At 41.1% G+C, this 61,785-nt stretch overlaps 1 protein-coding gene and 1 pseudogene across 4 annotated transcripts; both read right to left on the reverse strand.

The window, feature by feature from the left end:
- Window positions 1-29,732: 29,732 nt before the first annotated feature.
- Window positions 29,733-60,637, reverse strand: SNRNP48 (small nuclear ribonucleoprotein U11/U12 subunit 48). Of its 4 annotated transcripts, XR_006217498.1 has the most exons (11): window positions 60,467-60,637; window positions 57,037-57,150; window positions 56,724-56,784; window positions 55,563-55,637; window positions 50,307-50,495; window positions 49,741-49,862; window positions 46,197-46,285; window positions 45,192-45,356; window positions 42,649-42,702; window positions 37,381-37,441; window positions 36,298-36,370 (listed from the first exon to the last, which is right to left on the reverse strand). XR_006217498.1 is itself a non-coding variant. In XM_042985762.1 (10 exons), the coding sequence occupies exons 1-9, from the start codon at window positions 60,620-60,622 to the stop codon at window positions 42,654-42,656; spliced, it is 1,020 nt and encodes a 339-aa protein (XP_042841696.1). In that variant the 5' UTR covers window positions 60,623-60,637; the 3' UTR covers window positions 29,733-30,711; window positions 42,649-42,653. The 4 variants fall into 4 exon arrangements, 3 of the variants coding, with proteins under 3 accessions (XP_042841696.1, XP_042841695.1, XP_042841697.1); XM_042985762.1 differs by lacking the exons at window positions 36,298-36,370; window positions 37,381-37,441 and adding an exon at window positions 29,733-30,711; XM_042985761.1 differs by lacking the exons at window positions 36,298-36,370; window positions 37,381-37,441 and having other exon boundaries at window positions 42,065-42,702.
- On the reverse strand, window positions 40,675-40,798 carry LOC122238933 (annotated as a pseudogene).
- Window positions 60,638-61,785: the final 1,148 nt, after the last annotated feature.

A 61,785-nucleotide genomic window follows, 5' to 3' on the forward strand; every position in this document is an offset into this window, starting at 1 on the left:
CTTAAGGCCACTGAACTGCCTACTTAAAAATAGTTACAATTGCAAATTGTGTTATATGTTACCATATTAAAAAACAAACAAAAAAAAAAAACTGTAAAGTCTAGGCCAAGTGCTGTGGGAGTTCAGAGGGAAGTCTTCTGTGTCTCTCCTGCGAGGATTCTGATTCCAGTTGCTATGACAACGTATTTTTTCATCCCTAGTGTAGCGTATTAAGTAAGGTCCTATGGGCAGAGGCGAGTGCTTACGAAGCTAATTAATGAAAGATTGGGTAACACCAAGGAGAAGTAAAATGCATTTTGTTTAAACGCTTTTCACGTGAAAAGATGTTTGAAAGCTCTTCAGGAGAAGGCTTGGGGCACGGTTTCTAAACAGCAGACTTGGGGCACTGTCTCAAGTCCTGATCCTGACCTTGAATCACCCTGACTTGGACCATCATTTCCATTTCAACATGGATCCCAGGACTGTTCGCTTCTGGAGACATTCACCAGGCAGAACAGAGCTGCTCAAATATATTTGCTGCTTCCAAATAACGGAGTTTTCTTTTCCATTTTTAAAAAGCAAATTTCCTCTTACTGCCAGCTCCAATCAGTACTTAACCGCACAATGACTTCAACTATCCCAAATGTTCCAAGAGGATGGAAAACATTTCCCCTGCACACATGTACGTGGCTCTGAGGCAAATGGAAAACGCCAAGTAAGGGACGCTTTCGGGAGCTGATGGCCGGCCTTGCAGATCCTTTTCATGAAAGCCTTGTGGTGGTGGGGAGTGCTATTTCAAATGAATTCCCTGGAGCCTGAAAAATAATAAATGCCACTCTTACATCTTCCCCCTTTTTGTGTTTCATTCTCTCCTCCAATCTTTGACCCTGGCACCCAGATGGTGCCAGCATCTGTTGGCTTGTTCCCACCAAGATGGCTGTGCATTTACGCAGCCACAGGAATTAAAGAGTCTGGAAAAAAGGAGCTCTCCCACCAGCATGGACCACCAGCACAGCACAGCCACTCAAGATGGTCCTTGTGAGAGCAAAAATCATTATAAATGATAGTTCCATCTGAATAGGTAGTGTTCCAACAATGGTTGGAACATTTTTGGTTCCTTTTTAGTATTAAGTGCCCTTAAAAGATAATAGAAATTCTCTTTTAAGGCACCCAGTCTTTTTAAAGAGCACAAAACCCCCCACAGACTTGTAATCTGATAATTCAATTTCTTTAGACATGAAATCAGTGTGAGCATCTTTACTGAAATGGAACTCTCATTATTTTCTGCTTCCTTTTTATAATCTAGGATAAAATCTGAGCAATTCCTATGTATCCAAGACCCCATTTTACATGGGAAAAAGGTCTTATCAAATGAAAAGTCTCTCAAGGTTTGTACTCCTCCAGATAAACTCTGCTGACTTTTATTTGTCATTTGGGTCACCTTTCATTTGCTGTCTGGTGCAGCAGTTGTGGAAGCTCTGATGAGGAAGGTTAAGTCAGCAGGCAGAGAAGGACCACACCTCCCAAGGCTCTCCCGCTCCTTCCCCTGCTCCTAAACAGCTGGGACCCAAAGACTGATCTCAGTATTGTCAGAAACAGCCAAGCACTACCATTTGTAGTTAATTTAATGACTGTTTTATCAGCCAATTAGGTAGAGCACTCCAGGTGGGAGAGCAGACCTGGATGGAGATTTAGTGAAAACATGTTTTTAAAATAGGTGATCCCCGTTTCATTCAATGGTGGACCAGCGGACGAGGAGTTGCAGTCCCAACATTGGTTGGTTACCTCACAGTCAATAGGTACCCCACAAGTTCCCCATGATTCAAGCATCCCTGTGGCTCTCCAACCTGGCAGGATGACTGAAGATTGGAAGAAGCGATCAGAATTAATTTAGCTGAAGCCCACTGGTTTTGTGTGTGTGTGTGTGTGTGTGTGTTAATTTTTTCGAAATTTTATTTATTTTGAAAGAGAGTGAGTGAGAGCGGGGAAGGGGTAAGGAGAGAGAGAGGAAGAGAGGGAATCCCAACCATGCTACCAGTGCAGAGCCTGACGCAGGGCTCTAACTCACAAACCTACCAGATCAGGACCTGAGCTGAAATCAAGAGTTGGATGCTTAACCAACTGAGCCATCCAGGAGCCCCTGAAGCCCATTGTTTTTAACAGATGCTTTTACCAGATCGTATGGCTGGTTCCACTAATAACCCAGGAAGTCCTGAAAGGAAGATACCATGGGTCCAGTGATGGAGCAGCTCCAAGCCCTGTGAGTTTCAGCTGCTCCTTGGAGATTTCTCCTTTCAACTAACCCTGCCTCCACCACCTGGGCTCCTGCTGCTGCTGGACCACCCAGGCTCATGCTTATGCTTATGCTTAGCAAAAGTGAGGCAGGCTGGTAAGAAATCCTTAAAAGATGATAATATCATAATATATATCAATATATAGTAATATACCATATAATTATATAGTATATATGTATATAAAATAAGGTCAAACAAAAGGCAATGTACAATTAGTAGGGAAATAGTTTGGCTTTACATAGAAAAATGGAATAGAGTGGGGCGTCGCAGGGGCTGGGGGGAGGGGAGACGGGGAGATAGTGGCCAAGGGGTACAAACGTCCAGTTATAAGATTAAAGTTCTCGGTGATCTAATGGAGAGCATTATAATACTGCATAATACTGTACATAGTACTGTATTACAATACACTTCCACTGTACTATAATACCTGAAAGTTGCTAAGAGTAAATCTCAAATATTTTCAGCACAAGAAAGAAACGGTAATTATGTGACAGGATGGAGCTAATGCTATGGCGGCAATCATTTTGCAATATAGAAATGTATCGACTTACACAATGTTATATGTCAACTATATCCCAGTTAATCTGGAAATCATTTTTTAAATTTTAGTTTTAAAAAAATTAAAAATAGTTCAGCTTTGAAGGTAGAAAGTTCTGGTTCTACTAGAGTTTGCTTTATTTCAGGTCCTTTCCAAATACCACATAGAATTCCCCAGTATGAAGACCCACAGAGGGAACCCTCTTTCTGATACTGTAGCTTTTCCTCCTGTTTCCTAGTTTTTGACATAGTGAGTAACCTCCTTCCCACCCACTTGTGCACAGGGACTGGTATTTCCAGGGCAGAGCCAACAGTTTTAAAACACTTTTTTTTAAGGTTGTAAATCTCTGATTTGGAAGACAGTATAGATATAATAGTTTAAAATGAGATATGTAGAAAAAAAACAATAAAATAAGGGCATGTGAGCTCAAACTCTCTGTATGTAACAAATACACTTTCTGGGAAAAAAATTTCCAAAGAGAAGTTTTATTTCAGGTTCTAGCACAGGAACACAAGTACTCCTCACTCTAAACAAGTTCCTTGTAAGATACAAAAGAGAGAGAATCCAAGCACACAATGTGTCTGTATTCACCATAAAGTATCCTCTCTGGGACGTGCGCATGTTTGCAGGAAACAAGCACAGCTTTCTGCAAAGGTAATTTCTACTTTCACCAGAGAAGTAGGTGAAAGTGGTTCTGCTTCTGCAGCGGTTCCTGGTGCATGCAAACACCAGCTTCAGGATGTCCCGTGTCACGTATTTCCTCCATATGAATTATAAGTGTGGTCCCCCCTTTGCTGAAGGCAAGTGACACCATGATGAAGGGCATGCAGGTGAACTGGTAATTGGGTCCCAAATAGTTACAAATCCATGAGAACCACTTGTAGAAGTGTATCCTAGATATTGTGAAAGAAAATCGCACTGACTGGATAAATCTGCTTGGTATTACATTCTTTTAGTCTGTGATATTTGCATATACACCTCTTCTGTAGCTCAGGACTTAAATATTCACAAGCCATCTGACATCTGACAGAGTTTAACACATAACCTTGCTTAAATATTGGACCCTCTGCAAGGTCATATGCAATGGGTCCAATATTTAAGACTGAACTCGTTTTTCTATGCACATCACCCATGTTCCTTAACTTCTGCTCCCACAGTCCACATATTGACAGTGTAGATGCCTTTTCAGGCTGAGATGAGGGGTCTACATCACAAGGACTTCTGGGATCCTTCCTTTTAACTAGCTGATTCCAATTTCCAGTAACTGTCACATTCCCTCCTGGACAGAATTCAAAACATCTCAGTTTCACTCCATATCCTTGAAATAAGAATGGGGATCCAAAGCAACCCAAGTGTCCCTGGATGATGGATCGATAAACAAAATGCGATGTCCACATACAATGGAATATTCCCCATCCTTAAAAAGGAAGGAAAATCTTGTCATATACTGCAACATGATGAAACTTGAGGACATTATGCTTAGTGAACTAAGCCAGCCACGAAAGGACAAATACTATATGATTCCACTTAGATGTGGTGCCCAGAGTGGTCAACTTCATGGAGACCGTAGGAGAAGTGTGCTTGCCAGGGGCCAGGGTCTGGGGAGGGAGAATGGGGAGTTACTGTTTAATGGGACAGCATTTCAGGTGGTGTCAGAACATGTTATGCATAAGCTTAATACCACAGAACTGTACACGTAAAAATGGTAAAAATGTTTAATTTAATGTTATGCATATCTTACCACAATAGAAACATTTATCAAAAATGCAAAGAATACGGGGAAACCTGGGTGGCTCAGTCGTTTAAGCATCCGACTTCAGCTCAGGTCATGATCTCATGGTCTGTGGGTTCGAGCCCCGCGTCGGGCTCTGTGATGACAGCTCAGAGCCTGGAGACTGTTTCGGAGCCTGTGTCTTCCTCTCTCTCTGATCCTCCCCCGTTCATGCTCCATCTCTCTCTATCTCAAAAATAAATAAACGTTAAAAAATTTTTTTTAAATACAAAGAATATGGATCCAAATAGTTGCTTTGGGAGGAAACCCCAGGAAGAACCATGAAGGAAGAAAAAATTCAATATGGGATATATCAATGCGTTTCCACTGTGGGCGACTGGGTTCAATTTCTCTGAGCAGAGCACATCTCAGATGGGACCCCTGAGAGTGAGGGGGCTGAGGTCTTTACCCACCACCTGCAGTCCCATGCTTTCTGGGAGTTTTAAACTCTCTGACCCTTCTAGCTCGCGTGTACCAGGCAAAGCAGTCACCAGAGGCCAGCAGACGCAAAGACAGGTGCACAGGCCATGGACGGGTACAAGAACTGTCCGCAGGCAACCCCAGGGATAGGCCAGGGAGATGTAGGTCAGCCACCAACGGTGTCTGCTACAGGCACACCGCGTTCCAATAGCCCAAAATTCATGTTCCAGGACAAGCAGGTCTGTTGTTTCCTCACACAAGGGCAGCATAATGCTTTGGTGACGATTCTTTAAAAATGCCTCTATTTGCCACTTCATTCGCAGTTAACAAACGACATAGTTATGTTTGGAAAAGGTTTCCTTGTCATCCCCTAATTTCAAACTGCACCCTCTGAAAACATTTCCTTTTATAGATAAACATTTCCAAGCCGAGAATATTCAGTCTGAGGGTATTCCAAGTAATGTTGGAAGGATGGAGGAATACTCCTCTAAGCCAAACAAATTTGTTTCACTCTTATTAAGTTTGGTGATGTCTCAATTTGAAGGCTTCAGACAGAAAATGCCAGGAACTCCTTTGGAGAAAGAAGTGTGCATTTTTTTTTTATTGTGGGTAAATATACATAACTTAAAATTAAGCACTTTAACCATTTTTATGGGCAGTTCAATGGCATGAAGTATATTCACACTGTTACACAACCATCACTGCCACCAGGACTTTCTCATCTGCCCAAACTGACACTCTGCATCCATTCAACGCTGACTCTCCATCCCCCACCCCATCCCCGCCCCCAGCCCCGGCAACTGCCCTTCTACCTTCTGTCTCTGTGAATTTGACTCCTTGGGGACCTCATGTAAGTGCAGTCGTGCAGTGTTCGTCCTTTTGTGGCTGGCTTATTTCGCTGAACAAAATGTCCTCAAGTTTCATGCATGTTGTAACATGTGTCAGAACCTCCTTCCTTTTTAAAGCTGAATAATTTTGCATTGTACGTAAGGCCACATTTTCTGTATCCATTTATCTGTCAGCGGGAGCTTGGGTTGCTTTCACGTTCTGGCTGTCGTGCTTTTTTTAAAAAAGAAACAAAATTTTGTTTGGATCAACTGATAAGATAAATACTTCACATAGACTTATTGTTCTGTGCTTTCTTGCTCTCATCAATAAAATAAGAATGAGAATAGGGGTGCCTGGGTGGCTCAGTCAGTTAAGGGTCTCTTCATTTTTGCTCAGGTAGATCTCACCATTGTGGGATTGAGCCCCGTGTGGGGCTCTGCACCGAGTGGGGAATCTGCTTGGGATTCTCTCTACCCCTCCCCCACTCTCTTTCTCAAAATAAATAAACACTAAAAAAAAAAAAGAATGGGGGGGCCCCTGGGTGGATCAGTCGGTAAGCATCTGACTTCAGCTCAGGTCACACACTCACTTTCACGAGTTCAAGCCCTGCATCAGGCTCTGTGCTGACAGCTCAAAGTCTGGAGCCTGCTCTGAATTCTGGGTCTCCCTCTCTCTCTCTGCCCCTCCCCTGCTCGCATTCTGTCTGTCTCTCTCTCTCAAAAATAAGTAAAGATTAAAAAAAAATTTTTTTTAAAAGAATGAGAATAAGAGTGCCTTCCTCATAGAGATTAGGACTGAAGAGGACTGGCTGAGTTAATACATGTAAAGCACTGGAACAGAACCAGGCACATAGTAATCACTTAGTAAATGGTAACTATTATTACCATTATGATGACTGTGATTGAGAATCTACTTTAAATGTATTTGTTCTTTTCCCGGTCTACTAGTCTCATGGGACCTTGAGAGTCCAATGCACACCTTCTCTTTGTCATCACAAATCCGTTCATGAGGCTGGGGCGTATCATGGTTACATATCAATATAATGACTAGCCATTTATAATGGTGTCTTGAAGAACATCAAATGACAAAGAAATGTGTTCCTAATATGAATAGGAAGCTTAGTGGTGGATTAAAAGTTATACAAACAGCATAAGGTCATTCAAAAATACATTAAGTCTATACAAAGATGTTTTATAAAAGTATGTCCATTTTTGGGGCGCCTGGGTGGCTCAGTCAGTTAAGCGTCCGACTTCAGGTCAGGTCATGATCTCACAGTTGGTGGGTTTGAGCCCCATGTCAGGCTCTATACTGACAGCTCAGAGCCTGGAGCCTGCTTTGGTTTCTGTGTCTCCCTCTCTCTCTTCCCCTCTCCCACTAGTTCTCTCTCTCTCAAAACTAAACATTAAAAAGTTTTTTTTAATAACAATAAAAATAAATAAATAAGTAAAAGTATGTCCATTTTTTCTTTCAAACACCAGAAGAACAGTGGTCCTTGCTTTCTCACCTGGGCTAATGCAATCCTCTCCTGATTTTCTCTGACCCCTCTCTGCCCTCCATTCATTCTCCATTCAGAGACCAGAATGTTTCAAATATCTAAATCCAATCCCAACTCAGGGCCATAGCCTGTAAGGTCACGGGCTGCCTTTCAAGGTCTGGCCCCTCAGGACTGCTCAGCCTTCACCACTGCCTCCTTTTCTCCTCGCTCAGCGAACTCCTGCCGCATCAGCCTGGTCCCTGCCTTGGGGGGGGTCTCTGCCTGGAATGCGTCATCCGCACCTCATCTGCCCATAGCTAGCAGCCCCTTGTCAGTCAGGCCATGGCTCAAATGTCCCCTCCTGGGGGAGGCCTTCCTCACTTCCCGACCACAGCCGTCACCCAGTCCATCACTATCACGGCACACCGATTGTCTGCACAGGATTGTGCATCCCTGAAAGTTTTCTTCTTTGTCCAGTCTGTGGACTGTGAATTCCATGACGGCAGGGACCTTCTCCGGTTCACTGCGGTGTCCCCAGAATGGTGTGTGGAACAAGGCACAGACACAGTGGGTGCTCGCTGTGTGTGCTGGAGGAGGGAGAGGGGGAGCGACAAAGACCACACCACACACAGCAGTAGAATCTCTGAGACGCAGAGTTAGGCTACACGTGATTTCGGGGGGCCTTGCTTGTATTTCTCACCTTTCCTACAATGTGTGGAAAAGGTGTTTGTGTAACGTAAAACTCTTTTTGTATCAGGCAATCAGAAGGAGGTAGTTTGCACGAATAAGGGCTTCTGTGGCGTAATGAAACCAGCGCAAGAATAAAATTTGGAGGAAATCATGCAAAGAGGGCTCACCCACATGTTTGGTTCCCTTGCTTGGTATCTGTGTCTCCTCTCACATCCTCAGCCTGCTTGAGGCACAAACGGGGACTTCTCCCTCATTCCAGGGCTCGGAACATCAGCAGGTGCCATGTCAACAGTCACTTGTTCTTGGAGAAATCTGAACTGAGCATCATCAAGGAGCAAGACACAGAGCCAGGCACTGACTCTGTCCAGGGGGACGACATCCCTGCCGTCATTCGACAAAGAGGTATCGAGCGTGAGGATGAAGACTCGTTCAAGGCATTTTGATTTCTGGCGAGTATAATACAAAGCAACACCGCCAGGAAATGGCTCTGGCCAAAAAGGTCGGGAGTCATTTGAGAAGACCCTTATGGGATGAGTTAAATTTCAATACTGGAGATGCTCCCTGATAGACAATTTTATCTAGCCAGATTCAGAGGGAGATCGGAGAATCATTTTCCTCTGGTCATACTCAGCACATTCTGAATACAGAGAATGGTGGGTATGAAGGTGTTTTAGGGAAAGGACTAGAGGCAGAAGGAGAGAAGTGACACATTCAGTCGTCAGAGGAAGAACAGAAGTGTCTGTTCCCTCATCATGATGGCCCCAGCGCCTTATCAGGAATCCAATCTGAACTCCCGTCTGTAAGATTTTAATAAATCTGCCACAGCAGTGTATATGAGTGTGCATATGTGTGTATACATTCACACACACACACACACACACACACACACACACATTGACATGGTGCCCTTGTACTAGGTAGGAAGATGAACTCGGAAAGTAAGGGTGAAACATTTAATATTTAATACACACATTAATCTTGAGTAATTAATACACACATTAAGTGTATTGAGTCATAATACACACATTAATCTTGAGTAATGTGTGTATTAAATATTAAACGACACCAAGCAATTACAGAGGTGGAACCTATTCTGATCTTTAGGAAGAGTCTCAGTAACTCAGTAACTGTAAGACATAAAGGCAGAGGAAAAACCACAGCCCTGAGCCAGGAGGCAACTTTCAGTGTAAGTGAGGCTGCCTCAAGAACTGCATAATAACTCCAGGAAAGCAGGAAGAAGATGGCTTGTAAACAGAAAAAGTTAAAGTTATCAAAGTTACCACCACCTCTTGCATTTTTAAATTTGCGTGAAGAGTCTCTTTGGCTCGTGTTGTAGGATTGGCAATTCCAGAATTCACGGTGAGAAGATGTGGGGGTGCGTGAGTGTGGAGGTAACGGGAGTGGGAGAGTGGACATAATAGAGGTGGGTGTGGGGAAAGTGAATGTGGAGATAACAGGGGTGAGTGTGGAGATAACACGGGCGGTGTAAGACACAGACCAGACTTCCTCTCTTGTGCCTCACTTCTGTGGCCAGCACCATGACTCCATCCCCCAAGAGACAAAGAATCTTTGGGATTATTGCCTCAAGAGAGAAAATCAATGCCTTTTTCATTAATCTCCCTCGCTCTTCTTTATCAAAGCAGTCCTTCTGGAGGAACCTAAGTGCCTTGCTACCAGGACAAGATTGACCTGGGTAACAACTATGTGCAAATAGATAAATATGTGTACAGAAAATCAACCCTGATAAGCTGTGTTAGGCATGACAGTGTCTGCTTTTAGTTCTGGATTTTCGTGCAGCCATCTGAGATCAGCACATGACAGTATTTTCCTAGCACGGGTCAGATACTCACTCAGGAACAAGATAAAGCTGGGATGAGGACCCAAGCACTCAGAGGCCCGCTGGGAGCGAGCGTGCACAGGACAGAGGGTGGAAAGCCCCTGCCCCGCCCACGGGCAGTATCATCTCTGAGAATAGAGAGGCCTTGGAAGAGCATCCACGTCTGAATGGAATTCAAACCACTGGCTGAAGGTGTTGTGAGGGGAAAGACATGCCTGTACCCTTTGCCCACGGCAAGAAAGGAAAGGGGTCCTGGCCACAGACTGACCTGTAGCTTTAGCTTTAGGAATGTGGATTTCACACACCTCAGAGGAGCGAATGTTACTGCAACATGGAATTGAGAGAGTTTTTAAATGACTACAAATCAAGACACAAGGGAAGTTCTAAAAGTGAAATTGTCATAGCCCCTGCTGCTGGGGTGTGGCTCTTGTGAAGGCTCCATGGGAAATTCTCTGTCCCCTTCTGCCCCTTTCACTCCTCCTGGGGACACGCCGGGCGGATGGGTGAGCTTAGGAGGAGGAGCTGGGGATTCCCCGCCTGCACAAGGCAGGTGCCTGCTCCACAGGAACAGGGCCTGACGGAGGGGCGTGCATTTGCCCAGCTGTGCGGACAGCTGGGGGTGGGATGCCATCGGGGTCCCCCATACTTCAGCTGTGTTTTCTTAGAGTATCAGCATTAATAAAGCCAACATTACTGTTCTATCTGGCCCCTCTGTCCATCCTGTTCTGAATTTGGGTGGAGAGCAGCGGGATCCTAAATCATACCAATTATGAAACAATGGATGGCCAGTGTTTCTGTGGAAACAGAAAGCAAGTTAGTGGATGCCAGGGGTCGGGGGCAGGGAGAAAGGAATGCGGAGTACTACAGGGACTGAATAGTGTTCCCCCAAAATTCGTAGATGGAAGCTAACTCCCGGTGTGACTATATTTGAAGATTAGGACTGGGATGGGGGTAACTAAGATTAAATGGGGCCATGAGAGCGGGGCCCTGATACAATAGGATTAGGGTCCTCCTATGAAGAGACACCAGGAAGCTTGCTCTCTTTCTCTCTGAGCGTGCACAAACAGGTCACATGAGCACACAGGTAGTGCCTACAAGCCCAGAGAAGAAACCTCAAAATGAAATCTACTTTGCCAGCACCTTGATCTTGGGACTTCTCAGTCTCCAGAACTGTGAGAAATAAATTTCTATTTTTTTTTAATTTTTTTAATGTTTTTTATTTATTTTGAGACAGAGAGAGAGCATGAGCAGGGAAGAGGCAGAGAGAGGGAGACACAGAATCCCAAGCAGGCTCCAGGCTCTGAGCTGTCAGCACAGAGTCCAACTGGGGGCTCGAACCCACAGACCGTGAGATCATGACCTGAGCCAAAGTCGGACGCTCAACCAACTGAGCCACCCAGACGCCCCCATAAATTTCTATTTTTAAGCCACTCGGTCTGTGGTATTTTGTTAGGACAGCCCAAGCTGTGAGTGACCACCAATGGGTACAGGGGTTTCTTTTCAGGGTAATAAAAATGTTCAAAAACTGATTGTGGTGACGGACGCACAGCTCTGTGAATATACCAAAAACCATCAAACTGTGCATTCTAAATGGGAGAATTATATATGGTATGTAAATTGTAGCAATAAAGCTGTTTTTTTAAGCAGTGATAACATTAAAAAATTTTTTAATGTTTATTTATATTTGAGAGAGAGAGAGAGAGCATGAGCAGGGGAGGGACAGAGAAAGGTGGAGACAGAATCTGAAGCAGGTTCAGGCTCTGAGCTATCAGCACAGAGCCCGACACGAGGCTCGAACCCACAAGCTGTGAGATCATGACTTGAGCTGAAGGTGGATGTTTAATGATCTGAGCCGCCCAAGAGCAGTGATAACATTTTATATACAGATTTCTTCTAGAACTTACAAATAGTGAAACAGAGTTAAAGTCCACACATGGCAGATTCCACCTGTAAAATGTCAAGTGATGGGAGTCGGCACACCAGATAGTAGGCTTGGGGATGCAAGTGACAATGACTTAAAAACAATGACACTGTATCTCGATTACTGAGAAGTCCAGATGCAGGGCTCTTCCAGGATTGGTTCGTTCTGAGTCTCAACACTGTCACCAAGAACCAAAGCTCTCACCACACTGCAGCCTTCAGTATGTGGGTTCATCTTCTTATGTCCCAAGCATCATGCTTCACACAGCCATGTGCTGAGGTACAAAAGTGAATGCTTTTTCTAACATATCACTTTTTAAGAACAAGAAAAGCCTTCTCCAGGAGGCCCCCAGGAAACGGCCTCTTATGTGACACTGGCCAGAACAGAGTCACATGACCATTCCTAAATCAATGGGGGAAGGTGTTAGGTCACATGACTAGCTTAGACCAAGGAGCCAGGGAGTCCCTTTCCTAAGCACATGGGCTCTGTAAGCAGGAAAGCAAGGGTGAGGAATGGACTTAGGGATGCAACCAGTGATGTCTGCTAGTGAGCTGAATGATCCCTAAGGGTCTTTGCAGCTCAAATATCTGGTCACTATGTGAAACACCATCATGTAACCCCAGCTAAATAGTGCCCCTTGTTTCTAACATGCACATGTCATAACATTTGCCTCTTTGTTCTTTTACATCAGCTCAGATCTTCCACCAAGAATCTCACGATTCATTCAAGAGCCCAACCCAGGACAGGTATTAAGAGCAATGCTAAAGAAGTACGTACCCAAAGCCACTACATTAGTTAGGATAACCTAGGGTGTGCTATGGTAACAAATTAATCCTGAACTATTAGTAGCTTCACATAACAAGGATTTATTTCTTCCTCATTTGCACATCCCACGTGCTGTAGTCACTCAGCAATCCGGGCTGCCAGACGATCTGCGTCTCATGATGCCACCATAGTAACATTGCTTCAGAGTCTGACGTGACATGGAGCATTCACACCTGCTCATTAAGTGCCTTCTGGTTCAAAGAGACACTTGTTCCTTCTGCTCATAACCCATTGGCCAAAACTACTCATATGGTCCTAACATAACCGTTAAACATCTGGGAAATCTTCTCACGTGCCCAGGAAGTAGAGAAAAATCGAGTTTGATGAACACATCTAGTCTCTATCACAGACACTTTCCTTCTCAAATCATCAGAACCTGGACTCTTTCTCCAAACACTTCTATCTTCTAGTTCTACACTGACATCTACCATCTGAATTATCAATTAATAATTTTGCATTTATACCTGAGGACTTATGCATTATTTTTTTAAGCCAAAAAAAAATTTTTTTTAAAGCACTCCCTCAGTTTTATTTGTTTATTCCTTTCTAAGTCATGAACATACTATGTAAGAAGATGACCAAAATAAATGAACATAAACTAAAGGCTGGGTATCCATGAACAGAGTCTAGGACTGTAATCAAATAATTTTATATTAAATATATAAATTATCATATGCAGTTACAAATACAGTCATTATTTGGCTCTACTGAAATAAAGCACAAAGGTGGAAAGTCCACATAAAATATTATAATTCATGTTAATTCTAAGCAAACTGACACCAATTCTCCAACACCAAGTGGGTGTCTTGCAACACAATTTTGATACTAACTACCTGCAGTTAATATCACACTAACACAGGCTTAAAGGCTCCATCCTCCACAAGACTGCCCTCACTTCAGATGCCAGCCACAAGGTGGGTTTCCAGGCCACATGCATTTCTGATTACAGTTTAGCATATAGGGTGCAACTCAAAAACAGCCAAATGAAGGGACGCATAGGGCAAGGTCTGGGGGCAGGAAGACAGGGAAGACAGGACAGGGCACAGAACTTCCATGCCTTCTCCTCATGGAATGCAGCCACGCCACTTTCCCAGGACACCAACATGTTCACCAACTGGGAAGCTCTATTGAATCTCAATGTCCAGAGTTTTTTATAGGGGGCTTCATTATTATACGTGATTGATTAAATCATTGGCCACATGACTGAGCTCAATCTTCCGTTCTCTTCCCGTCCAGTGGAGGACAGGCTGGCCCAAAGTTCCAACTCTTAAGTGGTGGGTTTTTCTGGTGACCAGATCCTGTCCTGAAGCTACCTTGGGACCCACCAGGAACTGTCTCCTTAGCATAACAAAGACACTCCTGTCACTCTGGAAGTTCCCAGGGGTTATAAGCTCTATGCCACGAAGTGGGGACAAAAACCAGATGTATTCTTTATTATACCTTGCAAACAAATCATGTTTTCAGTATTTCTTTTCATGCTCTGTTAATCCTACAGTATTTCTGATCAGTGATGATAATGGCCGTTTTCCTAATAGGATAATAGACCTAAACTAATATCATCAGGAAGGATCTTAGAGATTCCCCTTTTAACAGATAAGGAAAGTAAGACTCATAGAAGTCATACTGCTTGCCTAAAGCCAAGCTAGTTGGTAAAAGAATTGCAATTAAATCCTAATCTTCTGTTTGGCCTTCATACTTTATAGAAAACCACAGTATCTCTCTCTCTCTTTCTCTCTCTCTTTTTTTAATGTTTATTTTTGAGAGAGAGAGTGTGAGCAGGGGAGGGGCAGAGAGAGAGGGAGACACAGAATCCAAAGCAGGCTCCAGGCTCTGAGGTGTCAGCACAGAGCCGGACGTGGGGCTTGAACCCACGAACTGTGAGATCATGACCTAAGCCAAAAGTCGGATGCTTAACTGACTGAGCCACTCAGGTGCCCCCAAAACTACAGTGTCTCTTAATGCCATGTGGCTAATACATATTTTTGGAGAGGCCCAACGCCTCCAATCCAGAGTTCCCTACGAACCTACCCCACAGCCAAAGGTAAATTTCTCTTGGTCACAGCTGGTACCAGCCCTAACTGGCTTCTACTTCCTGATGCTCCAGCATCCAAGTCTGTCCCCTACTTCTATCCTGGTCCTTTCACAGAAGCAGAGAGATGACAGAAGAAACCAGTTCCCCCTACACACCTCAGAATGACCAGAGCAGGCTTAGAGCCAGCCTAAGCAAGGGTAGTATGATTACTATGCTATCAGAACCCACTCCAATACCATCATCTGCATTCTGAAACCCAAGACCTTTAAGGTAAGCAAGTCCTTTCATTTTATGATGAGGGATATGTTCCAAAATTTCAAAACCCAGCAGAGAGAATACATTTATGCAAACTCTCTCTAGAGTGTGATTGACTGCTATCTGATTATGAGTTTTGCTTTGCATTTCATTTTAAAGCCAGAGAGCATTAACAACCACAAAGACACTGATTATATTAAGTGCATCCTGACATTATACCCTAAGCTGAGCACAGCAACACTGAATGTGCTTGTATTTCATTTCTAATCCCTTGCCACTGCTTATGATGGAGATGTTGATGGGGGTGAAGTACGCTATGGGAGTAGAAGCAGGAAATGTATATCAACTACAAATTGACTAGTAAAATCTTGAACTGTCTAATAATGAAAAAGCATTGCCCAATTGCCCCATAATCAAGAATCATTGCCCAATTGCTTAATAATCAAGAATAATCAAGAATCCTCATGAATTGTTGCCTTCTTCCCTGGAAGACCAATGAATAGAGAAAGATATGAGCTTCTAACATGAAAGTAAAACTCAAAATTATTAAAGAAAACTTTTTAAATGTTTATTTTTGACAGACAGAGCACAAGTGGGAGAGGGTCAGAGAGAGAGGGAGACACAAAATCCAAAGCAGCTCCAGGCTCTGAGCTGTCAGCACAAGAGCCCGATGTAGGGCTCAAACTCACAGACTGTGAGATCATGACCTGAGCCAAAATCAGAGGCTTAACCAACTGAGCCACCCAGGCACACCAAAATTCAAAATTATTTAAAAATTCACTCATCTAAACATATGTTTGTTAAAAGCATAAACATACCATGTTTATTCATCTGGGTCCTTTATGAAGAGAAATCTTCTCTACTTGTTATACATCCCTTCCCCTCTAAGGAATAATTGAAACAAGCTGTTTTTTTCTAGATAATTCTTTCTCCCTCTTCCCCCAACTTCTAATCAAACAATTGCCTCAAAGATCATAATTTTTTTAAGATTTTATTTATTTTTTTCAAATTATTTTTAAACGTTTACTCATTTTTGAGAGACAGAGACAGAGCACAAGCAGGGAAGAGCAGAGAGAATGGGAGACACAGAATCTGAAACAGGCTCCACACTCTGAGCTATCAGCACAGAGCCCAACGCGGGGCTCAAACTCACAAACTGCGAGATCATGACCTGAGCCGAAGTCGGACGCTTAACCAACTGAGCGACCCAGGCGCCCCTAAAGATTTTATTTTTTTGAGTAATCTCCACAGGCTATGTGGGGCTCAAACTCACAACCCTGAGATCAAGGGTTGCACGTTCCACTACCGGAGCCAGACAGGTGCCCCTCAAAGATCACAATTTTTAAGACCCCTGAAGAAGGATGAACTGTATTAAAACATGATCCCTTTAAGCCAATGGATCGATGAATCAGGCAGTGGTTCTCCAAGGCTGGCCAGTGAACAACTATCAGACCTTTTCATCAAAATTGCCTGGGAAGCTGTGTGACAATGAGATTCTGAGAGCTTATTATATTAATGTGTAAATGTGCTATGCTCCTGCTGTAGGCACTTAGTTTGATCTCTAATATATCAAAGTTGTTATTAAAAAACAGTTGTCCTTCAAGTTATGCATAGTTCATTTCATCAAAAGTAACTTGTTTTTTAAAACTTCTGCATTTTTTTCTCAAAACAGTAAAGTCGTGTATCACTTGATCATTATTAAATGGAAAGACCATAAAAAGAAACATTTATTAATTATCTGTAATATGGCTAAACTCTGCACCAAGAGGAAAATTCATAACTTTTGATGATGTTAGTCTTTAATTCCCAAATGAATGCCTTGATTCATTGCCAAATAAATATTAAAGAATGTTAGTAAATCAAAAGAGTGATTATTTTAAAATGCTAATACTGGGAGTGGAAATAAAAGAGCAAAGACAAGTGTAATTTATCTCCCTTTTTATGTGCTATAACATTCTCTAATTTGGACAAAAAGCTCTTTATATTCAATAAAACCACTAGGCTATGAGTCATAAGAACAGAGCAGCTACATAATTTGCAGGGCCATGGGAAAAATAAAAATGCAGAGCCCTTGTTCAAAAAGCAGGCAAACCAAAAAGATTTTTCCTGTCTTTCATGATCTCTTTCTTGACCCGTCATAATGGGTTTTATTTGTTTTCAGTCATGAGGATGGTCACTGGTCAACTGTTGACTCCCATAGGAACACTAGGGTGAAGGCGCCCAAGCTCTCATGGGGCCAGGGTTGGGAATGAGGGGCTGTCTCAGTGAGGTGGGAGGTGAGAGTGAACCAGGGCTCTAAGCCCTGTGTCCCATAGGACTACTCTAACAAGACACAAATTCAATGATAAAAGCTATTAAGAATTTCAGAACGATAATGGCAGAGCATTGAACCCCAAGCACAGATTCTCTTCCTGAGCACGGGGCTCAATGTAACATCTACGAGGTTAGCCCCACAAAAGCGTTGGGGTTATAGGGATATGCTACATGGACATCCAGAAAGGACACCCAGAAAATTGTCAGAATAAAAGCTGGAAGACGCTGTTACTTATTTTAAAACACACACACACACACACACACACACACACACACAATTAGTCATTCTTTTAGAAACAAAACCCAACCTTTTTGATCAGGGGTGGGCAAACTTTCTCCAAAAAGGGGCAGATGATAAGTATTTTAGGCTTCGGAGGGCATACTATCTTGGTTGCAAGTACTCAACTCTGCTTTTACAGCTCCCATATGGCCATAGACAATATATAAACAGTTAGGTACAATGGTGTTCCAAGAAATAGTCATTATGGACACTGAAATTTGAATTTTATAGGATTTTCATGTCATGAAATATTATTTTTCTTTTGACTTTTCCCCCAACCATTTAAAAATGTAAAAACCATTATTAGCTCACAAACAACAGGTGTCTAGTTGGATTTGGACCGTGGGGAGTGGCTTGCCAACCCCTGCCTTGCAACAAAGTAGATTCAGTATGGATGATTAAAGAAGCCTATACAAACTCCCTCAAATCTATAAGGGTGCCATTTCGATAGTGTGATCAAGAGAAGTAATATTTATGAGTATTCAGAAGAGAGTGAGACTTCAAGTTAGGAAACTTGGATTGTAGGCCTGGTCCTGTTCCACACCAGCTGGATGCTAGGGACTGAATAATGTCCTCCAAAATCTAAATGTTGATGCCCTGACCCTCAATGTGACTACATTTGGAGTTAGGACCTGTGAGGGGGTAATTACGGTTCAATGAGGTCATAAGAGTGGGGCCCTGATCTGATAGGATTCGTACACTTGTAGGAAGAGACACCAGAGTTCACTCTGACTTGTGAGGCCACAGTGAGAAGGCGCCTGTCAACAAGCCAGGAAGAGGGCTCCCACCAGGAACCGCATAGCCAAACCTTGATCTTGGACTCCCTGGCCTCCAGAACTGTGCAAACATAAATTTCTGTCATTGAAGTCTGTGTGTCGGCATTAGGAGAGACTAATATGTGAGGCAACCTCAGTTTCCTCACCTATAAAATGAGGGGGGAGAAATGATGAGATAAACTCCAAAGGCTTTTCTAGCCCTAAACATTCTAAGATGTGAAAAAGTCTTTTAAAAAGTCTTTTAAGGGACGCCTGGGTGGCTCGGTCGGTTGGGCGTCTGACCTCGGCTCAAGTCATGATCTCGCGGTCTGTGAGTTCGAGCCCCGTGTCAGGCTTGGTGCTGACAGCTCAGAGCCTGGAGCCTGCTGCGGATTCTGTGTCTCCCTCTCTGTCTGTCTCTCCCCTGCTCACACTCTCTCTCTCTCTCAAAAATAAATAAAGATTAAAAAAAATTTAAGTCTTTAAAAAAAAATTTTTTTTTTTAAGTACTCATTTCATCCATCCTTTCCAAGAAAAATACCTGAGGGTTAAGCCCAGGGCAAGGTTCTATGTTTCCACCTGCAAAAAGCAAACCCAAGACCTCTTCTTGTTCATCAGAAAGTTTTCCCTCCTTAAACCGTATTCATTTGGTACACATTGTATGTGAAGGGGGTAGGGAGGTGTGTGAACCACAGCTTTAGTAGGCAGTGCTTTTGAAAGATGGAGTTTATCTAAGAATTTGCATTCAGTCCCTTCAGAGTCAGTGAACTTTAATTAAACAACACCAACAAAAGCACACAAGCAGTGTGGCTGACACCATAAAATTCTGCTTCTCTTTTTCCTTTCTGTCGGCAAACCTCTAACATAGAGTCAAGAAAAATCATCATAATCTACAGACGCCCTCCTACCAATCTTTAATTAGCCACTTTTGTTCTCTGTGCTTTCTCAATCCAGTTAGTTGATAAGTTTAACTGACATCAGAAGTATCTGGGAAATTTGCTTAAAATATAGATTCCAAGGTCCTATCCCAGACTTTATGTAAATTGTGATCTTCAGAGATGGAGCCCCCAAATCTGTATTTTTTATTAGCCCCCATTATGATCTTGATACAGCCAGCCCAGTTCAGGTCCCCCGGCCAACGTTTGGAAAGTGGCACCAAATCACACAGGTCCGGTGTTCAGTGACCAGGACCCTAAGGCCACACTGGCTTTCTTGTACACTGAAATCCTGGGTCACAAAAACATAATGACCAAAGGTCGTTCACCCAGTATTTACTAATGACCCACAGTAGGATCAGAACTATGATAGCCAGGCACTTCCAGCCCCTTGTAGGGAATTCTGGTTCTACCCAGAGATCTCAGACATGATGAGACATAGGCAGAATTGTGGCTCTTCACCTTGATTTTCTCATCAATGAAGCAGAGATTATAAATAGATGTGTACCCCATTCCTGCATGCATCCCCCGAGGGGCGAGGCCTGCCACCCCACCACCTTGCAGGTGATGGCCCTGCTCTGAAGAGGTTGTTGCCAGGGGTCGAGGAGAAAGGCTGTGTGGTGGGCAGGTCACAGAGGGCAGTGGCAGATGAGCACAGCCAGTCAGTGGATTGCAGTCCCAGAGGAAAATGAGTTAACTCTCACAGGCCCTGTGGGGAAATGAAAGCCAGATGCAGAATTGTCTCCATAGTCCTGAGCAACAGATGGATGTCCCTGCATCACACAGCCCCCAGCTGTGCAGTGGACATGCTCAGCACCTCCCCGGGAACCCGCAGAGGCAGCCAGGCAGGGGAGACAGATATATTCACGCATGCACCAACGTTTGACTTTGTTCAGACCAACAGGAGAGAAGTGACTTTTGGGTGCGATAAATGGTGGCAGGGGCATCACATGACCAGCCCCATCACCCACTACCTGACATCATGCTGCTGGCCCAACGAAGGAGCAGACGATAGGCCACAGGGCAGGGGCTCCACAACGACCTTAGCACTAACCAGCCTCCTTTCTTTGAGGTTTCTCAAGATCTCCATCCACAATCATAAGGGACAGCAGCTACACCTGAAGTCTGTCACTGGCTGTACCTTACCTGCAATAGTGTCCCCGCTTCAGACACCAGGAAGACCTCACGGTCTATGGGGAAAGGTCAGGCCAGGTCAAGGTCAGGTCTCACCTGAGACCACAGGGGAGGTGCATCAGGGCCAGGCCAGCCCAGCTGAGGACACAGTAGGCACGCCTGTTGGGGCAGAGTAAGCCGAGCTCAGCTGTAAGTCTGCAGGTGCAGGAGGATGGGAATGCGGCCAACAGCTGATATTGCGAAGCCCCTGAGCCCTGTTGGGCCCACCAGGAAAATGTATCGCATTTGAAAGGGCTCAGGGCCTAGAGTCACCCCTGGGGGACATGCCACACTGGAGAGTCCTAGGGGTTCTCCAGAGCATGACACGAAGCTGCATTTCCCAACGTTGTAATCCCCTCCACACACCCTGGTCATCCATGCACTTCTGGAACACTTCCTGCCCCGACGCAGACGGTCTCAGCGGTTGTGAGACATTTTAACCAGGAGAAAGTCCTTGGTTTGTCTGAGCTGCAGTCTGTCTCCCCATGACTGCCCTACACTGCATACCAGCACAACGTGTGGGGGGTGGGGGGGCACCTGTAACGTGTGCATGAGCACGCCCCCTGACCAGCAGTCTCACTTGTAGGAATCGGTTCTACAGACACGAGCACAATGTGCAAAACAGAACAGTGAACGATTTTCATGGGGAACTTTCACGCTCTCCTGCTGAACAAGCAGAACCTTCCGTCTTGCTCTCCTGCTGTCCAAGATTGCCCCTCGGGTGTGCCGCAGAAGGGAGCCCTCCCCGAACTCCCCAGGACAACGGACTCGACAGCCTCGAAGGGTCTTCCTTTATATGCTCTCCATCTGAGATGCTCTGGCCTCACTGTCTTCTCGACCTCATTTCTTTCTCCTCCTCTCAGGATAAGCCGAGGGCTCCATGGAGAGGAGACGAAGGTAAAGTTGAATTCCACATGCTCCCTGAGCTGTCCGAGGCCACCTCTTCTGGCTAGGCTGGAAGGGGACAGTCGGGAAAAGGGAGGGAATCCACGTGTCCCCACACAGACTCTGCTCATGGGACGCCCAGCGCGACCACCCCTCCCGCAGTCACCAAGTGCACAGCTGTGGCGGAGGGTCCACTGTGAGGAGCAGCAGGAGTGGCCACAGGCCCCACAGCCAGGCCGTGAGCACAGAGGCCCCCGCATCTGCAGGCCCAGGACGGAGCAGCCGCCCAGGCCCGGGAAGGGGGGAGGCAGAACGGCCGCGGGAGCAGCGGCACAGGCCCCTGGGGGCCCTAAAGGGCTGCAGGGGCAGCGCGACCCTCCAAGGGCTGCACGATGGGACTGCAAGAGGGGCAGAGACGCCAGCAGGTGGATGGCCAGATGGGAGCCTCATGTCACCCTCACAGAGGGAGGCGACAGGAGCAGCTGAGGGGGAAGCCAGGTCTCAGCGCGGAGTCGAGGCCAAGGAGGGAAGATGGGGGAGAAGGGGATCCCAGGAGGGGGAGCCCCCCTCACCCACGTGACCATCCTCCGGCTGCCCCACCAGCCACGACAAAGGGAGAGGCTGGAGCAGCCCAGGGGCAGCCCCCAGGGCTCTTCTGCTCACAGCGCCCCCGCTCCCAGTCTGGCCCTTCCCTAGCTGGAGGGTGGGGGGTTGAGGGGGCCCTGACATCACCCATCCGGGCCCTGCTGGTGACAGGCCAGTAGCACAGGCTCCTCCTCCAGGAAGGTCAAAGCCAGCCCTGGGCAAAGGGGTCACGGGACAACCGTGGGCTTGAGGGCTGGGCGAGTGTCTAAGGCCGCGGGGAGCACACAGGCCAGGGAGGTGACTGCAGAGGGTGGCCGGGGCTGACATCCGGGGACAGATATCCGACGACCTTGGACCCTGCAGCAGGAGCCAGAGCAGCACGCAGTAGCAGCCAGGCTTTGGACAACACTCCCAGAACCACACAGTTTTGCTTACTGCGTGCGGGTCCACGAAGGAACCGAGGCCAAAGGGCCTCCGAATGTAACATCCTCTAGTGTCCCACAGCCCAGCAGTGACCACGCAGTGGATTCTGTGATGTCGCCATGCTGCAGCCTGAGGCCCCGGTCTCCAGGTCCCCGGAGAGCAGGTGCCAGGGCACCGCCCTGCTAGGCTGTCCCTGCTTTGCCTCCCTGGGCTGCCGGCAGGAAGTACCGTCCACACCTCCTCTCCTCCTCCTTCCCCAGGGCACCTGACCACAGACATTCAGGCCACAAGCAAGGCCTCCTGTCCCCTCAGGATGGTCAGGGAGGGGGTGCAGATGCATCTGAATTGCCAACAAACAGAACTGGGAAGAATCACGCAGACCCAGCGGTTCCAGAGGTCTGTGCTCCGGAGAAGTGCTCACCTGTGTTCCAGGAGATGAGCAGGGAATACTCGCAGGAAAGTGTTTGCAGCAGCAAGCACCAGGAGTGCCAAACGTCCCCAAACAGGAGGAAGTGTGGACGCACACACAGTGGGACACAGACCAGAGTGACCGTGAGCACACTCCTCACAGGAGCGAGGCTGCACCCCACATACCGTTGAGCGAAGAAGTAAGTGGTGGAAGAAGACACGCAGAACAGCTCAAAGCCAAGACTGAAAATGTCTGAGGGCACATATTTGGAACAACAGTAGAGAAACGAGGGCATGGAAACCACAGAAGGCAGGAGTGTGGATGTCTGCAGGGTGGGAGGAGGGAGACGTGATCAGGGAGGCTTCCACAGGGTTGACACATGACAAAAACCCACTCACCCCCTTCCAGTAAGATTCAAAATTCCAAGTGACAAGGTCACAAGACGACGTCCACTGTGCAGTGCTATGAGGAGGAGGAGAGGTCATGCCCATCAAGTGCTTGGCACAAATAGGTGCCCTACAGTTATGCTAATATTACTGCTGTCATATTAGTGCAATTGTTCCTGTTTTCAAAGGGTTTATGATCTAGGAAAGAACACTGAAAATATACACTAAATGATTAATGAGATGATAGAGGTGCTGTTTTCATGTTTCAGTGAAGAGAGTGGGAAGCCTTCTGGGTGGGACTCAGGGAATGAGCCCGATTCTGTTAAAAGGAAAGACAAGAAATGTAATTGCAGTCAGGAGGAAATGAGTATCATACATTTGTGGAGAAGCTTATAGCAGAAAACTAAGAAATTTCATTTCAAAGATACTTTTTGAATAACAACACAAAATGAAGTACTCTGCGGGGGGCGCCTGGGTGGCTCATTCGGTTAAGGGTCCGACTTCGGCTCAGGTCATGATCTCGTGGTCCGTGAGTTTGAGCCCTGCGTCTGGCTCTGTGCTGACAGCTCGGAGCCTGGAGCCTGCTTGGGATTCTGGGTCTCCCTCTCTCTCTGACTCTCCCCCATTCATGCTCTATCTCTGTCTCAAAAATAAATAAACATTAAAAAAAATTTTTTTTAATGAAGTACTTCGGAAGATGAGTTTGCTGTCATTTTTCTCTCGCAAATATGTTATACCAGAAACAGGATAAGCAAATACCAGGTGACCATGTAGTCCATGCAAGGCGGGATGGGGTGACGCAGTAAGGAGGGAATGTACCTGGGCTTGCAACCGGCATTCCCACTGACAAGTCATTCGAGCTATGTGAGTTCTGTTTCTTCAGCTGTGAAACTGGGACCAGCCAGTACCTGTCTCGTGGGGTAGTTACAAAGGTCAAATACAACCGTGCCTCAGCTGCTGTTCGGCACCCCACAGAAGAAACTTTGCTCCTAGGGAACCTAACCCAACACATCTATGCAAAGTGCCTCATTAGTAGAAAGCACTTAAGAAAGAGAAGCTACCATATTTCAAGTCTAAGAGGCATCAATCATAAGATGCATGCTAAAGACAACATTTGTGTCTGCCACAAAATGTATATGTTGAAACCTCATCCCCAGTTTGTGGTAATTGCATTGGGGCCTTTGGGAGGTGATCAGGTCACAAGGGTGGAGCCCTCGTGAATGGGGTTAGTGCCCTTATAAAAGAGACCCCAGAGAGTCCTTGCCCCTCCTACCATGTGAGGACACAGCGAGCCAGGTCTCACCAGACACTGAATGTGCTGGCACTGTGATCTTGGACCTCCCAGCCTCCAGAACTGTGAGAACTAAATGTTATTTCAGTCAGCCAGTCTATGGCATTCTGTTACAGCAACCTGAATGGCCTAAGACAGTGCATGCTATTAATTAAGGGGGTAGGTGCTTACAAAACTACCGAAAAAGGCTGGAGGAACAGGCCCCAGGCTGGCTTTTCAGGAATAAATCCCAGAACAACACCTGAGAATTGGCCCACCAAGAGAATTGCCACCTTGGCCACAACCAGGAGCTGGGGAATCAGGAAGCTGCTGAGTGACAAAGATCCAGGACCACATGGCTTAGCAGAGATTCAATGATAAGGAAGCCACTGCTACTGTGGCTTTCTCCAGAGAGAAATGCCCTTGGCTCAAAAAACACCAGGAAATCTCCCCAAGAACCAAACCTGCAGAACACAGGCCCTGCTTCCTGCCTGGGATGCCAGCTTATGCTGCATTCACTCCTACCTGCAGATGGCCCACAGGCCCATCTGACTGGAAGCCCGCAATCTCATCGTTAACCCTTGCTGCAAACCAGAGGCATGGCTTTTAGCCTCTACAGTGCAGGAAGACAAATGAGAAGGAGGGTAGAATGAGCCCCAATCCCCCACACCCACCCCAGGGAGCTTAGGTAAAGAACCCATCACTGGCCTGTAACCAGCTACAGCAAACAATGAAAACTGATACCTGTTTTCCCTCTTGGCATAGGGAAGAATCAAATAAAAGGGAACAGCTAACCTGTTTCTTTTCTTCTAGGTGACTTTTTTCCCCAAACAGGAATGTCTCCCACTGTTATCTACCTAGCAATACCACAGATGGCTTTTTGAAGTAGCTGGTTTGCAAAGCAGCTGAGGAAGTGAAATTCCTACATAAAGTAAAAGAACGCTCCTTTCAACTAAAAGAGTTGTCTTTTATGGCTCTCACATCAGATTCATTGAAATTTTTTCCTCCCTGCAAATACACTGCTCCTTCTTAATGATTAAGCAAGCCAACAGAGCCCTAGAAATTTCAGAAATTCTCTGAAATGCTTTACTTCTTGCTTCCCATGGACAATTTCAAGACTGGCGACATTGGTTTCTCCAAGCGGGTGAGGACACAAAAGTTTCATCTAACCATCATCCACCCTGCTCACCTCAAAGGTGAAGAGGACAACATCTCACCCTCCCGTTAAGAAGCCTCCACTGGTGGGGGTGCCTGGCTGGCTCAGTGGGTGGAGCATGACCTCAGGGTTGTAAATTCAAGTCCCACATTGGGTATAGAAATTACTTAAAAAAATCTTTCTTGGGTACCTAGGTGGTTCAGTCAGTTGAGCATCCAACTCTTGATTTCAGTTCAGGTCATGATCCCAGGGTGGTGGGATCAAGCCCTGTGTTGGTGTCTGTGCTGAGTGTGGAGCCTGCTTAGTGATTCAGTCTATCTCTCTGCCCCTCTCCCCTGCTCGCTCTTTCTCAAAAAAAAAAAATAAATAAATAAATAGAAAAAAAAATAGAATCTTTGGGGGAAAAAAAAAGAAGCCTCCACTGGGATACACATGGGGAGCACAGGGACAAGGTGACACATCTGTGCCCTGGTCATCAAGTCACCCCTTCGCATGATTCTGGGCAAACTACCATCTTCCCTGGCCTTAATGATTTCACTTCTAAAGTGTGGACTAAGCTACTTTCTCTAGCACCTTCCATGAATATGAGGGCAGGAGATAAAACATCGCCATAGACTGGGGCACCTGGGTGGCTCAGTAGGTTAAGTGTCCGACTTCGGCTCAGGTCATGATCTCGCAGTTTGTGAGTTCGAGCCCCGCGTCGGGCTCTGAGCTGTCAGCTCAGAGCCTGGAGCCTGCTTCGGATTCTGCGTCTCCCTCTCTCTGCCCCTCCCCCACTTGTGCTCCATCTCTATCAGAGATAAATAAATGTAAAAAAAAAAATTAAAAAACATAGGCATAGACTGCATGGAGTGTAGAGCAATAAGCTAGTCTGGCTGCCCACCCCCCCGCCCCCATTCATTACCATAGTGAGTCCCTGCTACCTCCTGTGCACTTCTGTGTAAAACCTAGCCTTACTGTTTTTTTTCATTCCAACAGAGAAATTCTTACTATGCACATTTCCCTCCTTCTTTTCTACCAATGAATGTACTATGAGATGCCAAGAGTGCAGCCCTCAAGCTTCATGGTCAAGAGCTGAGTCTTAATGTCAGGACCGGATATGAATCTTCAGCAACTTACATTAGCTGCTCAATCTCTCCAAGCCTCAGCGTCCTCATCTGCATACTGGATATTGACGATGACAGTAATTCCCATAGGGTGAAGAGTGAATGAGATGATATATGTGCTGCTGGCTGTGGTGTGCCACCCAGATCTCCCCTATGAATGGAGGCAATTTTCCCCAGCCACCAGATGATAGCCACTATCTGACATACTCCCCCAAATTGCCTTTGGTCCAAGGGAGACCGCGTCCAAAATTACAGCCCATCCAGGGTGTTGGGTAGAAGGTGGAGCTTGCACCCAGTGAATGCTGGATGTGGGAGTATAAAGGTCTGCTTGCTGCTTGCCCCAGCTAGAGACAGCTCTGAAGGATTACCCCAGTCTCAGAATCCCTACTCCCTCTAGGATCAGGTAAGGCCTTTGTCCTGACTGCATTGGAGTTAAATTTCCCCTTCTGGCCAGTCAGGCTTCCTTCCCCATCCCACAGGTGCAGATCCTGAGAGCACGCTCAGCATCAAATCTCAGTCTCAGACACTGTTCCCAAGGAACCTAAGACATGTATGCAAAGTGTCTCATGAATAGGAAGAATTCAGTAAAGGGAAGCTCCATATGTCATCAAGTCTAAGAGTCATCAATCACAAGAGGCCCATTATTTTATGTACCATTAAGAAAGAAAAGTATCCCAAATGGCAAGTCTAATAATAGGTGACACCCACGTAGATAGAACTCAAACACCAACCAAAGAGTGTTCCTCCTGCAGAATAGGACAGCAAGGCTCAGCCACAGTACTGGATGAAGGAAGGGGGAAAAATCACCCTGACAGTCTGCATTGAGCTCTCTTCAAGCAAAGAATTGAATCTGAAGGACCTCAGGGTGATAGCACCTCTAGGGCACTGGCAGAAGCAGACACATATCCTCTCTAGAAAAACTCAATGTCTTTTCGTGACAACAGTGATCGCAAACCTGTTCAGGTTTCAGAGAAGTTAAACAAATTTTTTTTAACGTTTATTTTTGAGAGAGATACAGAGACAGAGTGCAAGCAGGGGAGGGGCAGAGAGAGAGGGAGACACAGAACCCGAAGCAGGCTCCAGGCTCTGAGCTGTCAGCACAGAGCTCAACGTGGGGCACGAACTCAGAAGCCATGAGATCATGACCTGAGCTGAAGTCGAACACTTAACTGACTGAGCCACCCAGACGCCCCAGGTTTCAGAGATGTTAAAATAAGTAAGAGAGGTATTTATATTAGAATCAATGAAGTACAGCACTATTCTGTTCAAAAAGACGTGAGCATGCCCAGCTGTCACTATGCCATGGCGGTCACTCCTAACATTGCCCGTGTAGCTCACCACAGTCAAAACTGGCCACAGGAAATGACCATGTTTCCTCTGAACCCTGGAGCCAGTAGACCCAAAGCAGAAATCACAGAAATAAAAGCATAACCCACTATGGGCAGAAATAACATATTCCAATAAGACTGATAATGGTAGGAAAGAACTCAGAATAGGAAATGGGAAGCCAGGGCCCCAGTCTAGTTCTCCTAATTAGCTATTGGAACCAAGATAATTCACTTAACTTTCCTAAGGCTCAATTTCCTCACACCTTCTCAACAATGCGAGGGGAACAAAAAAATTAAAAAAGAAAAAAAGAAACTATCCTTCCTACTCAAGTATTATAGTAGATGAACGAGTACTTTGAAGAGTTAGTAATTATTATTAAACGTATACGTATTGAACACTTCCTACATGTTTTAGATCCTGGAGATACAACTTTTTACAAATAAAATCCCTGCTCACATAGAGCTTGCATTCTAGCAGACTCTAGCATCATTACTGTAAATCGTTCTTCCTTCTGTAGCAGGAATTTGCCACACTCACAGATCACCAGAGAAGGCTCAGTTCCACACGGGCAAGGCTTTGAACAGGGTACAAGAAGCACAGTATGGTCATTGCCTACTTCCACACATACTATTTAGAAACGTGTAAATCAACTGCACTCTGAGTTCTGATCATGAGACATTAGACATTTATTTGCTTGCAGGTCACGCTGGAAAGATGGGAATTTGGGTGAGGCAGACACATCTGGAGATAAGAGAATACCTCTGATTTGTCACATCCAGCCCACATCCATTGACAAGGGCATTGAATCCTTCCACACTCCTGAGCCCCTCTCTCTGGTCCAGTCCCCTCGGATCAGGAACGATCTACCTTAACTCCAGACTAAAGCAAAGCAAGCGATCACTTTCAGATGACTGCAACAGTAAGTACGGTGGTTAGGGGCAGATGTTCCAAAGGTAAACACTTCTGAGTTGGGGTCACTTCTCTGATTTGTGGTGGCTGCGCAGTCTTGGACATGTCCCTAGAGCTCTAAGTCTGGGTCCTTATCTGTTAAGTGGGAATGATAGCAGTTCCTATCTCGTATGGTGTTGTGGGGATTAAGTGAAGTAATGCATGTTAGGTGCACGGTACTCGGACAGAACAAGTGCCCAATGACAGCCGTCATCATTGCTGTTGTTGCTACTGTTGTTATTACCAGCCTCCACTTCCGGTCTAGATGTGTGTCTCAGTGATGTTCCTGACAGTTTCTGGAATGTTCCCATAGCTAGAGAATTTTCAGGGAACTGAAGAGGAGGCCAGAAGTCCTGACACTTTTCATTGCAGCTTCCTGGTAAAAGAACAATGGTTAACACTTCCATGACCCTCTAAGAGATGCCAAATCCGGAGGCCTGCCTGTCCCGTCTGAGCTCTGAGAGGCAGTTAGCTGCTGTCTGCTCACCTGTGCCCCACTCCCTCCATCAATTCCCTCAGGCACCCGGATGATACCCAGTGCTGCTCAACCCCTCTCCTCACACAGACAGTACAGGGGCTGGGCCACAGGCCCTATACTGACGAGTGAGACAGGTAAGGAAGGGTGAGATGGCGGGACAGCCTCCTGGGAGCAGCTATTCCCTTCATCAGAGACCAGCTCACCAGCTTCTCCTAACTCAGAAAGCCCAATGCTCCGAAATCAAGACTTGGCTCTTTCATTTTGACTTTTAATGTGCTTCAATTAAAAGAAGCGGGTCTGGAGCCAGAAAAACATGGCACACTGTTCCTTTTATGTTTATATATTACTCAGAAAACTGACCTCCAAGAAGTTTTTGAAAATTTCCAAACTCAATTCTTACCCTGTCAAACAAAGCCACGTTTACAAATAATTGTTTTTAAAAATAGATTTTATTTTTTAGAACACTTTTGGTTCACAACAAAATTGAGCGAAGGTATAGAGCTCCCATACATCCTGACCCCCGCATGCACAGCCTCCCTCACTGTCAACATCCTCCCCAATCATTGTCTTTGATGATCACCTCTAATAAAACAATCTAAAGCTGCAGACCTTTTTTCGTGAATCTCCTGGAATAACTTGCCTTGTATATACTAGTCACACTCTAACCTGGCAAAAAATTATGGGAAATGTATCTATTCTTGATAAAACCATGATTCAACAAAGCTATCAATTTTGCCTCCTTGGCTCCAAATTCTACTTCTTCTCTGAAGAAATCAAACTCTTTACACCTGTAATATTTTTTAGGTGATGAGGCTATTTTCTCAAGTGGGTTGTCCACATATATCTCCTGTAACAGGGAGAAAATTCTTTCTTTTCCTTCCACCTCTTTAAGTCTCAGCATCCATCTCAAATTAGATCCCTTTCTCTTTGCGGCCTCAGAGTTAGTTTCTTTCTGCTTCAGGGTTATTACTAGAACCACTAAGTTTGGTATTTCATCTCCAATAGACTGCTACTCGAAACCCATGACCCACAGGCATATGCCCACAAATACTCTTCATGTAGAATAACACAATTTTCCACATGTAGTCTGTGTCTTCACCTATACTGTTAACTTCCCAGTACTTCTCAACTGTTGGTTTCTATTCTCCCAGTGATTGTCCTAAAGTGTGTTTCTTTCAAATTCCCAGCACCAGGCTGGATACACTGTACATATTCCAGTTGAAGTACAGTTGCTCCAAGCTGCCTTACCCAGGGGAGTCCAGGGTCCTTCCAGATTGATAAAAGTAAGACAGGCTGACTTGTTAAGAAGAACGTCTCTTAAATTCCTTCCTCGAAGGAAGCTGGACTTGCTTCCCTCATGGCTTAACCGAGCATTACTGATAACCATCCCAGGGCATGGGGTTACAGCTACCAGTCCTAGGTGTGATAGAACATGTTTAACTGAACTATACCTGACTCCTAATCATTCGTTGCCTTAAGTTTCTTCCAGACTATCTTGACTCCCTACATAGACTGGGAGCTCCTGGAGGGGGGGGGGGGGGATGCTATCATATTCTTTCTTTCCTTTTTTTTTTTCTCTTCCCATTGCTGAGGCATAGCTTCAATAAAATAAAATTCACCAATTTTAAGTGTGTGATTTGGAAAGTTTTAACAAATGTATTCAGTCTTATTAAAACCAACACCACAATAGTGACACAGAATATTTCCATCATCCTAAAAACTTCTTTGTGCTACTTTATAGTCTCCTCCTCCCGCCAACCCCTAGCAACCACTGATTTATCACTGTTTTACCTTTTCTAGAACTGTATATAAGGGGAATCATATAGTATATATACTCTTATGTGTGGCTTCTTTCACTTAACATGCTTCTGAGATTCATCCATTGCTGTATCAGTAGTTCACTCCTTTTTATGGCTGAGTAGTATTCTATTGAATGGACAGATAATTTGCCTATCCATCTGCCAGCAGATGGACATTTCAGTTGTTTCCACTTTGGAGCTACTGTGAATAAAGCTGCTATGAATATCTGTGAACAAGTCTGAGTGTGGATATGTTTCATCCTTGGTAACACAGAAACACTCTAGGAGTAGTCTAGGAAAAAGACTGCTGGACTGTATGGTAAATGTACATTTAACTTTTAAAAAGAAGAAAAAAACACTCTAAGTCTTCTAAAATGACTGTACAGTTATACAGTCCTGCCAGCATTAAACGAGAATTGTAGTTGTTCCACATTCTCAGCAACACTTGATATTATCAGTCTTTTAATTTCAGCCATTCTTGGGTGTGTAGTGTTGTTTTATTGTGGTTTTAGTTTGCATTTCCCTTAGTAATGACGTTCAGCATCTTTTCATGTGCTTATTTTTCATGTATCTTCCTTTGTCAAGTGTCTACTCAAATCTTTTGTCCATTTTTGGGAGGTTGTTTCTAAAGAGTTTTTTACATAGTCTAGCTATGTCCTTTGCTACATGTTTTGTGAATGCTTAGTCCCATTCTACAGTTTGCCTTTTCAAGTGCAAACGTTTAATTTGATGAAATCCAACTTAATGGCTTTCTCTGTTATCTTTTATGTGTCCTATTTAATAAATCTTTGCCTAACCCAAGGTCACAAATAACTTCTGCTATGTTTCCTTTTAGAAGTTTTATATTTCAGCTCTTATATGTAAGTTTATGATAAACTTCAGGTTGATGTGGTATGAGATAAAAATTGAGGTTCATTACATTTCATATGGATATCATGTTGTTCCTGCATATTTTGGTGAAAGTATTATCCTTTCCTCACTGAATCTCAGTAGGTTCTGAAAAATCAACTGGTCACATCTCTGTGCATCTAATTCTGGATTTGCTCTTCTGTTCTACTCATGTCTATCCTTATGCCAATACCACTCTGTCTTAGTTACTGTAACTTCATAATAAATCTTGAAACTGGGTAATATAAGTCTTCCAACTTTATCCTTTTTCCTTCTAAAATGTTCTGATTCTTTTAGGTCCACTGCATTTCCATACACACACACATATATGTTTTTTTTGTTTTTTTTTTTTTTTAAGAGAGAGAGAGTGAACAGGGGGAGAGTCAGAGAGAGAGGGAGAGAGAATCCCAAGCAGGCTCCATGCTGTCAGCACAGAGCCCAATGCAGGGCTTGATCTCACAAACTGTGAGATCATGACCTGGGCTGAAATCAAGAGCTGAATCCTCGACTGAGTCACCCAAGCACCCCTTCCATATAATTTTTAAATCAGTCTTTCAATGAAAGAATGGAAAGAAACAATGGAGGGAAAGGAAGAAAGAAAGGAAGAATGAGAAAAGGAAAGGAACAAAGAAACAAAGCAAGCCAGCCAGTCTGCTAGCATGCTACAACATAGATGAACGTTCAGGGCATTATGCTAAGTGCAATAAGCCAAACACAAAAGGACAAATATTCCATGATTCTACATAAATGAGATTCCTAGAGTAGCAAAGTCAGAGACATAAAGTGAAATGGTGGTTGCCAGAGGCTGGGGAAGGGGAAATAGGGAGCTATTTAATGGTACAAGAATTTTGGTGTGGGAAAATGAAAAAGTTCTGGAGACGGATGGCGATAATGGTGGCACAGCAATGTAAATGTACTTAATGCCACTGAACTGTATATTTAAAAGTGGTTTGGGGACTGGGTGGCTCAGTTGGTTATGTGTCTGACTCATGATTTCGGCTCAGGTCATGATCTCACAGGTTCCTGAGATGGAACCCCACTTTGGGCTTGGCGCTCACAGGGCAGAGCCTACTTGAGGTTCTCTCTCTGCCCCTCTCCTGCTTGCATATGCATGTGCTCTCTCTCAAATAAACATACAAAATAAAAATGGTTAGAATGGTAAATGTTATGTATACTTTATAATAAAAAATACATTATGCTTTTTCTAAAAAGGGCCTGCTGGGAATTCATTGCACTTGCATTGAATCTATTGTATTCAATCTAATGAGAATTGGTATGTTACATTTAGAGTGTTCTGATTTATGAGCATGGCATCTCTCTTCATTTATTTAAATTTTCTTTAATTTCTCTAAGCAAGATTTATAGTTTTCAGTGTACAGGTCTTACACACATTTTACCTCTCTACATATATTTTATGTTTTTTTATGCTATTTCTAATTTTCATTACTAGCATACAAAAATAATAAGATTTTTGTATATTGACTATATAGCCTTGCTAAATAAGCTCTAGTAGATTTTTTTTAATAAATACCTTACAGGATTCTACATAGAGGATTATGTCACCTGTGAATAAATACAACATTACTTCATCTTTTCTAATCTATACACTTTCTTTCTTTTTACTGCATTATTGCACCAATTAGGACCTTGGTACAACATTGAGCAGAAAGGGCAGAGCAGATGCCTTTGTCTTGCTCCCAATCTTAAGAGATTATTCATTCTTTAACCATTAATTATGATGTTAAATCCAGGGTTTTTGTAGATGTCCCTTATCAGGTTGAGGAGGTTCTCCTCTATTTCTAGTTTGCTGACAATATTTTGTTTTGTTTTTTAAAACCATGAATAGGTACTGAATTTTATTATCTGCTTTTCCTGCATCTAGAGAGGATAATAGGATTTTCCTTTTTTAGTCTGTCAATATAGTGAACTACCTTTATGTTCAATGATGTTCAATATACCATCCTTAAATTCCTGGAATAAAACTCACTTGATCATACTTTTTTTTTTTTTTTAATGTGTTGCTGGATTCATTTGTTTGCAAAACTTTGCCAACTTTTTGTTAAGGTGTCTAAGCTCATGAGATCTGTTGGTCAACAGTTTACCTGTAAGATCTTTGTCTGATTTTGTTATCAGGGGGACAGCTGGGAGTTTTCTTCTTCCATTATCTGGGTTTATGAAGAATTGATATTATTCCTCCTCAGATATTTGGTAGGATTTACCAGTGAAGCCACCTGAGACTGAACTTTTCTTTGTTGGAAAGTTGGGACTAAAGTTTTCTTTGTTGGAAAGTTTTTAACTGAATTCAATGTAGTTACTGAATAGATATAAGATGATTTCAAATGATGTTTCTTCTCAAGTGGGCCTAAGTGATTTGTATATTTCAAGGAATTTATCCATCTAAGGTGTTGAATTTATTAGCATATTATTCATAATACTTTTTTTTTATCATTTTTTAAGTGTTTATTTTCAGAGAGAGAGAGTTCAAGTGGGGGAGTAGAGAGAGAGGGAAGAAAATCCCAAGCAGGCTCTGTGCTGTCAGAGCAAAGCACAACACAGGGCTTGATCTCATAAACCAAACTGTGAGATCATGACCTGAGCGGAGATCAAGAGTCGGACACGTAACCAACTGAGCCACCCAGGTACCCATTCCTTTTTATCATCTTAAAGTCTATAGAATCTATAGCAACATTTCCATGTTCACTCTTGGTATCAGTAATTTGTGTCTTTTTTTTTGTTTTTCCTCTCGGCTAGAATCTGGTTAGATCCATCTGTCTAGAGGCTTGTCAATTTTTTTCAACATTTTCTTGAAATCTGCTTTTGGTTTCATTTACTTTCCTTACTGCTTTTCAGTTTTCTAGTTCACTGACATCTGTTCTTTATTGTCTCCTTCCTTCTGTTTAATTTGATCTTTTTCTACTGTTTCCAGGTGGAAGTTTAGATCATTAATGTGAGATTTCATCTTTTCTTAGTTAAGCATTTAATGCCATAAATGTCCTTCCCACAAACTTCGATGTTGTTTTTATTCTGATTCAGTTTAAAACACATTCTGATTTGCCTTATAATTTTTGACCCATTAGTTACTTAGAAGTAGGTTGTTTCGTTTCTAGATGTTTGAGGATTCTTCAGATATCTGTTATGGATTTCTAGTTTAATTCTGTTGTGGTCCTATGTGAGCACATATTTTGTATGATTTCAATCCTTTCAAATGTACTGAGAGTTGTTTTATGGCCCAGAATATGATCTTGGTCACTATCACAAGTGTGTCTGAAAAGAATAGGTTGTCCAGATGGAGTGTTCTACAAATGTCAGGTCAGGTTGGTTGACAGTGTTGTGCAACTCTTCTCTTCTTCTCTTCACTCATGTGCTGTCTGCCCGTGCTATGAATTACTGAGGGAGGAGAGTCGAAATCTCCACTGTAATTGTGAATTTGCCTGGTTCTCCTTCAGTCCTGCCGATCTTTGTTGCAGGTATTTTGAACCTCTCTTATGAGGTGCACATATATTTAGGATTGTGACATACTCTTGATAAGCTGAATTCTTTGACATTTTGAAATGTTCCTTTTCATCTGTGGTAGCATTCATTGTTCTAAGTCTACTTTGATTGTAATATACTTTCTTTTGATTAGTGTTAGGACACATTTTCCCTATCTTTTTATTTTTAACCTACTTGTATCCTTATATTTAAAATGGGTTTCTTATAGACAACATATGGCTAGGTATTGCCTTTTTATCTAATTTGACAATCTCTGTCTTTTGAGTATTTAGAATATTTACACTTAATGTTTAATAAGGTCAGTATGAGTGGGTTTAAATCTACCCTCTTGCTATTTGTTTTCTATTTGTCTTATTTGTTCTTTTCTTCTTCTTCTTTGTATCTTCTTTTAGATTGTTTTTAATGATTCTGTTTCCTCCCCACTATGGTTTATTAGCTATTCCTCTGTGTTTTATTTATTTAGCAGCTTCTCTGGGGTTTATTATATATATTTACTTACCACAGTCTGTATTCAAATACTATTATACATGTACAGTGTGAAACCCTTACAACAATATATTTCCAATTCCCCCTTCCACACTTGTGCTACTGTTGTCTACAGACAGCTGTGGCTGATTCAAGTATGTGTAACCATGTCCACGATCGGTATTCCCACAATACCACAACCTACATACAGAGCATACTATATAGGAAAAAGTGAGAAATGGAATAATACATTCCATGCTAACAATGGTATCTCTATTTGGGGGAGAGGCTGACTGCATAGTCACAATTAATCAGAACAGCCACCAACCAGCTTTAGCTCTGGAGCAGGGTACGCTGAAGCCGACAGCTGTGCTAGACATCAGCCCTTATTTGTTGGATCATGGCGGTGCCTAGGAGAGAGTCAGGAAACTCTGTGGCAAGAGGGTGAAATGGGAGACAGCAGTTATTTACTAGGCAGTTTAGAAGCATTTCAGTCTTTTTACACTGGTCAGCCATTCAGGTGCGTACCAGCTGTATATATACCCTGGAGGTAGGTAATGTGAAGCATCTCCCTATATACACTTCTTTACAGAGTCTTCAATGATGTATTGGCTTATGTGCCAATATTATAGTCAGACAGAATTCTGAAGGCCTAAGAGAGGTTGGTCTCTAAGCCAAGCAAGACATATGAGGCAGAGCAGAAAGAAAATATTCACAAGTATGCTACAAATAATAATGGCAGGTACTTAGTACTTAACATCTATCAGACACCAGGTGAAGCAAATCACATTCATTATCTTGAAACCTCAGAGCTACCCTTGAGAGCATACTGTTACTCTCAATCTACAGATGAGGAATAGGAGGCATGGAAAGATTAATTCACCCAGGGTCACAGTGAAGAAAGAGGCAGACCTATACTGTATCCATCTGACTCATCACAGTGGTCCCTTTGATAGGGTATTCCTTCCATTATGTGAAGAATTTGTTATTTAAAAGTGTTTCATTTATATTAGTGTCAGCAACAGCAAATAAAGCCCATCTCTCTGTATTCCCTATATCTCCCCTTAATTAGCTTTCTCATTCTAAAAGAGGAATCATGACTTCGAGCTGGAAGAACAACTTGGGTTACCAAAGCGCCATGATTATGGGAAATGAGCCTCATAAACACAGTACTCAAGCAACCCAACCCCAAATCCCTTAATTGGTGCCACAAGGTATGATCCTCAGAAGGCAGGACTCTCTGGAGCCTGCAGCCTTCCTTAATTTAATAGTGTCCAGATGTTATGTGCAGCAACTTTTTAAAGTGGAAGTGCCTCCTGCCTTTTATTACTAAACCAAAGAACTAAAAATAAGCTTAGAAGTTTACATTCTATTTTATGGCAGCATCCTTTCTCTTAGGTGGCCATACTGGTTTTTTGAATGGGAAACTGACTCAACTTACTCAGTACAGATGAATCTAGCATGCAGCCCCTTACATCCGACAAATCTTACTTTTTTCTTTCCTGAAAGACAGAAATACAAATCCTGGTCCCAATCTAAATATCCAAAAGCTGTGAGGACTTTCAATTACACCAAATTCCCAAATTTGTGACCAGAGTAGGAAGTACAATCATTAATGTAACAAATAAGTGAGGTTTAGTTTAGTAATTAACACACCTGCTGGCTCAATTGTAACAACTCAAAAGCAAGCTACATAAAAAGAAATTAGCCTTATAAATATACTCAAACAACTACAAGTAGATTTTGTTTTTTTATACTCAACGCAACAAAGCTTTACATCAGACCTCTTGGACCTTTATGAACTCACTAAACATTAAAAGAAAGCATCCTCAAAGACATGGGTAAAAACCCTACACACACTTTTATAGTATTAATATTTCTGTGTGATAGAATATATAGGTGATTAGAAAATATTTTTCAAAGCCAATTTAAAACATCTTATGTAAAATTTACCATTTGACAACTAATTTTCACTAAAAGGCCTGAGATTATCCAATCAGCCTTACTCAAAAGTGGCCAATACCTGGAGATCATTGATCTAATTAAATTCTGAGTGATGAGTTAAGTTTCCTATTGAATGTAATCAGTGTCCTGGGCTCTGCACAGCAGCCACCTTGACAACAAGTACATTAAAGCAACCAAGTCTAAATATTTGAGAAGCTTCCTTAATTTCTTTCTGCTCACAGATCCCTTCTCTCTTGAGTTTCAGCATTAGCACCATTATCCTATGATAGATTGAAAAACCATACCCACATCCTCCTCCTCAAGATAAGCAGGAAATGGGAAGCAGCAGACAGGGGATTAAGCAGGTCTGAGTTTTTCCTCAGTTGTTTCCAATTTCCTTATGTTGGCTAAGATTTCTCTAAGAATCTATCATTTAACTATCAAGCAGTCTTAATTTGGGGAGGTGCTGTGAGATTTTGATTTTTATGAGTTCATGTGAAATGTAAAGCTGATTGATGCAATGAACTTTGGTGCACAATTAAAGGGTATCAAGATACAAAGCAAGTTCATTTATGGATCAGCTTGAATTTAACAAAATGGCAGGCGGCAAAATGTTCATTTTTTTTGGATTTTATAAAGGAGTTCAGAGAACTTGGTGGATATACAGAGACTGCTATGAAATGGCAGACATTAACATGATGGGAATCCATTAGAAAGTATCCACAGTTAATAAAAGTTTGTATAGGGGTGCCTGGCTGGCTCGGTTGATGGAACATGCAACTCTTGATCTTGGGGTTGTGAGTTCGGGCCCCATGTTGAGTGTAGAGATTACTTAAAAAATAAAAATCAAAAAAAAAATAAATAAATAAAAGTTTATATAGTGGTTAAGAGCAGGGGCTCTAGTTCCAGTCTTTGTTGTGTTGTTTGTATGATGTTGGGAAAATAATTAAGCATCTCTATGCCTAAATTTTCTCATCCACAAACATTTATTACCTACATTATTCAAGGAATCATACGAAGCACTTTGGGGATTCAAAGATAAGCATTATGTATTTTACTTTCAAAAAATTTTTAAACCTAGTCGGAGACAGAAGCAGTGCATGAGTAATTATGAGAGAGAAATACTGAAAGAGCACGGACCCTGGGGCAAGACTGCCTAGACTAGAACTCCAGCTCCACCACTGTCTTTGAGAATGAGAGAAAGTTACTGAGTTCCTTCAGCTTCAGTTTCCTCATTTCTAAAATGGTGATAATATCAGTATTTAATGGTGTGTCAGAGTGTTTTCTGAGAACTAAATATGTTTAATATAAAGAGCTCATCAAAACCACAATGAAATACCACTTCACACCCATTGGAATGGCTATTACCAAAAAACAAAAAACCACATCTTTGTTGCCAAAGATGTGGAGAAACTGGATCTCTGGAGCATTACTGGTCAGAATGTAAAATGCACAGACCCTGTGGAAAACAGTGTAGTGGTTTCTCAAAAAATTAAACACAGTTACCTTATGACCCAGCAATTCTAATTCTAGGTACACATTTACAAGAAGTGAAAGCAGGGACTCAAACAGATCTTTGTACACCCATGTTCACAGCAGCCAAAAGTTGGAAATAACCCAAACATCCACCAACAGATGAATGACGAACAAATATGGAATATACACGCAATGGAATATTAGTTAGCCTTGAAAGAAATGAAATGCTGATACATGCTACAACATGGATGAACCCTGAAAACACTAAGTAAAATAAGCCAGACACCAAAAAAACAAATATTCTATTATTCCACTTACATGACTTCCCTAGAATAGTCAAATTCCTAGAGACAGAAAGTGGTGTGGTGGTTACCAAGGGCTGGGAGAAGGGGTAAACGGAGAGTTGCTGTTTAATGAGTAGAGATTTTCAGTTTGGGATGATGAAAACATTCTGGAAACGTATGGCAGTGACAGTTGTACAACAACATGAATGTTAATGCCACTGAACTATACACTTGAAAATGGCTAAAATGGTAGAGGAGACTGGGTGGCTTAGTTGGTTAAGCGTCAGACCTTTGATTTTGCCTCAAGTCATGGTCTCACAGTTCGTGGGGTCCATTCGCACAGGCTGTCAGAGACTGCTTGGGATTCTCCCTCTGCCTCTCCTCCACTCACACACACACACACTCTCTCTCTCTCTTTCCACTCATACACACACACACACACACACTCTCTCTCTCTCTCTCTCTCTCAAAATAAATAAACATAAAAAATTGGCTAAAATGGTCAATTTTATGTTACGTACACCGTGTGTGTGTGTGTGTGTGTGTGTGTGTGTGTGTGTGTGTGTGTTTGTGTATGTGCAAAACAGAGTCTGCTACATAGTGAGTGCTCAATAAATGTTAGCTATCCTTAGTGCTTTTAAAAGACTTCAGGAGAGAATATTGTTATAGCCAGTAGATCATAAATGTAGGCAAGAAGGTACCATCAGAAATAGGATTAAATAAACAGGTAAAATGGGTAACAGTTATAGTAATTATTAATATCAGTATTTTATGAATCAAAAATTAGATATTAAATGACAGGGGCTTGCAAATGCTTTTGTCAAAATTTAAGATAATAAATTGACAACCACTGTGGGGGGTTATATTGATAAAAATGTAAAACCTGCTCTCAAGGAGCCATAATCCAGTGAAGGAGTCTGAAACATAAAGAGGCAAGCATGGAAAATTAAAACATGCAAGGATCAAACAAAGCCTCTTATCATCTACATCTATATTTTAATGGATAGTTCGCAGTAGTTGATATTATACTTAAAAATCTGTAAAGAACCCTGGTTACATTTTATGTGTCATTCTTGTCCAGAAACCATACTAATCTTCTCTGTATTATTCTCTGTATTATTTCAATTTTAGCATACGTGCTGCTAAAATGGGCACTCTGGTTACATTTTTCCATACTATCCTACTTTTCCCCAATCCCACCACCCCACTTCTCCTTTCCACTTATTTCTCTCTTCTACTAGAAACCCAAGTATGCCTTTCAATCTTACTCTTCAGTTTCTTCCACTCAGCAAAATCAATGAAATCATATTGAAAAACAAAATGATAAATTAAGTTACAATATATAAAATTGCTGGTAATTCAAATGGTTTTGACCCACAAAAGCAGCAATTTTACATGGTTCAACATTATAATGCCAAAATCCTTAAGATTTTTAAATCTGAATTTTATATATTTAGAAATTAAGTACAACAGCAGTAATAAGACTTCAAATTGGCAAGTGAACAGTTGATTTCCAACTTATAAATCTGAGAGTTGTTTCTCATACCTGAAGCCTAACAGCCAATCTGATCTAAATCCAGTCAACCTTTGTGTCATTATCAGTCACTTATTGAAATAATTAAAGTTTCATTTCTATTTGGAACCCACCCTGGAGTCTTTATCCTGGGTATCCAAGAATCACGATGTTGCTATTAGACATGAGGTGATTAACATTTAATGCTTAAGTCTCACCTGGGTGATCCATCATAACAACAGAATATACTAAGAAAAAGAAAGGGACGACTGATGCATACAACATGGATTGATCTAAAAACACGTGGAGTAGAAGAAGGTATGTATGGTAGGATTCTGTTTATATGAATTCTAAAAAAGATACATCTAATCAACAGCAACAAGAACCAGTCTGTGGTTGCCTAGAGGGGGGGCAGAGAAACTGCCTGGTAAAAGGGGCATATGGTAACTTTTGGGGATGATGGAAATGTTCTCTATCTTGATTAAGGTGATTTTGTTGGCAGGGGTAAAAGTTTGTCAAAAGTCAATGAAACTTACACTTAAAATGGATGTATTTTATTTTATAGAAGCAGTAAACCTCAATAAAAATGATTTACATGAAAGAAAATACAGTGTATTTTTAATTTTAATTAAAATCTAATTTTAATTAACAAGTGAAACATAAGCATCTGATTTTTAAAAATTAATGTATTATGGATAAAAGCTAAAATCTTCTTCGACCACCTTCTCAATCCTGGTTTTCACTCCTAACCTCTCCCATCTATAACTCCTCCCCCAAATAATCACTATTATGAATTTGGTATGGGTTCTTCTAAACCCTTAAAAATGTATTTACATACATATACGGTCACAGAAAATGTATAGTATTGTATTGTACATAAGTATAACTTGTATCTATCTTTCTTCAGCTTGTTATTTTCACTCAGCATTATATTTCTGAGATCTATCCATGTTAATCTAGATAAAGTTTATTTCTTTTAGGTCCAATATAGTAATCACACGACTATTCCATATTTTATTTAACCAGGCCATTTCCCTTCTGACAGATATGTAAGTCGTCTTTCCCTATTACAATTTACCAGTATAGTGGTAAATAGTAGTTCCTGGGGTGGCCACAGGGCTTATAGGTGGTGTTCCAAGGGGACATTAACCTAACTGAAAGGTTTAATTTTTTTTTAATGCAAATGTATTTGTGTATTATTTATATAGCTTAAGTACGGACTTCAATTAAAGAATTTTCTGATACATAAACTATCACAAAGAATGAAACAAAATCAGTAATAGGAAGCAATCATCTATTAAAATATAAGTAAAACAAAATTATAGGGCATGATAGTGTACTCATGGTTAGAAACATAAGTACTTACTGAAAATCAATAATCTGAGCACTAAACAAGTCATAGAAACACATTCTTTTACTCAAAGCAATTGTAATTAAAATATTGGCATATTGGTTATCATGGCATAAGCATAATTAATACATGCACAAATACCTCATTTATATTTTTTGTTTTCTTCTTTTATGACTATGGTGTCTTTCCCCATCCCTGAAATGACAGGAGTAGAAAAAAAAATATTACAAATGATGGACATTTTAATATCAATGTTAAAACGATAACTCACTAGTAATATACTTCAGAACAAGTTATAACATGCATTCAGAACTAAACAGTAATTGTTTTTATTAAGTAAGCTCTACACTCAACATAACTTGAACTCATGATCCTGAGATCTAGACTCACATGCTTTACCAACTGAGCCAGCAAGATGCCCCTAAACAGTTGTTTAAGAGTAAATGTAGAAAATTAAACGTTAAAACCAAGGGACAAAATTGACATGGGGACAAGCAAAATGAGATTTTTTTAAGTTGCATTTTGGAGTTCCACTTTAAAGGTGATTTTGAATATACACTCATGAGAAGGGGAGAATTCATTTCAAATAAAATATTGAAGTCAGAAATGGCCTGATATCCTTATGCTGGCTCCTATCTCAGCTCCCTACAATTCATTCCACCTCAAGTGTGGATATCAAAGATTAGTCCTACACTACTGAGAAGGATGTATTTCCTACTGATACTCAGTTTATATTTAAACTCTAAATATATCCTCTCTAAAGGAAAATTATTTCATGTTTATATTTGAGGCTAATGTATTTAAGTCAATAAAAACTGACCAGAGATGCCAAGAATTACTCAAATGGAAGAAGCATGAACAAACCATAAGGAAGTAAAAGAATAACTCTGATAACTAAGAGTTAATTTGTGTATAATTATTATAAAATACCATTCATTATGTGAATCAAAAGGGATTACTAAGCAAATACTTCATATTTATAAGAAAAGGATAAAATCACAGCTAGCTTGAAACCTATGAAATGAATGACAGTGAGATGAGCAAAATTATTGAACCAATAAGCATTACTAATTCCTGATCACTATTGGCCCTGAAGAGAGAAAAGATATCATTTGAGAGGCCATTATTAGACAAACACTGGGCATACGTTACTAAGTAAGACATCGACCTGCCTTCAAGGAGCTCAGTCTAGTAGGGAGAGTAATAACATAAGTTCAATAAAAAGAACATGCTAAGCAGAGTGCTGACACAATGGGAGAGATCAGCTCTGCCTCAGTGAGAACAGGTTTCATGGAAATGACTAAGCTGGGTCTTAAAGGACAAGGAAGAGCTCACCAAGCAGGCTTTAAAAATAAAAATTAGGCAGCAGAACCTCACAGAGAAAGATATAAATGTGGCACAGTATAGATGAGGAACTCTAAGTAATTCAGGCTGGCTACAGCATAATTTTGGCATTTCATGGGGTTTTGGCAAAATACAATGATGGGTAGGCGGAGCCCTTATTCTGGAGGGTTTAAGAGCCATTCTAAACAATGTGAATTTTGACACTGAAAAGTTTAAGAGTGAAAGTTCACTCTGGCAGTAGAGTAGGGATGTCTCCATATAAGACAAGCTTACAAGCAGATAGAACAATTAGGAAAAACTATCATTTTCCAGATGGACAGCAGTAAGGACAGAGACAAGGAGGTGCATGTAAAGTATCTTCAGGTAAAACTGACAGCAATTAGGAACTAAATGGTAGGAATAAAATAGAAGCCACTAAAATAAATCCTTGACTTCTGCTTAGGTGAATAGATGATGGTCATCCCATTAATCAGAATATGGAATGCTAGGAAAAGAGGGGCAGAATGAGAAAAAGTATGTTCAATTAGAGACCTGATGAAAATGAGATCCAGGCAGATGCCCAGAGGCAGCTGGAATACAGGAATAGACCACAAATGACTTACATTTATTATTTTAGTATTAGTTCATATTTTTCTAGCCATCAAATTCTATGAGGGTTATTAACAAGGGCAAAATTGACTTGACATTAAAGTTTGGATCTTCTCTCTGACCCTATATACCCTTTAACTCAAGAATTAGCAGGAGAGGGGCGCCTGGGTGGCTCAGTCGGTTAAGCAGCCGACTTCGGCTCAGGTCATGATCTCGCGGTCCGTGAGTTCGAGCCCCGCGTCGGGCTCTGTGCTGACAGCTCAGAGCCTGGAGCCTGTTTCAGATTCTGTGTCTCCCTCTCTCTGACCCTCCCCCGTTCATGCTCTGTCTCTCTCTGTCTCAAAAATAAATAAAAACATTAAAAAAAAATTAAAAAAAAAAAAAAAGAATTAGCAGGAGAAAGAAATAATAAGAAAAAGGAGGGAGGATGGAGCAGAAAAAAGAGATCTAGGCAAACACCTTGTTGACAGTTAACCTCTTACCTAGACATTACTTCCATATGTCATGACTAGGAAACTGACTAGGAGTAAAAGAGGGAAACCCACATCCAATCAGGCATATAGAGAACTATGCCACCAGAGCTGTGGTTATTTGAACTAATGTAAGACAAATGATATGAATTCTCATCAATTACTCTCTGTACTGTAATTTACTCTTATAATCCATTTTCTCAACATACTCTACAACAGACAGATCTATTTACTTTTCAAAAGTAAACAGTTCAACATCAGATGATGCAGTGTTAGACTCACCTCTCTTTCCTTCTTCTTGAGTCCCAGTTTTTATCCTTATCTTTATTTCTTTTTCTTTTATGTGGACTCCTACTCCGATCCCTTCTATGTCGTGAACACTCAGCATCCAAATAGCTCCCACCAGACTGCCGTGAATCTACTGAAGCCGATCGCCTTTCTTCATTCCTGAAAAACAGAAAGAATAGTTCAGTTTTTTAATTTTTTTTAATGTTTATTTTTGAGAGAGACAGAGACAGAGCATGAGCATGGGGGGTACAAAAGAGAGGGAGATAGAATCTGAAGCAGGCTCCAGGCTCTGAGCTGTCAACACAGAGCCTGACATGGGGCTCAAACTCACGACCTTGGGATCATGATCTGAGCCAAAGTTGGATGCTTAACCAACTGAGCCACCCAGGTGCCCCAGAACAGTGTTTGCCACCAAACACACACAGACACACCAGCTTAAAGTTGAATATTCTATATCAGAACAACAACAGAATCGATATAAATAGGTATAAGCTGGGGCACCTGGATGGCTCAGTGGGTTAAGCATCCAACTTTGGCTCAGGTCATGACCTCACAGTTTGTGAGTTTGAGCCCCACATCAGGCTCTATGCTGACAGCTCAGAGCTTGGAGCCTGCTTCAGATTCTGTGCCTCCTTTGATCTCTGCCCCTCCCCTGCTCGTTCTCACTCTCTCTTTCTCTCAAATAATAAACAAACATTAAAAAAAAATAGGTATAACCTTACATTCCATATAAGAAGACAATTAAAGAAATCTAGCTCTTAAATATCTTACTGTGTTAATATTTCATCAATATATTTGTTTCTCCAAAACTGTCAAAGGGCAATGTCACAGAGAAACCCTGGTATAATAATCTTGAGGAAGGACAACATGGAACGATTTAAGCATATTAATTAACTACAGTGTGTTATTAATGGTCTTGGAAATGCTAAAATGTAGTCAAATGATTATAAAGTAACAGATTAAAAAGAGAATATTTTACCAGTAAACACCATGACATACTTTTCAGCATCATCCTCTGGTCTTTCCTGCTCTTCCTGCCAATGACTACTGAGTTCTTCCATGTGCACATTTATGACATCCCGAATCACCTTAGGAGAGATAAGCACCCAGTCTCAGATAAGAAAGCTTTTTCAAAAAATTAAGCTAGAAAAATCACTGCTAACAATCATCCAAATATTTACTAAGAGTTATGACAGAATGAACTGTGGGATATGAGTTTAGAGAATATTACAAATTCTGTGGCCAAATTACAACAAGAATGGTAGATGAAAATACTATAGGGGCACCTAGGTGGCTCAGTCGGTTAAGTGGCTGGCTTTGGCTCAGGTCATGATCTCACTGTTCGTGAGTTCAAGCCCCATATCGGACTCTGTGCTGATAGCTCAGAGCCTAGAGCCTGCTTCAGATTCTGTGTCTCCCTGTCTCTTTGCCCTTCCCCCACTCTCTCTCTCAAAAATAAATGTTAAAAAAGAAAAAGGAAAGTACTGTAATCGTTGCTAAACTTGCTAGTTGATTACTATCTTATGATTAAGAAAAATATCCCTATTTTTAAGAAATACATGCTAAGTATTTAGTGACAAAAAAATCATGGGTTATGAAACTTAAATAGTTTAGAAAAAAAATAATGCATAGAGATCAAGAGAGAGAAAAATATACAAATTAAGAGAGAGTGCAAATGACAAGCAAATGGGACAAAATGTTAACAGGTGATCAGGGTAAAGGATATTTAGGAGTTCTTTGTACTATTTTTAGTTTTGCAACTTATTTGTATGTTTGAGATTATTTACAAATAAAGCTTTTTAAAAATCTTGTAATTAAGATGAGAGACAAAATATGAAACATTATAGTCACTTCACAGATACTTTCCTATAAGATTAATATAAACCCCTTACCTGTAAGAACCATTTGGAAGTTTCTTTCTTTCCTATTTATCCATGCCATCAAGCACAGGGCTAGTGAACTGAGAAGCACAGATGAAACTAAAATAGAAGGTTACATTTCCCTCATGCCTAATTAGAAAATGTTTTAAGAAGGTACAGGGAACAAGGGGCAATCTCAAAGACAAACACTAAAAAGTTCAGTTCTGACTGAGTTTCTCCCTACTTCAAGGAAACTTTCAATGGCTCCCAAAGTAAAATGGAACAATGTCCAAATTCCTTAATAGAGCCTTTGAAGCCTTTCATGATTTTACTACATCACATAGCAGAAACCAGCCTTATCTCCTACTGGAGGTTCAGAAACCCTAAATGCTAGCCATCTTGGACTACTAATGGGTATCTCAAAAACTATACCTCTATTTATTTTTAGGAACACTAACCCTTCCACCTGGAATATCCTCATCCACCACTTCCCCTCCTCCACCATATTCTCCTGAGAAAATCTTAGATGTGTCCAAGTACAATCCAGAGAGTGACATGAGTCATAGACACCTGAATTCCAATTCTAGCTCCAGCACTTCCCTAGTAGCCCTCCATGACTCCCTGACTAGCTCTACATGAACTCCGTGAAGCCCAAGTATTACTGGACACAGTTTCCACAGACCTAACCTTGCATAGATTCGCCATAGGAAAGAGCTGATGAACAGACATTCTTTATCCTTCCTGCTTCTCCCTTTCCTTCAAATGCTATCTTCTCTATGAAGCCCATACCAATCTTATCTTTTAAAAATAATCGCTCTTTTCTCTCACATGCTTTGATCTCACTTTATTTTAGTACTGAATGCAAGCTGTATTTTGAAAGCTCTGTTCCACTTGTATAAACTATTCTAAGCTCCTTAAGGGTGGTGTCTGTGTGCCATTTATCTTTACCTACCCAACAGCAGTGTGTTATGCACAGTAACTACAGTAGGTAACTTTTTTCTGAAATTTGACAAAGCTCAGGTTTAGTCCAAACAAAAATTATAGAGGACATGAATGAAGCTAGAAATAGATAAAATGTTGGAAAATTCATGACCAGGAATATGATAAATCACTGAAAGATTTGTAAACACTGAAGTTTTTACAGATGAAAGGTATTTGGGATCTGCTTCCAAATTACCAATGTGGAGGAAGGAGGTAGCAAGTGAGGATATAAAGAAAATGACAAGGTCATAATGTTGATAATTGTTGAAGCTGAGTAACAGGGACAAAAGAGTTCATTAGACTATTCCACCCACTTTAGCATATGCTTGAATATTTCCATAATAAAAAGTTAACCACAAGGGCGCCTATCTAGCTTAGTCCCAAAAGTGTGTGGCTGGCTCTTGGTCTCTGGGTTGTAAGTCTGAGGGCCATGTTGGGTACAGAGATTACTTATATAAATAAACTTTAAACAAAAAAAAACAAAAAAAAAAGTTAACCATAAAATTATGAAGAACACTAGCAGCAACACTAACACTTGGTTACAAGGTACTGAGACCAGAGAAAAACAACTGACGAACCACCAAGTATTTGAGGGGACTGTACAAATACTTAGGTAATATGACGAGGTCCCAGACCTCTACTGGAAGAGATAAAACTGAAACATATACTTTAATTATACAAGAACAGCATAAGATTAAATGCTAAGCTATGTGGTACAGAGAGCATTAAAACAATAAATCAACAAATGACTGAGTCAACTAGCACTTCATGGAAACAATGGGCCTTAAAATTTATATCAAGATTTAAAACAACAATAAAGAGCATTTCAGGTGAGAAAACATGTTATTTGGACATGTAGATAAGAATAAATGTGTGTAATCAGATACAGTTTAAGAGACATGCTTGACTAAAGCAAAAGAAAATGCTTGGTAAAATAAGGTCAGATTATGGAAGGTCTTAGAAATCATAGAGAGAAGTAAGAAATAATGTGGGAAGAATTTAGAGATTCAATAAGGAGATTATTTGTAGAGTGTGGGCAAGGTAATTCATGTACCAAAAAATTCATCAACTCTGACTATCCACTAAAGGACATCTGAAAATAACTTTGGATATACATCAAGAGATTAATACAGAAATAATTTATACCAGACATTTCTTAAGCCCAAACATTTAGAAGAGTACATAAAAGCATGCTAAAATTTCTGTAAGGAAAAGACAACGGCTGTTTGTTGACCAACTTCTGTGTCCACATGCATTATCTCAATCAATTCTTATAACACCCCCACAAAATCTACATAAAATGTATAAAATGAAAAAGTTGCAACTTAAAAAGCTCAAAGAATTTGTGCAAGTCAAATAGCGAATGATAAAGAGTACAACAACACTCAAACCCAGGTCTAAGGCCAAAATCTATGCTCTTATCATGATACAATGCTTTCTCAAAAGTAGGTATTTTTTAAGATTGTACAGCCTCTTTACAAAAGATTTTTGTACCTTGAAAAGGCCTTATTTGCCTGGTACAGTGGATCTGAAAGTAATGGAGCAAATACAAATCAGGTATTTGTATTTCAAGGTGGCCACCTTGAAGCTATTTTCTTTTAAAAAACCTCTATGAACTGTGGAAATCCATAGAACAGACTTAGAAAACTATCGAAGGGACATTCTGTTCTCAACAAAGCTCTAAGAGATTATGTAAAGCTTACCTCAGTATATGATTTCTTGGTTATGTGAACATTCTTAGCTCTATAGGACTGGCGTCTTCTTTTATAATCTCTCACTTCTGCTAGGATTTCAAGGTAAGACTTTGGACTTTTTCGACTATTATCTAATAAAAGAATAAAACAAAATTATTATATCCTTGGAAGCTTTTAAATTCTTACTAATTAGCAGGAAGAAAGACCGCAATCATCCAATATTTCAACATGTTTCCATGCATACAAAAACATCCTAAAAACTCCGTATTATACAAATAGACTAAGTTTTATATCATTCCTTTTCTCCATTAGTTGAACCTAAGATTGTTAAGGTACAAAGATTAAAAGACCGGCACAGCTATAAGTGACATTCTTATAGAAGGAGAATATGCTTAATGCAAAGGACAGAGAGCAAAATTTCATGCCCTGAGTAAATATCTTAACATATATGTGAATATCGGATAATGCAAAACCATCCTCTTTCAACTCAAAATGGCCTAACAACTAAATCTTTGTAACACTCAAAGAGCGAAATGACAATTAAGAAATATAAAACTATTATATTCATCTCAAACCTTGATTGACTTTGGCAGCCAAGTCTACAAAGAGATCACTGTCATTTTCAATAATTTGAGAATCCGAGCGCTTTTTCTTCGTCTCCTCCATTACAAAATCATAGAGGGCAAGACGATCAGCTTGTGTTAGATCACAAACAAACCGTTTGTGATTCAGAGGAACTTCAACAGGTAATGAAGAATAAATCCCTAGTAAAAATAAAACCACAAGAATAAACAATACATGAAGCATTGTGGACTTAAAATTTACTCCTCATCTTTAAACATGCGCTGTAATAATGCAACATTAACACAATTGTTTTCACAGTAATCCCTAAAATACAAAAAATATCCGTCTGTGTGATAAATAATAAACAGTGACTTTATCCTCAAAGCCATACCCACAGAAAGCATGTACTGTGGATGTTTGCTATTCTCTCCAAAAACATTAAGACACATCCCATGAAGGCAAGCAATAATAACCATGAGATAATTTGCTCATAAGGAAACCTTCTGGGTAACAATTTTTAAAAGGCTACCCATATGATAATAGTAACTTCCTTTCTGTTTATATGCTTTTTCCCGTAAGAGCTGGGGAAAAAATGCTTTTAATAGGTAATACACGTTGTAGTCCCTCTGAAAATATATTATAGAAATACGAAAAATGTGTAAAAAATGTCTTTTTTATATGAGACATCAAGTTAGATGCTCCGTATTCAAAATATACCCCACTTGTGCAATGACTCAGAGCCAGGGACCAAAACACAATTAATTAGGTAGCAGAAATCCCAAACTTCCTCAGACCAGAGAAAGACAGATAAAACTGAAACTAAATTTGTTTTAATTTTCGGAAGAGGAAGCATATTGACACAACCAAATTAATTTAAAAGAGTTAAGAGCACTGCCCCCCCCAACAGTCACAGAACTTTCTAAAATCTGCTCATTAATGAAAGAAAGTAAATACAATACCTTGATGTGATGTATTAAACATTGAAGAAAATTTTTGTTTTGAGATTCAAATTTTCTCAAAGAAATAAAAATTTATGGTAACTGTAAATAAAGCAATTGTTTTAACACAATTCTTTCTAGCCTTCATTATTTACTAATGCAAACAATAAATAGGAGCTACTACCCTAAAGTAGTAACTTTGGTTCACAGAACAAGTAAGATCAGTAGCTCTTCCCAGATACTTTTATTTGATAAAGTCTAGCCTTAACTTCCCAGATAAAGAGGCAAAAGAAAAATTCAAGTAAGAGCAAACTACCAACTAAGCACTACAACACAAAAAAAGAGATGACTTTACATTTGTCTACATTAGGAGGAGGGCTACACTGAATATGAGTCCATGAACAGATACGGATAACAATACAGGGTCATTTGTATTAGTCGAAGGGTTTTGAATTAGTATTGAAGGGTTTCCTTTCAAGTCAATCAATTTTACTATAATTGTGGTAGACACTATGAAAAGCTTTTTTATGAAGGCAGATGTGAAAACATTTAATTTTGTACCATAAAAATGAATTAGCTTTGATAAGCCTAATTCCTTTGAATATAGGCTTTTATAAAAATCTGGGAGAAAAATACAAAGATTAGAAAACACTGATATATTACAAACAAGATCCACATAAACCTTTGCCTATTATTTTTAGACAAAGAAATATAATTTCCTCCTTAAATTATTCTGAGTTGTCTTCATTCATCTTAAATTTCTGTATGGTGATGATGGATACTTAAATTCCTTGAAATTCAACGAAAATTCCAAAGACTCTAATACTGTGACAGTGGTTAAGATCAAGTTTAGAAATTTGAGTGATACTTTTAAAAGGATATCATTTGCAAAAAGGATACTGCATATCTTTAAATAAGGAGTACATTCAGGTTCCTAATTCCTCTTTATACTCACCCCAATTACTGAAAAAGAAAAAGTACAGGAAAAGTTAAACAACAAACTGCATTCAAATCATTCAGAACATAGATATTTCTGACAAAAAAAAAAAAAAAGGATAAACACAAATAAGCTTACATTTCCATAAAATGTAACTTTTCAAACACAAGCTTCTACAGGATTTAGCAATACACCTAGATGTGCTGTAATCATTAAATTCCATGATCCTCTACTTTTTTTTGTAGTAGCCTTTTAAAAGCTGTAGCAAAATATATATAACATAAAATTTACCATCTAACCATTTTTAAGTGTACAGCTCAGAGGCATTAAGTATATTACACTGTTTTGCAACCATAACTTCTGTCCGTCTCCAGAAGTTTTTCTTCACCCAAACTGAAACTCTAATCTACCTTTTTAGTAACTCTAATTCTTTCTTTTTAGTCACTTTTGCCATCACAGAGCATCTTAAACGTATGACATATATAATATTAAACATTAACAGAAGGTACTGGCTCAAAGATACAAATTCAGAATTTTAGGAAGAATACATACAGAGTCAATTTCCAACATCAGAGATAAAGAAATTAAGGCCCATAGAGGTAAAATGACTTGCCCAAGTCACACAAGTGGTAAGAACAGATTAGGCCTAGAACCAATCTACTAGGGTCTCTCAAGGGTTTAGTATAATACACTGATCTTCAAATCATGGCCATGATTCAAATATAGTCATGAAATTGATATACAGCAAATAATACTGAAAGAAAAAGATACGCCACTAAATGTAAAATGATTGTTTATGATTAAAATTAGCATCTTGGTTATAAAATTAACACCTCATGGTTGATAATAGGTAAGTACATCTCATGGTTGCATCAAGCTTTCACAAGTTCATGAATTGAGAATTCTGTACACTGAGTGGAGACCTGGTACGACTGACAAAATGGAAACATAAATATAACTTATCAAAAACTTACAACTTAGTACAAGACACACAAAATATTAATTAAATGGGAAAATGTAAATTTGCTTATGTTAGTCATTCTTCCTTCAAAGTAAATAAATCAGTAACATATTAAAAAAGATTCTTGTTCTAGGCTGTAAGATTTAAAAATGTCTAAGACATAAGTGGGTCACAAAAATAATGTCTATTGAGAAACTGCAGAGCTCTACACAAGATGAAAAAAAGTTTTAAAAAGAGGGTTACAGATCATTTAAGAAAAAATTCTTAACAGTTTAATTTAATGGAGTGTGAAAACAAAATAAAAGTTCCTCTTAACTTTTCTACTGAAAGAACTATTCAAAGTAATTCTTTGCTTCTGTACAGAACTAAATTCAATGTCTAATCCACCTTATTACTTAGTTAATATAAATTTAAAAAATTGAGAACATTAAATTACCCACATATATAAAATTCTCACCCATTTTATTATCTTAATATGGCTTTCTATACATTAATGTGCTTAGAAATTAAATTGCTTAGACAATAGAAATTACCATATATTAGAGCTAGTGCTAGTTTAGCATTCATTATCTCCATTGTTTTAAACAACATTGTAAGATAGTTTTATACTACAGAAAAGGAAACAAAACCTCAGGAAAACTGTCATTTGTACCAGGCCAAGCAACTAGTTTCTTTCCTTAAAATAGGCTTACAAACTAGAACAAACAATGAACATTACTAATAGCAGTGAGCAGGTACAGATTTGAAGTCTGTGATTACCTTGTACTTATAATAGACACAATAAATAATGAATATATTTGAGCAACAGCTAGAATCTTAGTCCATAAATTTCACTAAATGAAATTTTCTAACAGAAAACAGAGTAACTCAGTTCAGAGTGTGTACCAAAATTCAGAACTTGGCCCTCAATCCAGCTTTGCTATTACCAAGACTTGCTATTATCTAACGAAGGAGTGTTAACCCATTTCTGTGTGTCTCTAATTTCTTCACCTGATATGGAGGGGAAAATATTTGTCCAGATTATCTCAAGTTAGTTATGAAAGAGAAACAAAATACATAAAACAGCTTTAAAAAAGAATCTCTTTAAAAAAAAATAAAATATTGAGAGCCTTCAGAACAAACACACCAGAACCTTATCATTACTCTCAGATAGGGTTTGTTTCCTTATCTGTAAATCAGATGCCAGATTAGATGATTTTCCAGTTCTCTTTCAACTCTAAAATAAATTCAGCAAATCTATCTGACTAGTTAAAGTCAAAAAGGCCTTTAACTATTAACCCCTCCAAAAAGACAATAGCAAAATCCTCTACATTTTTATTGGTTTGTTAACTAAACTGGGGGTTAAGAGACAGAATCAATAATAAGGGCCAAAAAAAGGCTTGATTGATCAGAGCTCAGTAATCTCTTCAAGTAAGAGTCAAATGTCTCCCTCAAAGAAAAAAAAACCCTAGAATTTGGCAAAAAGTACATAAAAATGGGAGCTTTAAAACAGGAAATACAAGAAATGTGCTTCTGGCTGTTGCATGGAACCAATGTAATATACACCACCGGTAAGAGAGTTCCTCCTCCTGAAGCCACAGTGCAGCTTAAGAAAAAATCAAGTCCAGATATTGGCTTAGAACAAAGGGTAAAGACTGAACTTCAGCAAGGGAGAAACAAATCCTAACTACGGGCTAATGAATATAATTGAGCTAGAAAGAAAAATGAGGGGAGGAAAAAAAAGGTAAGATGCCCAGAGAAATCTATCTTTAGAAGGTTCAAAGACAACTCAGAAACCCTTATAAGAAGGAGCCAGTAATGCTTTGGCTACATGTTATATCTAGGTTCAGAAATCTATTAACTCTATCTACTCATTTACTTCTATGTTTTGGATGGATTTCGTTTTCATTTCCTAAAAGCTCATACTTAAAAATTCTAACTTAGTCTCTGCTAAATTAAGTCCCTGGAAGAAGGGACTGGGCATGAAGGGGTCCACAAACTTTCTGAACCTGTATGGAAAACCTTGTGTTTGGGCTTTATTCTCAAATTCTCTTTCAGCCTAAGCCTTTCCTTTTACATTGTGTTTCAATATCCTTACATTTAACAATGGGCTAATTCTCAAGAAAGGAAAGAAATCTCAGGGTTAGACAATCTCAATGGGATTTAGTTACCAAATAACTAGAATAAAAATGATCTACAAGATAATCTCACCTATTAGGTGATTCCAAGGCATGAAACCCTAGCTAAGACAGCAACCCAGTGAGATTCTGCTATATTTGAGCAGAAAATATCTAACAAATGAAGCTGACACCAAACACATTGGCCTAATGTTAAATGTAAAACTTAATTTTTCCCATGTAACTGTTTGCACAAGATTTTTCTTAAAAATTAGTAACATGTCCTTAAAAAATAGTTTGAATCATTAATTAGCTCAAACTAAGATGCTACTTACTTTGATTATAACAATCACCCTCTTTTCCAACTGCAGTTCTAGCTTGTTTAATTATCTGGAATTGTGAGTCCTTATCTGTCAAAAAAGCACCCATAAACACAGAATGAATCATCAGTGTCCACAACTAAATTAACTAATTGGTTTCTAATCCAAGCTCTTTGGGCACATTGACAAATCTTCCAGAATCTTAAGAACAAAACACCCACATCACTCCCCACGTAATCTGAACGCAGAATTCTTTCAGATCTAGCCAGGACCCAGTAAGTAACAAGACTTCAAGCGGTTCAGAAAACATTACCATCAGGCATACTGCAGTAGGTGTTGCAAATTTTAGCAACCAATAATAGCTACCATTTCTTGACTCTAGCTAAGCGTCAAGCACTCTTCTAAGCATTTTACATATATATCATTTAATCCTCACAAAGGTGCTATTATCATCATCCCCCATTTTATGAAGAAATTTAGGCAACAAAAATGTTAAATTACCTTTCTGAAAGTCACAAATCTATTAGTGACAAAACCAGGAGTTGAATCAGGGCATTCTGATTCTACAGCCTGAAATTTTAACCTCTATCTATGCTGTTAACACCTAGAACACACTTCCATACTCAGTCTGCAAACTGTGTTGTGTGGCCAGATTTTTGTTATAACCAAGAAAGAAAGTATCTGTCTTACTGTACAAAGCTTTCCATGACCTATTAATAAAAGCCTCATCTCTAAATTTCAGATTAAGCAAACTACTTTCACTGTACATTAATTAATCCTACATTCTCTCAAGGTACAAAATGTCCTTCTTAATCACAAGCCTACTAAAAAGTCGATTCTTTTGATAATTCAAAAATAAAATATCAATGCCTATAGTAAGATATTTTTAAATTATAATTAAACTTGGGGCGCCTGGGTGGCTCAGTTGGTTAAGCGTCCGACTTCAGCTCAGGTCACGATCTCGCTGTCTGCAAGTTCGAGCCCCGCGTCAGGCTCTGGGCTGATGGCTCAGAGCCTGGAGCCTGCTTCTGATTCTGTGTCTCCCTCTCTCTCTGCCCCTCCCCCGTTCATGCTCTCTCTCTGCCCCTGCCCCGTTCATGCTGTGTCTCTCTCTGTCTCAAAAATAAATAAACATTAAAAAAAAAAATTTTAAATTATAATGAAATTAATACTTACTCAAAGTAATTGAAGGTATCTTCACATTCTCATAGAAAAAATCAGAATTATACATTTTATCCTAAATGGTAAAAACAAAAAAAAAAGTTAGTATTCTTGAGTAACAGATAATTGACTATTTTAAGATTTGACATGAACAAAAGATTATATCATTTAAATATTTCTTAATAAAGTTTGCGAAATTAGGCAAGTACCATTCCACCCCACAACTGACTATTATTTTGACAGAAAACCTCACACTATATCTTCCGAATACTGTAAATTTATTAATGTAGGAATTACATGACATATATACATAATAAATATAGGGTACCTCTTCTTCTTTGGTATAGCCCAGTTTCCTCAATCTACAAGATACCATGTGCTTTGCTAAAGATGATTTAGGCATGTGATGATTGGAATCATAGGGGCATATCACAACGTCATCCTATAAAAAAGAAACAGAAGCAAAAAAAGGGGTACATAATATTTAAATAAATGATTATACCATTAAAAGTTTACTACTCGATTAAGTGGTACTATCCATTCATCTCTTCTGGAGGCCTCTTTCCCAACCCCCTGTGTGATGTATGTGCCCATTAAAAACAAAAACAAAAACAAAAACCTCCCTCCTTCAGTCTCTCTCTCCTTTATAGCCCCCTCTCCACTCCTTCAAAGACCAGCCCTTTGAAAGATTTGTTTACAGACAAACTACCAGTCAGGAGGTTACTAACAATCATCTTACTACTATAGCCAAAGCACATGTCAGACTCTTTAAAATATGTGAACTCTTAGAAGGTTACAATCCAACTGTTCATTTCTGTCATCCTCATACAGTCTTCATGTCCTACCTCTCTGGTTCCTTCTACTTGGTCTCCTCTAAAGACGTCTTCCTTGGGGCACCTGGGTGGCTCCAGTCGGTTAAACATCCGACTTCGGCTCAGGTCAGGATCTCAGTTCTTGGGTTTGAGCCCCGCATTGGGCTCTGTGCTGACAGCTCAGAGCCTGGAGCCTGCTTCAGATTCTATGTCTCCCTCCCTCCCTCCGTCTCTCTCTCAAAAATAAATAAACATTAAAATATTTAAAAAAAAAAAAAAAAAAGATGCCTTCCTTGTTCTACCTGTACCCCTATAAATGCTGATGTTTTATATAAGTCAAACCAGTGACTTTGTGCCGTTTGATATACACTTACTAGACAATCTCATGGCTTCAATTTCTACTATATAGTAAGGACTCCCAATATCTAAATCTTTAGATCTGGATTCTCTCCTGAGTACCTTATACTAAAAACACTAACAATCCACTATAACAAAAATAAGTTCATTATATTCATGGTCTCCTGACCCCCAAACCTATTCCTCTTGGGTTTCCCAGTTTCAGTGAAAGGTCCCACTTCCTCAAGTAGAAAACCGTCTCTTCTCCCTCATCACTCACATCTAATCAATCACCTAGTCCTTTTCACTAAATAACTCTGAAATCCTACCACATAATCCGTCCTCTCTGCCACTTCCCCACTTCAGGACATCATCATCTCTCTTCTGGATTACAACAGCCATTGCCTAACTGCTCTGCTTCCAGATCTGTTGTCCCTTCCACTCTCCACAATGCAGCTACTTTGAATTCCAGGTCTGCTACTTACTGATTACATGAACTTGGTTCAGGTACTTAACCTTTCTTTGCCTAAGTTTCCTCATCTAAAAAAATGGGTAAAACAGGACTTCTGTCACAGATCTATTGTGAAGATTAAATAAGTTATACACGAGTTTATACACATAAAACAAACAGAGCCTGGAACATAGCAAGTGTCAATAAATGTAAGCAATTATTATTTTATTAAATGGCAAATATGATGATATAGTATGACTTAAAATACCTCCATAGCTCATTAAAAAAAAAAAAAAAATCCAGATTCTTTACTATGGCTGACACAAGGACCTTTAAGATCTGGACCCTTCCCACCATCATCCCCCTCCTTCTCTATAGCCTATGCTTACCTATCCTTAACCACCTTAGGTTTCCTGATCTGGTCACATCCTTTTCCCCTGCTGTTGATGCTTCCCCTGTGCTTCACCCAGCTAATTTAGCATACTTTTATCAGCTGAGAATTCACCTTATCCAGGAAACCTCCACAGTCCTACGACAGCCTCCAATAACCTGTACTACAGCTAGTCATAGACTGAGTCACATGATAATGTAGGCTGATTTCTCTGCACTCCCCGTCACCACACCCAGACAGTAAGCTCTGCGACAGGACCTGTGACTACTGTTCACTGTACTTCAGCATTAAAACACTCCTGCAGAAAAGTGAGGCTTCATTAACTATCTGGACTGCACCTATTCAAGGAATGATGACTATCACATACCAGGATTTTTAAACCAGTCACTGTCTTGAATAGCAGACCTTGGCTCGGTAAAATTTAGATGTACACTCACAGCTAATTGTCATAATTTTGGAATTTTACAAAGAAGTTTTAGAGAGGCAGCATGGCAATTAAACACACAGACTCTCGGGAGCCAGAATGCCTGGGTTCAAAATCCCAATCGCCCTTTACTAGCAGTGTGTCCTAGGCAACAAATTACCACCTCTCTGGCTTTGTTTTCTCATCTATAACATGTGGCTAATAGGGTAATTAGAAGCATTAAACGAGGTAACTAACCTATATAATAAATAGCATAAGCAAAGTGCTATTTAAGTGTTATTAGAAATTTCAGTGGTAAGGAAAGGCATGGTAGGATCCACGCAATGGAATTCACAGCTTCAAACACCCCTCTAAACAAACAACAAAGATCTTTTTAGGGGCACCTGGGTGGCTCAGACAGTTAAGCATCCAACTGGTTTCCGCTCAGGTCATGATCTCACAGTTTAGTTAGTTCTCACCCCACTTAGGGCTCTGCACTGGCAGAGGGGAGCTTGCTTGGGATTTTCTTTCTCCCTCTCTGCCCCTCCTCCACTCGCGCTGTCTCTGTCTCTCTCAATTATATAAACTTAAAAAAAAATCTTTTAAAAATTTCCACCAGGACTTTAAGAAACGTGAATTGTTTGTGTGTAAACTAAATATACTCTAACTGCCTTTGGAGAGTCAGTCATGTAATTTAAACCTGGGAGAAATTATTAGAGCTCGATAAACCCAGAAAGAGTATTAGAGATCATGAATTATCCGAGTGAAGCGCTTCCGTTCCTCCCATCCCATGAAAAATAACCAAAAATCAGGACTGTTCACTCTCATACACGTGCCTACATTTTTAAAAACAATTTTAACGTTCAAAAGAGTTGCTAGTCACCATCTCTTAGTGACATCCTCTAATAATCCTAGAATCGGTGCTGTCCCAGGCGGAAGCGTACAACTTTAAGGCAGAGACAGCTGAACTCCCAAGCTCTCTCCCGACGCCGAATCTGGTGCAACTGCGGCATCCATGTGACAGATGACAAAGCAAACGGCCAACACGTCTGCTAGCAGCACTCCGACTCCCCTATTTTCTAGGTAAACCCCAGACCTGCCACCCCTCCCCACTCACCGCATTTTCACCTCCTCAAACCCAAGCTCCGCGCTAGGAGCGCCGCACAGGTGGCGGGTGCGCGTCGTTCCGGCGGCTCCCGCGCGCCCCACCCGCGGCCCGCCGGCGACGAGGCGCACCAGGCCGGGTCCCGGGCGCCCACCACGGCGCTGCAGACGGGCGGGGGCTCCCACGCGGAGTCCTCCCCCGCCAGAAAAGACCGCAGGCGGAGAGCCCCCAAAAGGACCCTGCGCGCAAGCCGCCCTCACCTCTGCCGCCCCCTCCTCCCCGGGGTCCAGCCGATCCAGGCTCCAGCCCAGGGACGCCGTCACCTCCTCCAGCGTCCGGCAGCAGCTCTCCACGAACTCGCTAAGCTCCTGCTGCAGCCGCCGCCGCTCCTCCACAGGAGGCGGCTCGCCCTCCATAGCCGCAACCGGCCCGCCAGAAAGAAGCGGCAGAACAGCCGGCCCCGCGCGCGGGCCTCTGGGAGGTGTGGGCGGGGCCATGCCGCCACGTGACTGGAACCGCCTATAGGAAAAGGCCCCGGAAGGAGCCGAGCTGTCATTTAGAGAGGTGTTCCCCGGTCTCTTCCTGGTGTTGCAACTTGTGTAATTGCTCCCGGATGCGTTTGCGACGGGGCTTCTCTGAACTGCATTCCAGCCTGCCCCCACAATTGTAAAACAAACAAACAAAAAAGTTTATGTCGCCCTTTGCTCAGTTGCCTCTAAGATTCTCCGTCCTTCCGACGAAGCCAGGCCATGTTGGGATGAGGCCTTCACTTAATCCGGCGACTAGTACAGGCTCCTGGCAGCTCCCACTGGACACTTGCCCGAAGCTTGGCCTCTGTCTCGGAACTCGCCTGCGTCTACTCAGCCCTCATCCTGCACGACGATGAGATGGCAGTCACGGAGGATAGGATCGATGCCCTCATTAAATGTTGAATCTTTCTGGCCAGTGTCACCATCAGGAACCTCATCTCAACGTAGGGGCTGGTGTACCTGCCCCAGCGGCTGGCGCTGCACCAGCAAAAGTGCTGCCCCGTCCACCACTGCTACCCCTCTAAGAAGAAGAAAGTGGGAGCAAATAAAAGAACCAGAGGAGTCTGATGATGGCATGCATGAGCTTTGGGTCTTTTTGACTAAACCTCTTTCAACATGTTCAATAAAAAACTGAACTTTTTTTTTTTAATGGTTTATAACTACAGAAAGTTTAAAGAGTAGTACAAGGAGAATTTGCAAAGCCGTCCTCCAGCTGGTTAACATTTGCCCACGTTTGCTTTCTCTCGCTCTCTCCACACACACACAACCTCACATACTTATTTTGCAGAATTATTTAAGGGTCAGGTGCAGCTGTTTCAACCCCCAGATAGGTCTGTATGCATCTCCTAAGAATAAGGATATTGTCCTCCATAACCACCATACATGATTAAACCTCAGATAAATAATAATTTCGTAAAACCATCTAATGTTCAGTTTATATTCACATTTCCCCAATTGTCTCCAAAATTCCTTTCACAACCATTTGATTAGTTTTTTCAACCCATGAACTGTAATCGGCTCTTGTCTCTTTTAACCTGGAATGTCTCCCC

The sequence above is a fragment of the Panthera tigris genome, chromosome B2, assembly GCF_018350195.1.
Source record: "Panthera tigris isolate Pti1 chromosome B2, P.tigris_Pti1_mat1.1, whole genome shotgun sequence".
Classification (NCBI taxonomy): domain Eukaryota; kingdom Metazoa; phylum Chordata; class Mammalia; order Carnivora; family Felidae; genus Panthera; species Panthera tigris.

Bases quoted from the DNA above. Each gene is read 5' to 3' on its own strand.
- SNRNP48 (XM_042985762.1), bottom strand. From the start codon at position 60,622: ATGGAGGGCGAGCCGCCTCCTGTGGAGGAGCGGCGGCGGCTGCAGCAG. The intron at 46,286-49,740 runs GTAAGCTTTACA...ATCTCTCCTAAG, and splicing joins CCAAGAAATCATATACTGAG to GTGATTCGGGATGTCATAAA. The intron at 45,357-46,196 runs GTATGTCATGGT...TCTGTTTTTCAG, and splicing joins CCAGAGGATGATGCTGAAAA to GAATGAAGAAAGGCGATCGG.